This window comes from Quercus robur, chromosome 6, assembly GCF_932294415.1.
Source record: "Quercus robur chromosome 6, dhQueRobu3.1, whole genome shotgun sequence".
Lineage (NCBI taxonomy): Eukaryota > Viridiplantae > Streptophyta > Magnoliopsida > Fagales > Fagaceae > Quercus > Quercus robur.
This window is the reverse complement of record NC_065539.1, coordinates 41,582,236-41,643,568: the sequence shown is the minus strand read 5'-3', so window position 1 is coordinate 41,643,568 and position 61,333 is coordinate 41,582,236. Positions and strand designations below refer to the sequence as shown.

The 61,333-nt window shown below is 37.2% G+C and overlaps 6 protein-coding genes across 6 annotated transcripts; 3 read left to right on the top strand and 3 right to left on the bottom strand.

The window, feature by feature from the left end:
- Positions 1-2,026: 2,026 nt before the first annotated feature.
- Positions 2,027-7,254, top strand: LOC126690205 (pectinesterase-like). Its single transcript, XM_050385330.1, has 3 exons — positions 2,027-2,177; positions 5,389-6,378; positions 6,545-7,254. Exons 1-3 carry the CDS (start codon positions 2,027-2,029, stop codon positions 7,252-7,254), a joined length of 1,851 nt encoding a protein of 616 aa, XP_050241287.1.
- Positions 7,255-9,194: 1,940 nt separating this feature from the next.
- Positions 9,195-10,575, bottom strand: LOC126688801 (uncharacterized). Its single transcript, XM_050383642.1, has one exon. It carries the CDS (start codon positions 10,273-10,275, stop codon positions 9,400-9,402), a length of 876 nt encoding a protein of 291 aa, XP_050239599.1. The 5' UTR covers positions 10,276-10,575; the 3' UTR covers positions 9,195-9,399.
- Positions 10,576-11,142: 567 nt separating this feature from the next.
- On the bottom strand, positions 11,143-15,302 carry LOC126688800 (50S ribosomal protein L3-2, mitochondrial). The gene is made up of 5 exons (XM_050383641.1): positions 14,838-15,302; positions 14,083-14,292; positions 13,548-13,652; positions 12,188-12,301; positions 11,143-11,616 (listed from the first exon to the last, which is right to left on the bottom strand). Exons 1-5 carry the CDS (start codon positions 15,213-15,215, stop codon positions 11,443-11,445), a joined length of 981 nt encoding a protein of 326 aa, XP_050239598.1. The 5' UTR covers positions 15,216-15,302; the 3' UTR covers positions 11,143-11,442.
- Positions 15,303-16,839: 1,537 nt separating this feature from the next.
- Positions 16,840-17,688, top strand: LOC126690204 (uncharacterized). Its single transcript, XM_050385329.1, has one exon. The coding sequence runs from the start codon at positions 16,840-16,842 to the stop codon at positions 17,686-17,688; it is 849 nt and encodes a 282-aa protein (XP_050241286.1).
- Positions 17,689-39,492: 21,804 nt separating this feature from the next.
- On the top strand, positions 39,493-44,491 carry LOC126688798 (probable GTP diphosphokinase CRSH, chloroplastic). The gene is given in 5 exon segments (XM_050383638.1): positions 39,493-39,956; positions 41,637-42,569; positions 43,277-43,561; positions 44,153-44,257; positions 44,259-44,491. Coding segments are annotated over 5 exon segments (1,755 nt in total). The 5' UTR covers positions 39,493-39,557; the 3' UTR covers positions 44,292-44,491.
- A 508-nt stretch (positions 44,492-44,999) lies between these two features.
- LOC126688799 (CBL-interacting serine/threonine-protein kinase 1) lies at positions 45,000-51,863 on the bottom strand. Its single transcript, XM_050383639.1, has 13 exons — positions 51,711-51,863; positions 51,238-51,535; positions 50,803-50,865; positions 48,162-48,233; positions 47,270-47,377; positions 47,069-47,149; positions 46,638-46,817; positions 46,304-46,516; positions 46,117-46,221; positions 45,862-45,978; positions 45,599-45,664; positions 45,398-45,472; positions 45,000-45,324 (listed from the first exon to the last, which is right to left on the bottom strand). The coding sequence occupies exons 2-13, from the start codon at positions 51,424-51,426 to the stop codon at positions 45,256-45,258; spliced, it is 1,338 nt and encodes a 445-aa protein (XP_050239596.1). The 5' UTR covers positions 51,427-51,535; positions 51,711-51,863; the 3' UTR covers positions 45,000-45,255.
- Positions 51,864-61,333: the final 9,470 nt, after the last annotated feature.

Here is a 61,333-nt window from a genome sequence, read left to right as displayed (position 1 = left end):
CCATAATATTGGGACTTGTTATAAACGCAACAAATCAGTTGTTTCCATTTCTGCTGCTACAGTTGCTAACATTGAGAGTGTCCAACTTATGGCTCCCGTCTCTACAAAGTCTCAGTCTTCTAGATCCACTTTCACCATTTCTAGAGATGACCTTATAAATATCATCGCCAATGTCATTTGTATGGTTGGTAATGCATCTTATTCCTCTTCTCTCTCAGCTTTATCTAGTATGTCTCCTACCTCTTGGCTTATGGATTCTGCTTGTTGCAATCACATGACATCTCACTCGTCCTTATTTTCTGACCTTAAACCTGCACCGCACCCTCTTAATATTCACATAGCAAATGGTTCCACAATGTCTGGTCATAATATAGGTTCCATTGTGACCTCCAATCTCTCAGTTCCTGGAGTCTTTAATGTTCCTGACCTTTCTTATAATTTATTTTCTGTTGGACAATTAGCTGAGTTGGGTTATCGCATTATCTTTGATTATTCTGGGTGCATTGTGCAGGACCCGAGGACGGGACGGGATGGGAGCTTGGGACCGGTCCCAGAGTTGGGTGTATGTTTCCCGTGGACAACCTTCGTCTTCCACTTGTTGCTCCTGTTTCTGTTGCTGCAGTTGCTGCAGTTCCTTCTATTCCTTCCCTTGCACTTTGGCATGCTCGATTTGGTCATGCATCTTCTTCTCGGGTACAACAATTGGCTTTTAGAGGTTTGTTAGGTTCAGTGTCTACAGAAAATTTTGATTGTGTTTCATGTCAGTTAGGAAAGCAACCAGCTTTGCCTTTCATTACTAGTGAATCAATATTCACTGATATCTTTGACCTTATACATTCTGATGTTTGGGGGCCTTCCTCTGTCTCTAGTATTGGTGGATCTCGATATTTTGTTGTCTTTGTTAATGATTACTCTCGTTATAGCTGGATTTTTAATATGAAACATCGTTCTGAATTGTTGCAAGTATATTCTAATTTTGCAAAAATGGTTGAAACTCAATTTTCCAAACGTATCAAAATTTTTCGACCTGATAATGCTCTTGAGTACACTCAATATGCTTTCCAAGCTGTTTTGCATTCCTATGGCACTGTTCATCAACTAACTTTTCTAGGTACCTCTCAACAAAATGGTAGAACCGAACGAAAATTTCGTCATATTCTTGACACTGTTCGTGCTCTCTTTCTCTCTGCCAAAGTTCCTGCTCTTTTTTGGGGCGAAACTGCTCTTCATGCTGTTCGTACTATTAATCGCATTCCAAGTCTTGTCATCCAAAATCAAACTCCATATGAGCGCCTTTTTGGGTCACCTCCAGACTATCACCACCTTCGCTCCTTCGGTTTTGCTTGTTTCGTTCTTCTTCAGCCACATAAGCATAACAAACTTGAGCCTCGGTCAAGGTTTTTTTGTTTTCTTGGCTATGGCGAAAGTCAAAAGGGATATCGGTGTTTTGATCCTGTCTCTCATTGTCTTCGTATCTCCCGCAATGTTGTCTTTTGGGAACATCACCTCTTTGTCGAGCTCTCTCACTTCCGTGCCTCCCTATCTTCCTCCTCTGTCTTAGATCTCTTTCTAGATGAGGAACATATTCCTTCTGTAGCTACTCCTGATCCTCCTATAGTTGGTCCTGATTCTCCTGTAGACTTCTCTGTCAGATATCACTAATTCCTTTTCTAGTTCACCCTTTAATGAACAGGTGGAAGATGAACAGGTCGAAGACGAGCTACCCAACCCCAACCCGGAGCTTGGGTCCCCTGCTCCTGCTCTGCCTGAAGATCTTGCACAAGACATTCCACCTCGTCACTCAACTCGGGTAAGATCTATTCCTGCACATTTACTTGACTATCATTGTTACACTGCCCTTACTACGCTACATGAGCCTCACACCTATCGTGAGGCTTCCACTTACCTTTTATGGTAGATTGCAATGAAAGAGGAACTTGATGCATTATCTAAAAACCATACTTGGGATTTGGTAATACTCCCCCCCGGGAAATCTGTGGTTGGTTGTAAGTAGATCTACAAGATTATGACTCGCTCTGATGGCTCCATTGAGCGCTACAAAGCTCGTGTTGTTGCAAAAGGGTTTACACAGAAGTATGGGATTGATTATAAAGAGACCTTTACTCCGGTTGCTCATATCTCATCTGTTCGTGCCCTCTTAGCTATTGCTGCTGCCAGTAAATGAGACATTTTTCAGATGGATGTCAAAAATGCATTCCTTAATGGGGATTTAAGTGAATAAGTTTATATGCAACCTCCTCCTGGTCTTTTTGTTGATTCAAACAAGGTGTGTTACCTTTGACGTGCACTTTATGGCCTTAAACAAGTTCCACGAGCTTGGTTTGCCAAATTCAGCTCTACCATCTCTCGCTTGGGTTACATGGCCAGTCATTATGATTCTGCTTTATTTCTTCGTTGCACTGACAAAGGCACTATTTTACTTCTCTTGTATGTGGATGATATGATCATAACTGGTGATGACTTCAGTGGCATTCAAGAACTCAAGGATTTTCTCAGTTAGCAGTTTGAGATGAAAGATCTTGGACATCTCAACTACTTCTTGGGTCTTGAAATCACTCATTCTACAGATGAACTTTATATTACTTAAGCCAAGTATGCTTCTAAACTCTTGTCTCGAGTTGGACTCATTGATAGCAAGATTGTTGACACTCCAGTTGAGCTTAATGCGCATTTGACTCCCCTAGGAGGGAAACCATTGGCTAATCCCTCTCTTTACAGACGCTTGGTTGGCAGCCTAGTTTATCTCACTGTCACTCGTCCAGACATTTTTTATGTTGTTCACCAGGTGAGCCAGTATCTGTCTGCTCCACGATCGACTCACGATGCTGCTGTTCTGCGCATTCTTCGATACCTAAAGGGCACTTTATTCCATGGTCTTTTCTACTCTGCTCAGTCTCCTCTTATTCTCCATGCATTTTCTGATGCTAATTGGGCAGGAGATCCCACTAATCGCAGGTCCACCACTGGTTATTGCTTTCTTCTTGGTTCTTCTCTGATTTCTTGGCGAAGTAAGAAACAAACTCATATGGCCCATTCCAGTACTGAAGCAGAATATCGTGCCCTTGCTGATACCATATCTGAGCTCCTTTGGCTACGATAGCTTCTTAAAGACTTAGGTGTGTCTACATCTTCTGCTACTCCTCTTTATTGTGACAACCAGAGTGCCATTCATATTACTCACAATAATGTCTTTCATGAACGGACTAAACACATCGAGATCGATTGTTATTTTATCCGTTATCATCTTGTCCATGGTGCTCTCAAACTGATCTCAGTCTCCTTTAAAGATCAACTTGTAGATATCTTCACCAAGTCACATCATACGGGACGTCTTCGTACTTTGGTTGACAATCTCAAGTTGGTCTCACATCCACCTTGAGTTTGAAGGGGACTGTTAACGTGTATTATGTGATGGGCTTTAGGCTCAGATAGTTTACTTGTATAGCACACTTGTACTTATACTACACTTTACTTGTACCGCACACATATGCCTCCTATATAAAGGCACTCATGTATATTCTTTGATAATGAAATACAATACAATCATTCAGTATTTCTAACAAAATTATTTTGAGAAAACCCATTCGGTTCGAACCCAAATTTTACATGATCATGGACTAGTTTCCCTACTTCAATAGCATTATCATTGCAACAAGTTCTTATAACAGAAGGGTAGGTAAATCCATTGAGTGCAACAGAGTCTCGCAACATTTGTGACTTGTGTGTACAAGTGAATGCAATTTTTGGGCATTGGCACTGCAAAGTAACCTTTCATTATGGAGTTGTAGATGAAAGCATCAGGGTTGCCATGTTTGGAGATAACACAGAACTCAATGACCCGGCCCATGGCATCGTTATTGGCTGAAAGGTCAAGTTGGATGAGTTGTTAGTGAGATTGCTTGTGCTCAGCCACGGTTGTGCATGATTCGAGGCCATTATGTGGAGAAAATTAGTGGGACCTGGGCTACGAGCTTTACGAGTGTGGACTGTGGATTGAGGACAAAGGCAAAAAATGACTTCACTCCAAGAGTCAAGATTGAGGACCGTTGAATGTTGATGCATTTTTGTTCCCCCATTTTAAATTATTTTATTTTGGTTCTTTAAAGTTTTTAAATGGAACAATTTAAGTCACTCCAATTTTTTGGTTTATGGGACTATAAAAAAGCTGAGGCACCTTACATCAAGGAACTAAAATTGAACAACCCCATATTTAAGAGACTAAAACCAAACCAACCTCATATTTAAGAAACCAAAATTACAACTAATAGATGGACAAATAATAGATTAGGTACTAAATTGTTACATTTTAAAAAAGCTGAAGGACTAAAATCGAATGTTTAAAATTCAGGAATCAAAATTGAATAAACCCCATATTCCAAGGACCATAAACTCATTTTGTCCGTTTTACTTATGTATTAGTTAGTTCAACTAATAATGTTTGAGTAATATTAGGACCACAAAAATTTATACAACTTTTATCAGGTAAGTAGTGGATGTTGGTCCTAGCATTTTTCATAAAAAAATTCTTTAATAAGGACTTAACATCAAATCTTGTTTACATTTTTTTTTTTTTTAATTATAAAAAGCTTATTGATATTTTGATGTGATCGTTGTGATGCTATAAAATAATTAATGGAAATGATGTCTATAAATTTAAAAGTAAAATTAAAACCTGCCAATTTCAATCATCCATAAACGACTACAGTTTTCAGCCTTCCCACAAACGAAACAAGTGTCTCTTTGTAACTTACACAAGAGAAGTCCAAAATTATAGCCAAAGCATGGACGAGCAAGAACTCATTTCGGAGAATTGTTGGTGAGGAGGATATCTAATATTGTAATAACCAATAATTGTCTCTAAGACTACCACCATTCCCTCTCTAAGCTCCGAGAAATTATAAGATTTACATGGTGGACAAGTGATGTGGTCTACCATTCCATTAAAAAACTTCCACCTGTTTAAAATTGTTAGTTAGAAAATTTTTTTAAACAGAAATTAATTACTGACTCAGCAATTTTAAACAAGTAGAAGTTTTTTAGTAGAATGGTAGACAAGTGACTGATCTACCATAGAACTCTATAATTTCTCCTAAGCTCTACTTAGCCTCCGTTGGCAAAAACTTTGTCCAAAGCCACAAGACCAACCACCTAAATATGCCACATCTGTACATATATATCATCCAATGAAACATGCAACTACGTACCGTAGTTTTGGACACCCATGTCTCTTAAAGTCCTCATGATCTTCACCTTTAATCTCTCTTTATTCTCTTCCTTCCCATTCCCATTGGTGCAAACTAAATTCAGGCCCTAGTAATTCACAGAAACAGGCATAGTGGAGAAAGAGAAACAAGTAAACCAAATTGAAAATGAATAAATTTATCGTATCAGGAGTCGCCATTGTCGTTGTAGTAGGTGCAGTCATTGGAATCATAGCCACTGTAAGCCATACGGGCAGCTCTAGCAAGGATGATAATGTATCCACGACTTCAAAATCAGTTAGTGCCATTTGTAGTCCAACTGATTACAAAGACGCATGCATTAAGAGCCTTAGCTCATATGCTAAAAATCAAAGTGCTACCCCGAAAGACTTCATTCAAACTGCTTTACAGGTCACCATCCAAGAGGTGAAAGCAGCATTACAAAAGTCTGGTGTCATAGGGAACAGCACCAACAATTCAACTCAGAAAATGGCCGCGGATGATTGCAAGGATTTGCTGCAATTTGCAATTGACGAGCTGCAAGCTTCGTTCTCAACGGTGGGTGACAGCGAGTTGCATACCATAAGTGATAGAGAGGTTGAGCTCAAAAACTGGTTAAGTGCTGTGATTTCATACCAAGAGACATGCATTGATGGGTTCACTCAGCCAGACCTGAAGAATGAAATGTCAAATGGGCTTCTTAATGCTAGTCAGCTGACAAGCAATGCTTTAGCCATTGTTTCTGCACTTTCTGAAATCTTGACTTCCTTCAATATCCCAATCAACACGACTGCAAGCTCTCGACGACTTCTTGATGTTTCAGGAGTTGATGACAATGAATATCCTGAATGGCTTTCAGCCAAGGATAGAAAGCTATTACAAAGCAATAGCGGTGGGCAGGTGAAGCCCAACGCGATTGTAGCAAAGGATGGGAGCGGACAATTTAAAACCATCACTGCAGCTCTTGATGCATATCCAAAGGCCAATACTAGTAGATATATTATATATGTGAAGGCTGGAATTTATGATGAGTATATTAAAGTTACAAAAAAACAGGTCAATGTGTTCATGTATGGAGATGGACCTCAAAAGACGATAATCACAGGAAAGAAAAGCTTCCGTGAGGGCATCCCCACCTTCCAGACAGCCTCTTTTGGTAAGTTACTCCTATATTAGAAGAGTAATGATTGGTGATTCATAAAATGAACTGTTTAATACTTTCAAAAATCAGATTATTTCTACATAGGGGCTTCATTTGATAATATTTGAATCAGGTTCAATTATAAACTTGTGGTGACTTGTAATGAACGTTGATCTTGCAGCTGCGATTGGACATGGTTTTATAGCCAAATCAATGGGATTCCAGAACACGGCTGGTCCAGAGGGACACCAGGCTGTGGCACTCCGAGTTCAGTCAGACACGGCAGTCTTCTACGACTGCAGAATGGACGGGTACCAGGACACATTGTATGTCCAAACCCATCGCCAATTCTATAGCAACTGTGTCATCTCAGGCACTGTTGATTTCATATTTGGTGACTCTAGTACGGTCATCCAGAATTCTAAAATCATTGTTAGGAAGCCAATGGACAACCAACAGAACGCAATAACTGCTCAGGGGAGAAAGGATAAACGTGAAATCACAGGCTTGGTCCTCCAAAACTGCACTATTGCTCCAGAGGCATCACTCTATCCTTTAAGACTCCAAATCCGCTCGTACTTAGGTCGGCCATGGAAGGAGTTCTCTCGAACTGTTATCATGGAATCAACAATTGGGGATCTCATTCAACCAGCAGGGTGGCTGGAATGGGCTGGTAACTTTGCACTAGATACGCTGTATTATGCAGAGTATGCAAACCAAGGTCCAGGTGCCGCAACTGCTGGGAGGGTCAAATGGAAGGGATACAAAGTGATCACAAACAGAAATGAGGCTCTTCAATTCACAGTTGGTTCGTTTATCCAAGGAAACCAGTGGTTGGGAAACTCTACCGTACCCTACTACCTTGGGTTCAAAGGCACGCAAGCTTCATGAAAAGACGGACTTCCAAAAAATTCCAATCCATAATATTTGGACGAGAGGATGGTTGTCGATTGCCACCCTTGTCTAGTTTTGTTTTTGTTTTCTTAGTTCAAACCCTGTCTAGTAATTGAATACTCTTCTATTCTGTATTTACGTATTGATAAGCATTTTTCCCTACCTCAGTTTTATATAATGCCTGATGTTGCAGGCTTTTTTTTTTTTTCCTCAAGGCACAAAGATGTTGCAGGTTTTTAAACAATTATTAGATGATTAATCAAATAAATAACCATTTTCCGCGTGTTAGTAGAATATATTTTCAAATAAATAAATTCAAAATGTATTATTGAATACAGAGTGGTGCTATTCACAAACCATATGTACAACTTTTCCACTGAGCAAACAAGAATATTGAGCTGATGCATCTATCCCCAAATATGGAATAGGCACAAAAATTGAACTATCCCATCCCAGATAATCTACAAAAAGCAGAGACCACAAGGTCATATCAAGGTAGTAGTTCTGAAAACCTGTGACCCCCAGGGATTCATCAAGGCAATAACACAGGCCCTGTTGTTTATTGATCTCCCCCAAGCATCAACTGCTTGCAGCTTGCCCAATGGTCCGCTGTCACCTACTTTTCAAAGCACTTAAATTGCATTCTAATTTGTAGATACTGTAGATATGAGAAAATCTATGAACACAACTTTTGCCACTACCCTAATGTGGTTGATTGTGAAGGGTGGAGAAAAAGCGGTTAAAAAAAAAATACATGTAAAAGTGATAAGCAATCACTCAAAGTCTATCACTTTAGAGTTGTGGCACAAAAGTTGTTGACCTAGAAGAACTCTTAGATAATGAGTCTTTCCATTAACAGAATCAGGCATAGTAAAAATGAAGTACTTACTGTGATATTGGTTAACATTAATTACATAGACAAGAGACACTTCATATGAAAATTATCTTTCAAGTAATTGTATGTAACTGGCCTAGAGGTAAGTTTGTATTTTATCTAGTTTCAACCAGCCAATCTAATTAGGCATCGAAATACAGCTATACACCATTGGCCTGAAGAACCAATGACGTTACATCAAACATCATGACTCTCCCACAAGGCAAGTTCATGAGGGTGTAAGTTTTCAAGTTCTGCAGGCGTCTGTGACTTTTCAAGTCTAGGAAACCAATCTTGGAGAGCGAGACAAGATGTTCAAATAAACAAGAGGTCAAGTTTCATAAAGCCACTGGGGAGGAGGAAGGGGGGATAAGCAACTGTGCTAGTGTTAGAAAGTTTTTTTTTTTTTAGGGATAAGTAAAAAAAATAGGTAATAACAATAAGGGTGATAGAGGCAAAAAAATGGCAAACACCAACAACATCATCATCTAAGAGCTTCCAGTAATGCACAAAAATATGAAATAGGGCTAGGAATCTGTAATGCTAACTTCAAAACACCCAAAATATATATACACACACACGCGCGATAGGGGATTTAAACCAATGATGTCCTTGTCATGATAATCGCTCTTTATCATCAGGTCCATATATATAAGTAATAAAATTCCATTAAAGAAAAAGCACAAAAGGGACATAACCCTAATGCAGGGGAAGTATGGAAAGGCAAAGTCCAACAAAAAATAAAGATTAAAGTAAAAGTACAAAAATTCATGATATCCAGGAACTCTAGAAAGTCTGCAGTGGAAAAAGTATAAGACATTGAAGTCTTAACAATAAGAATTTCAACTTCAACAGGTGTTACTCTTTCCCCTCAAAAGCAAAATAGAAATTACAATTACACTAACGAAACACATAAGAACGCACATAAAACAAGTCAAGCAAGATATGAAAGCTATAGCTAAGCCCTACCTATATAGCTCAATTTTCAAGCAACAGAAAACTTATTAAAGAATCTAATATGCAGCAAATCTGAATTCGATAGTAGACATGGAAGACAAAAAGGTATTAGAAAAATATATGGGAGTTAACATTAAAAAAAAAAGTACAAATGGGGGGGTTGGCCAAAGAAGCACAGTTCTGAAACAACATTCTACACAAATTGTGAAAAGTTGAGACTTTGAGAGTGCACAACAAAACCTATTCTAAAAGCATCAATTCTCTACAAGAAACAAACTCACAGATATTTTCTCAACCTCACTTTAGCTCATTCAATTCGGAGTCTTGGTAGCATGACCACCAACACCACTGCTTTGTTGACTGAAAGCAGCAGCTGCAGCCGAAAGCGAATGCAACCCATTAGTCGCCTTGGCTGCTGCTGCTCCGCCCCCATCACCGCCGCCACTCCCATTCCCTTTGTTGCTAATCAAAGCCTGAATTGGCGTGACGGAGAGAGGCAGCTGCTTCGAATCTTGCTTCTCCTTGTCCTTGTCTTTCAACATAAGAAACGCGAGACGCTCCAACGCTTCCTTGGCTTTCTTCTTGGCCAAGGAAGCGTCCTTAACGCGCTTTTCGGCTTCGGCCTGAGCTGTGGCGGCTGCCTTGTTCATAGACGCGGCAGCAATCTTTGCCGCTGCTAATAAAGCCTTGGCGGATTCCTTATCAATCGCTTTCTCAGTGTGACCGCGGAGAGAGGAGTTGCCTCCGTCCTCGGTCTTGATTCGCTTGGTCTTGGCGTCGGGATCGGAATCGGAGAAGAAGTAAGAGAAATTAGGGTTAGAGCAGGGAGGACAGAGAAAAGAGGGAGCGGAAGAGTCAGGTGGGACACAAGAACGGTGAGCGATCGAAGGGCAATTGAGGCAAACGAGACGATCGGCGGGTAAAGGCGGAGGCATTTCGTCGAACACTTGGAAGCAAAGTGGGCAAAAGAGGGACTGGTGGTTTTTTAGGACGCAATCGGTGCAGAGGCGGCGGTAGCTACCTCTGTGTCGAACTGTGTGGAGGGGCCACCGGTCTGGGGAGCCGCAAGCGCCGCAGGGAATCGTTGAATGGTGAATTGGTTTTTGATGGTGGTGGTTGTTGTGGTTGTGGTTGTCTCGTTTCATTGTTGGAGATGGAAGAGGAGGACGAGGTGTTGCATATTGCATTTGGGTCGGGGTGGGGGTGGCGGGTCCAACGGTAACCCTAATTAGGGTTTGGGGAGTTTTGATCAGCAAGGAAGCAAAAATGGGTTTTTTAGAAATCACACACACACACTCTGAGAGAGTGTGAGACTTTTCAAAGTCAGAGAAATGGGTTTTTGGTTTGTTTTTTATTTTATTTTTCAATTTTCAGTTTGTTGAGAGAGAGAGATTTGGGAGATTTTGGGTTGAGTGGTGAGTTTTCTCTGACAGAGTTGTTGTTGCGATTTCGAAGTTTTGAATGCTGTTTTTTTATTTTTGTAACTCTTTCTTAACTCTCTTCGATTTTTGTGCATTCCTAATATATAAAAAACAAACAAACAATATATATATATAAATATTGGGCCTTTTTCTACAAATCTATTAGCTCAATTGTCCACTTGTGATTGGTCACAACTTGAGCCCAATAGCACTGCCCCCCTCAATTTACTTGTAATTCTTTGCTTTTAAAAAATATGTAAACTCTACCAATTTACTTGTAATTCTGTTGGAGTTTTTTTTTTTTTTTTTAAATGCTACTCATAATTTTAAGTCCCAACTATATTGCTTGATTGTAGAGGGAACTTTTTAGTCAGTTTTGCATAAAAGCAATGGATAGATCAGAAAATATGTTTGCTTTCTACAGCAAACATCACAAGTCAATACAGTTTTGCAGAGAAAATATACCATTACTCATTACAATGCTCATCAATCAAAAGTATTTCTAAACTTTCAGTCCATGCCCATGGTTCAGGCTTCCTAACCTTCCAACTACACTATTTTTATGTGTAGTGTCTAAGAAAAATTTATGCAACCATTTGGAGATATCAATGTGAGAGAATTGAATACATCATCTTGGACTAAAATCTATGAGTGATGCTAATTCTTTGAGAGGCCAAAATTCCAAGTTTACCACTATTATTTAAAAAACAAAGCTCCAACACGAGCATGGTCAGAGACTATCAAATTCAGAGATTGAATGAACTCAATAATAAAATTACATGCCTTGCTGCTGAAGTGTCCTCTAATCTACCAAACAAAACCTCAAAATCAAATTCATTTAATGGTTCTCTTAGAACACAAACCCACCGTATCACCAAAAAATGAGTGCAAGGGAATAGATCATTCAAACAGGCAACCAGTTCCTGCTTTAGATTAATCCGCCACCATGAATGGATCTATTTCTCCAAGATCAGCAACTATTGGTTCCAACTCTGTGGTGTCCTCGTCTTCTGTGGCAAAGTAAGTAGGGAATGGAAGCATTGAAACATCAGGTTTCTTGTACACAGCGTCTTTTATAAACACAAAGTTCCCTTCGGCACCTGGAACCTGAAAAGAATAGAAAATTTTTCAATGTCTGATTAAGAAACATGAATCAACATTTACAAGATAACCTAAGACTCCAGAACAGGGTTAATCCCCATGCATAATCACACGGCATGACTCTCGAATAACAGGGCTGCAAACGAGTGACAAATTCAGAAATCAAATCTTAAGCATCCATCAAAGACAATATTGTATACAGTTAATATTTTTACAGCTCAGAACTTTTCTGATAATAATCAAGCTCGCATCAACATAATCTTGAACTAGTATCCTAAAGTACCAGTTAGGTGCTGCAGTATGTTTAGAGCAATTGCATGCAAGCTTTTGCTTTTTTCCTAATTTTTTCTTCATTTTTTATTGACGAGTTACATAAACACCAAATGGGTCTTAAAACCCACAAGCACATCATTGACCAGTTGACCCTGTTCTCATATGGGGAGAAAGCGCCATTTGAGCTAAGCTCATCGGCACATCTGCGTGCAAGCATTTCACATGGACAGGTCAAGCCTCCTCCATATCAATTTAGATTTGAAGCACTAAAAGCTGAAGAATAAATTTTGCAAGAGGAACATACTTGGCCTCTCACCCACATCAGATTCCTGGCTGGGTCAATTTTATAGACCCATACATTTTTAACTGTTCTCTGCTTTGCGCCCATGCGCCCAGGCATCTTTCTGCCTTTAAATACCTGTTCAGGAAACATGCCATTTTGACAATTAGAATCCAAGGGGAGTCAGAATGATGCAAAATATATTCGCTACTACATTGAATTAAACAAATTCACATGATCACTAATTATTTATGCAATGACTTATCAATTGACACATATATGATAAAATAGGATAATCCATGTCATTTGCCTCTACTTCTCACTCTCTTAAGGAAAATTGGAAAAAACAAACAAATAGCTAAACTGTAATGTTGGAAGCAAAACATTATTGTGACTTGTGAAGAACCACACAGTAGTGATCACACAAAATAGGTTCCAGGCCATATACCCAGATCACAGCTAGCTGCAGTCCCCGCAAATGTTGTCCAGGACCCAAGTTCCACAGCATAATGGGAACAATCCACCTTGCCATGGGAAGTTTTTAACAGATTTAGAATGGCTATAGAATATGTTCTTAAGAATGAGAACTAACCTTCAAGATATAACTAAAATTGACAGTGTTTATCCCATCCAGTGTCCATTAGCTCAGTCACAGAACTACCTTGAACACTCTATAAGTGATCCCAACATTTACAAAAGTGGTGACAAAAAGGGAATATGAAAACTGAAACAAAGATGCAGAGCTAATTTTTAGAGGAGCAACCAAGCAATAAAATTTAAATTGGTGATGTGGACGATAAAATAATTTAGATCTTTCTTCACAATTTTATTTTTCTTGTTAGCCAAAATAATCTTGTTTACCCCAATCTCAAGTCCATGCAAAAGCTACAAGCCATGGCTATCAAATAATAATACTTTATATCAACAAACAGAGAGAGAGAATTAACATTATAAGACAATAAAGCCAAGTCAACTAACCAAAATTATATCATACAGTGAGAAAATGGCATCATACTACTATTTTGTCTTACTTCTATAGCATCCAGATCAGCATTTTAATTGATTTTCTTTCTTTCTTTTTTTGGATAATTCAATAGTTAGGGGTGGGGGCATTTGAACCCTAGACATCTTAGTTGGAAACACCAGGAGGTGCCAACCAGTTGAGTTACAAGACTCTTGGTCAGCATATTAATTGTTTATAATTATTAAAATTTACTAAATTACTTGTTCTATAAAAAATCCAACAAAATTAAGTCTCTTTGCTGAAAAAATAAGCAAACATTTACTTAATGACACTTAGAGACCAAATACTAGACAATTCCAATATCATAATGTATTGCAGAAAAACTAGAAGATTCTTAAAATTTGACGAAGGCAAACATACCTTTCCAGGAGCATCCCTCTGACCTGTAGAACCAATACTTCGATGTGACAGTGACGCACCATGAGATGCCGGCCCTCCTTTAAAATTATGCCTTTTCATCACACCCTAGAGGCATAATACATATGATTAGTGAAATTACAAATGTTACTTAGTCGTTTCTCAGTGGATCAAAAAGCATTATGAAAATATCTCTCGTCTTCAGCTCATTTTTATGAACTAAAGAAACAACACCTATAATTGGTGATGTCACAAAGAAAATCTTTTCTCACTATAAATGTAGCTTTTGCACCTGTACAGGATCGAAGCTATGACCTCACCCTCCAACCCCTTATTTAAAGGGGAAGGAGGAGCCCTTTTTTCTTATTTATTAATAAAGCAAATAGACAAGAACTGTTCTTGGTTTTGAAACAAAGTTCTAAAGATAACAACGCACCCACACTACCACCATAAAGGCATTTTGATTTAAGGCAAAAGCAGTAAGCAACGCTCAGAAATGAGACGGAAGTGATGGGAGCTGAAGACCAAATCAAATCACCTGAAAACCTTTCCCTCTCGTTATTCCTGTGACATCAACGTATTGGCCAGGAACAAAATGTCGAACACCAATTTCTGTACCAACAGGAAGTAGTGCATCTTCGGTCACAGGAAACTCCCTCAATTTCCTCTTCAGTGGAACACCTTGAGCTCTAAAATGACCCACTTCGGATTTGTACAAATGTTTCTCCTTCTTCTGGCCGCAACCAATCTAACTAGCACAAGCAAACAAACACCCAATACATAATAATTATACATATACACAAGAAATCATCCAACGGAATAAGCTTCACAACTCTTTGTTTTGTTGACAAAATTAATTTTACAATCTATGTTATTTGTCTTAAAAAATGAAAAATAAAGCATTTTTAAGTTTCCTATCCTTAAACAAAAAGAAACACATGGGTTTCTTGGAGCGGATATCATAGGTTTCAAATCCTATCCTATCTATGAAAATAAAATGCCCAAGAACAACAACAATAGCTAAGCCTTAGTCTCAAAATTTTGAGATTTGCTATGGATCCTCAACAGAGTAAATAGGGTCAGTCACATGTATTTCTTTTCCGCCATTCTCTCTTATCCGAAATCATAATTGACAGAAAATTAAGCACCAGAAAGTTCATATCTTTCAATTTTCAAAATAAAAGTCAGCTAAAAAACGAAACATGGAACGAAATGAATGAGATTAAAAAAAAAAAAAAAGAAAAAAAAAAAAGAAAAAGAAAAAGAAAAAAAAAGCACAATGGTTGATAGTACCTGTAGAGCAGAGATACCTTCCTTGTCAAAGGTCTTGACCTGAGAGACAATATTATCGTCGACCCAGAGGACAGTGATGGGAACCCTAGCACCCCATTTGTCCCAAAGAGCACTCATCCCACACTTCAGCGCAATAACCCCAGTTCGCTTCGAATTCGGGGTCATCACACCGGGCTTCGCTTCGATGATCTTGGGTGGGTGCTGGTCTTGGTTGAACTCGGTCCCATCAACTAAGGCCTCGGAGCTGAATCTTCTCAAGAAGAAGAAATGGAAGGGAAATACAGATGGGTTTGTTGTTGTGGTTGTAGTGCTAGTACTAGTGGCAGTAGCTGTTGTTAATCTGAGAAGAGAAATGAGACCTCTCGATAATGCGGACATGGCGGAAGAGAGAGCTGAGTGAAGAAGTGAAGAAGAGGATCGGTGAAGGTTTTGTTCTGAAGAGACACATACCAGAGGGTTTAAGCCTTTAAGGCTTATGCTCAATTTATTTACCAAACTGACATTTTCTATGTGGATTGTGGGTGGCTCATGGGTTAAGATTTGGGCTTGGTTGTTTCTGGGCCTTGGGCTGGGATGAGAGAGTTGAGCAATTTTTTTTTTTTTAATTTAAAAAAAAATAAAAAATTTATTCATAAACTTAAAAAAATTATAAATTATATTAAGGTGAAAATTTTTAGTGGGATTATTTTTAATACTAAATATAAATTAAATACTATTTATTTGAATTTTTATTTTATATAAATTTTTATGTATTAAAAGTATTGTTCTTATTTTTTTGAGAAGTAGGGTTTGTTTGGATACTGCTTATTGTTGAAAATTGAAAATTGAAAATTGAAAATTGAAAATACTGTAACAAAATAATTTTTAAATGTGTAAATAGTGTCGTGAGACCCAATTTTAAACAAAATTTGCTGAAATTCGTACCTGCGGGTTCTATAAATAGTGCATGGGACTCACAAAAAAACGCAAAAGCGCAAAAAACGCGCTATCCAAACTCAGTTGTATAATTCCTAATTAAGTTTTTGCATTTGGGGTTCATTTACATTTCTTTCACAAGTTGTTAGGAAAGTTTTGTCAATGATTATTCAACACACTTATGATAATTTTTGTGGGTGAAATAATTTATATTTTATAGTTTTAATTGAGTTGGATTTCTATTAGCTCAATATTCTGGGAGTCTTGTTAGAGGTAAAGCTTAAGAGGCCTCACAATTTTCCACATCAATATTTTTTATTTATTTATTAATTTGAAACTTTTAAACCCGATAATTACTTTTCCTCTCTATCAATTTATCGAATCCTTCCGCTCTCTTTATGTGTTCCCTTCACCATGAATTAGAGTCACAAGTTAATTAAGAGACGTTTGGTACGATGGTCACTTTACAAGTATAAGTATTTATGAGGTGAGGGAAGGAAAGGGCTGGGGTTTAAGTTTTCAGAAGAGTGCTTCACACACATATATACTTAAATTAGTCTATGATATAATTTCTATCTTGTAAAATAAAAAAAATTAAAAAAAAAAAGACACGAGTCTATGAGAATAAAGGCAGTTGCTTTTGATATATAAATAGAGACATGAGTGTAATTAGAGGGAGGGAGTGCCGCTGGAATAAGGGAAAAGAAAAGAAAGAGAAACGCAGTGAGAATGAAAAAGATCTTCAGTCACCCCTTCACTAGATCCCACTTCAACCAGCAGAGATTCAAGGTTGATAACCTTGCATGCCCATACAACTTCTAGCAGCTCTAGTAGAACCTCCTCAGAAACAGAAAAGGAGATAGAGCAAATAGAAGACCAATTTCAAGGTTTACAGGTAAATAGGCTTTACCAATCCAAGGTAACCCCAACCAGCCTTACCAAGAATTGGTACCCCAGACCAACACCCCCTGACCTCCAGTATGAGGAAAGGACCACTCAGTTTACAGTTTCCAGTGCTAAACTCTATGAATGGAACATAGATGGTTTATCTGAACAAGAAATCCAAAACAAAATCCAGCATATAACCATGGTAGCCAATAACTATCTAAATGATGGTATTCCAAATACTGAGGTTGTAGAGCTCATTGTTTTAGGATTTACTGGAAAACTGCTACTTTGGTGGAACAATTGCTTAACAAATGCTTCCAAAGAAGATATTAAACATGCTGTTCAAAAAGATGCGGATGAGAACCCCATCTTTGACGAACGCATAGGAAGAGGAGTTCCCGATGGAGTCAATACCCTGATCTATACGATCATGAAACACTTCATAGGCAAACCTAGCAATATCACATCTAGAATTTATGACCAGTTGAGTAACCTTAGGTGTAAAAACCTTGGGGAATACCGGTGGTATGAAGATGTGTTCACCACTCGAGTAATGCATAGAAGTGATTGCAACTCTCCATTTTGGAAGGAGAAGTTTATCAATGGCTTACCCACACTGTTTGGGCAGAAGGTTAAAGAAACTCTTGCAGGATCTTTGGGTGTCATAGATTATGATGACCTGACCTATGGAGACATCTCTAGCACGATCCGAAATGAAGGGATGAAGATGTGTAGAAATCTTAAAATCCAGAGTCAGGCCAACAAGAGCAAAGCCAAGTACGAAATAGGAAATTTCTGTACCCAATATGGCTTACCTTCAATCATTCCCAAAAGGAAATCTAAACACAGAGGCGAAGAACCCTCTGAGAAATCCCATAGGAAGAAACCTGCCTCCAAACATTATCGAAAACATAAGTTTAAACCTGATGATTTTTATAAGAAAGGCAGATCCCAATCTAGGACCCAACCTATAGGCAAATTCCCACCTAAAGCATTAGGAACATGCTACCAGTGTGGAAAGAAAGGTCATTTCAAAAAAGATTGTTAAGCTAAGGCCAAAACCCTTATCAATACACTCATCAGTGACCAAGCCAACAAGAATGAGATCTTTAAACTCTTAGAACTCGATCACCTAAGTAGTGAGTCTAGTGACCAAGAGGAGCACCAGTTGTTTAGGACATCTTCTGAAACCTCTAGAGTATCTTCTAGCTCCTCTAGTGACACAGACAAAATCCTAGCCTATCAGGATAGTTGTTGTAGAAACAAAACTGTCCATGTCCTTTCTAAGCAAGAAGAGCTGCTCCTTGATCTCATAGAACAGATCAAGGACCCAGAAGAGAAAGCTCAAAGACTTAGTGAGTTCCACAAAACCCTAGTTAAGGAAGCCAGTACATCCAAACCTAGGATCCAGGAACCCAAGGTTGACTTGGAAAAAATCTACAACAGGTTTACTAAATCCAAAAAAGAGATAACCATCCAAGATCTCCAAAAAGAGATTAAGGATAGCAAAACAGAAATGAGAAACCTTAAGCAAGAGTTAACCATCTGTGGGGTCCAATAATTGATGGGCCAGGCCCACTTGCTGATGGAGAGTTCAAAGGCCTAAGCCGAAAAAGGTCATGGCCCGAGCTCAAGAATAATAAGACCCAATTGGCCCGGAGAAGCAGCCGAGGACAGTGCAGTCCTCGGCTGACCCAAAGATCCACCAAGAAGAGGGGCAAAACGGTAAAGGGACATACTTGAAGGGAAATCTAAAATATCTAGGAAAGGCTGCTTTTACCATCTTCCCCATGCATATCTCTGCGCCTAACAGAGCCTTATCTTTTAACTTTATTAACCACTCCCAACAACTTTGGGTTGGGATTGACATGACAAGTATCAGTCTTGGAAATGTCGACCCTACACGTGGATGAAGGAAAATGAATGCAGACTAGTATAAAAGAAAAAATAAGTAATATAGAGAGGGGGCTGGGACGACTGGCCAAAAAAGAAAGGCTCCCAGTCTACCTCCAGAGGAAAGGCTCCAAGGGTGAAAGCGCTTAAATCACATATGAACACCACCTGAACCACCACTGGGTAACTAAGGCCTAGCCTTTCGAATCCACTCTCTACAAATGATATTGTTAGGGCCCATTCACGTGCGAACCCAACTCTACTGCGGATCGCCGCGAAACGTGTCCCTACACCATCCTTAGGGTTGATCATGGTCTCATGGACTTAAGAGTCAAAAACCTGGAATTTACTTCTCAGCAAGGCAATGAGGACAGAATCTCATTAAAAAACCCTTCTGATGATGAAGTAGATGAAACAGTTAACCCTACTGCAAATATGGAACCAGAACCATCTACTGGATCGTTCTTGCAAACCATCAGTAGCATTAACTTCCAAAAATGGCATTCCAAAGTCAGGATTGTCATTAGTAAAGATTTTGAATTAGAGGTAGTTGCCCTAATGGATTCAGGCGCGGATCTCAACTGCATCCAAGAAGGTATTATTCCTCCTAAATACTTCCAGAAAACCCAAGAACGGTTAACTTCTGCAAGTGGAGGAAAAATGCAGATTGAATTCAAAATCCCAGAAGCACAGGTTTGCCAAGACAATGCGTGTTTTAGAACCACCTTTGTTCTTGTCAAAAATATAACAGATAGGGTTATCTTAGGAAACCCATTCATATGTCTGTTGTATCCTTTCATCACGGATAGTGAAGGAATCACTACCCATCCTTTTGGCCAACCAGTCAAGTTTAAGTTTCTCAGAAACCCTGAACCTAGAGAGATTGAGAGTCTCCAAAAAGTTTCTGTTTCTAAAAATCTTAAACTCATCAATGCCAAAACTTCCTCTTATGGTCCAAATCAAGCCCAGAACCTTGATCAAATTGTATCGTCTACCATATTTGATAATTCATTAAGTCTCCATAGACCTCATAAATTATCATCTCATCACATTGCATATAAAAGTATTTGCTCCATGACATCACATGATTTTAACAAACATGTTTTCAGAAATAACCATTTTGTTAATACATGGCAAGGAGAAAAGCAAGTATCTTTCTATACTAATCCCACTAGAAGGGAAAAAATGGCTTCTTCAAGCAAGAACAAAGGAAAAGCCCCTATTCAGGGTTCTCCTTCTCAAAAGCATGAAGGCACTTCCTCTGGATCAGAACCCAGGGAAGTAATATCCCTTCTTGAACATGTTCCGCTTCAAATAACATTTTCAGGTGGTAATAGAAATGTCACTCTGCATGAAGTTTTATCCAGGAATTTTCAATTTACAAATGGAGTGTATACAGGACTTCCACCCTCCATCAAAATTGTTCTCGATAACCTTCAAAGAGCCTTTACCCAAAATAACAATCGCCTTTTCCAGAGAACCCTCAGAGCACTAGAATTGCACCTAGTAAACCTTGAGGCAGAAATTGAGATTGGAAGAAATACCATTAGTAAACTCTTTGGCAAAGAGGATATCCATTCAATGGATAAAATGACTATCATGGGCACAGACTATGCTAGGTTAAGTCTTAAGACTCAAAACCAGCTAAGAAGTGCTGTTGCTAACTTGCCTTCTGATATACAAGAACGTATATTCCGAAGCAAGGCTATGTCTGAATCATGTGACCTATGGTTCAAGCATTTACAGATAATGGTCATCACCCATTTCCCAGTATACGATGAATCAGAAGAAGCTGCCTTCATCCTATCCACTTGGGAAAAGTACTTTGGAAGCAGTCAAAGGATCTATGAGAAGAAACATCCCTTCCCCGGTCTAATAATCAACTATGAAGATTGGTCCGTTGAAGAAGATCCAACCTGGCTTTCAAGAATGTTCGAATATGGGTTCGTCCGACTCATCAGGCTCACAAGCCATGATCAGATCAACCAATTCCCACAGATCATCCGACAGGTTGTCTCAAAAATCAAGAGTCCATTTGCCTCTATCAGATGCTGGAGTACTCTCCCCCACTGGGACAGAAACAATTGGATGGATATCCAACCTGCGCACCACCTTGTACTCATCAACGGGTACACCCACAATGGCCCTTGGTATGAAGGAGACTCTTATCTCCATGATGAAGACCCTAAAGCTCTTGTAAGTTGCTGGAGTGGTTACTTCAACAATGAGATTCTAGATGTCACCAGTGAGCTTTGGCAGAATTACCACTTTGTTGGAAATACTGGAAGAATTACAGTGTTTACCACCTGGCCGTATTCAGAAGCTCTCCATACTAAAAGGATTGACTACATTAAGCTCGGACAGATAATTCTGCGACAAGCAGATTATGAACCTATCCTATTCTGTGGTGTTTGTGACAAATTTGCCAGGTACCATGAGCACAATTACGACTATGACCCTCCATGGGATCCCTATGATGGTTATCCGTCTGGCCATGATATTGATTAAAACACTCCAGAAAGGCTCCCGGATGCTCCAGAACAGCTCCAGAAGCCCAAGAAAGTTCAAGAACCACCTTTGCAAGTCCGGCTACTATTCAGAACAGTACCCGCACTAGCAGAATTGCCGGCAAGCTACTATTCACTACACAGTCCAGAACACTATGCAGAGTTACTATTCCTGAAAAGCAAGGGGACAAGATACTGTTCATAAATAGTGACCAGTTACTGTTCACTCTACAGTACCCCAGCAGAATCATTGAAATCACTATTGCTTTCGGCTGAAAAGAAATTCACCTGGAAGTAAAAGCATTTCACCTCCCGTGATTCACGCAGTCTCCTGATCTGATCCAAGGCTCCCTCCAGCTATATAAGGCATCCTTGGCCTCAGTCTTCAGCAGGCTTAATTCTTAGGAATACCTCAGAGCTAGTTTCACATTGTACTCAGAAATACTTTGTAAACCAAAATGGCTCTCTTCTCCTCTCCCCTAGTTTACACTTGTACTAGAACTACATTTGTAACCTATTTATGCTTCCGCCCCCAGTGCCCTCTGAACGGCACCCTTTGTCTGTAGCTTACCCCCATTTGGTATCAGAGCCATTTGAGCTCGATCGTAAATGTTGTAAGTTACTGTAATTATTTTGATTTTTCAATCAAGTTGGCCTGTGATACCGCCATAGTTATCCATTATTTTGTGGTTATACATTACTTTGAAGTATGTTATCTCTAACAAACATTATTTTGTTTTACATCTATTTTCTGATAGCACTTCCACTCCCATATGTTGCATTTTTCATCTACTACTTCATCTTAGTCGGTGTTTATTGTTCTTTCTTTTGGTGGTAGGCTGAGCCTCCCGTTCATTCAAAAAATATATATATATATATATATATATATTAAGTATGTGATTTTATTGGCTTTAGGATTTTTAGCACACCACATACGCATGGTAGGTACTCCACAATTTTTATTTTTATTTTATGTAAGGTACTCCACAAATTCATCCTTTGTTTACTGGAGAAAAAAAAAATTAGAGGATGTTTAACAAAATTTATGCTTTGGCTACTTCTTGCCTGAGCTTTTTGGCTATTACCTTGATGATGGAGAATGTTTAACAATTTTACTAGAACAAAAGTCATTGATGGTTTAGGTAAATTATTGGTTTTCTGGTATTAAAAAAAAAAAAAAGTGTTTAAAAAAAAGTAAGACTAGAAACCAAAAACTTGATGTTGGAGACATGATAAACAAGAGTGCTTGATTTACGTAATTATTTATTTCTTTTGTACTCTCTTTCTTTTCTTGGAGAAAATGTTTTATCAATCCAGCCATTTAGCTTAGTTTAAATAGTAAAGTTGTTCTTTGTAGGGGTGAGGGCCCAAGATCGTATATTGGGCCTTGAGCTTTGTCCGAGGACATTGATAAGTCCGAGGAGGAGCAAATAATTATTAGATATTCCCATTTAAAGTTTGACAAGTAGGGAACTGTAGGGACACGTTTTGCGGCGATCCGCAGTAGAGTTGGGTTCGCACGTGAATGGGCCCTAACAATATCATTTGTAGAGAGTGGATTCGAAAGGCTAGGCCTTAGTTACCCAGTGGTGGTTCAGGTGGTGTTCATATGTGATTTAAGCGCTTTCACCCTTGGAGCCTTTCCTCTGGAGGTAGACTGGGAGCCTTTCTTTTTTGGCCAGTCGTCCCAGCCCCCTCTCTATATTACTTATTTTTTCTTTTATACTAGTCTGCATTCATTTTCCTTCGTCCACGTGTAGGGTCGACATTTCCAAGACTGATACTTGTCATGTCAATCCCAACCCAAAGTTGTTGGGAGTGGTTAATAAAGTTAAAGGATAAGGCTCTGTTAGGCGCAGAGATATGCATGGGGAAGATGGTAAAAGCAGCATTTCCTAGATATTTTAGATTTCCCTTCAAGCATGTCCCTTTACCGTTTTGCCCCTCTTCTTGGTGGATCTTTGGGTCAGCCGAGGACTGCACTGTCCTCGGCTGCTTCTCCGGGCCAATTGGGCCTTATTATTCTTGAGCTCGGGCCATGACCTTTTTCGGCTTAGGCCTTTGAACTCTCCATCAGCAAGTGGGCCTGGCCCATCAATTATTGGACCCCACAATAGCCCCTCAAAACCCTGCTGTCCGACATCATGGTTGGAGAGGGGGGTTTTGGTAATACCGAGCCTTTATTATGGCTCATTTAATTCATCCCTTGACTGGTGCTGGCGACTCTTCACCTGCCCAGGGAATGTACCGGCCTACAAGACGTTTCCCTTGATTTGCGCACGATGCGTTTATGCCGTTTGGTTATCTGAAGCGCGTCTTTAATGTCTTTCCTTTACGAGGCCTCCCAGATTCAACGGTTTTTGATGGCGTGGGGGAATGAAATGGACGCATTCATGTTTACAGATTTCCTTGGAGATCTGAACGTATTATGTACTCTTTTCCTCGTCCCCTATATAAAGAGAGAAGACAAAAGCTTACTTTCTCATACCTGAGTCCCTCAGATTCCTCCCAGAGTCCACTTCTTCTCTCTGGTTATACCTTATTCGATAGAAAGTTCACCACAGTAGTCAGCCATGAATAAAACACTTCATTCCCAAAAACACCATGTCCTAATAAAGCTCGAGATGGCTCGGTCAGGGCAAGGATGGCGGAGACTCAAGATTTGTCTCCCCTTCCTTTTAGCCAAAATCCGAAGCAGGGACTCGTCACATCTCACTTTCGGTGTGACCGAGTCAAAGACATCCATTATCACCACCCTCCGCTCTGTCATGAGCATATCTAACATGGCACCAGTGTGTTAGGAGTCAGGACTGGGGCAGGGACTAAGTGCCCCTGCTTCTTCCTCTCTTCGTTCACTGGCGCCTCCTTCTGCCTCTCTTTCTTCTTCTTTCCACCACCAGATCCATCCTGGTGCTTTTCCTTTTCCCTCTTTTGCTCCTTTTTCTTTCTTTTCATCTCTTCCCTCTTCTTCTCCTCCTTCTTTTACTCATGTCCTCCATCTTTCTCATTTATCTCCTTCATCTTCTGCTCATGTCCTCCATCTTCCTCATTCATCTCCTCCATCCTCTTCTTCCTTTGCGCTCCTTGATGACAAGAGCTTGCTGAAGTGCTTCCATGTGTTCCAATTCTTCTTCCTTCTCCTTCATCTTTTCTAAAGAAGGTTCTTCTCCTGATATGAGCAGTACTGAGGCAGAGATTGGAGAGACTTTGAAGGCGAGTTTAAAAGACACCTGACTGTTTACTTATCTGTATTGCGGATGCTATTGTTGCTTTGGCAGTTCATCTTTTGTATAGGCTTGTTTAAGCCCTTCTTTGTACGTTGTAATAATTTTTCATATTAATAAAAGTTGCTGTTACCTTATTTCGCATGTTATGTTTTTATGTTTTTACGAGTTTACAAACGCTGCTCGGCACCATAACATAGCATTTGAATCAATGATATCTAAGGCTAAAATGTTTGCTAATAAAAAGGTGTCACCATAGCTTTAATAAAATTATTTAACATAGCAAAGCCGACCAGTGAGGAACGAAACTCACCTTAAAGTTAGCCAAGATGAGGACTAAGTGCTCGATACGGTGTAGGAAGTAACTATCCGAGGACATGTCACTCGCCAAATGGACAGTTTCCTTAGGTTAATGAAAGTTGGGTCGTTTCGCCATCTTCTTAACACACTAGCTTTAACCTTTTACAGTATTTGAGCCGAGAACCTTCCCCATTCGAGTAGTCGGTTTCCCAAAAGGCTTGAGTCCGAGGACTTCGTAACGCTTGGGTTCTGTCTAAAACTTAGATTTTTTCTCAGTACTTGGTTTCCCCATAGGCTTGAGTCCGAGGACCATGCAAGCCCTAGGTTCTGTCCAAAACTTAGGTTTTCTCAGTACTTGGTTTCCCCATAGGCTTGAGTCCGAGGACCATGCAAGTCCTAGGTTCTGTCCAAAACTTTTGAGTTCAGTTTCTCCCTTTCTTCAGGTATTTCACGAGGTGCCGAGCAGGAGGTTGTCCTCGGCAACGGTTATTCCTCGGCGTGGGTCATTGTCCCTAGGCCCCCATGCAGAACAGGCCTGGGCTGCGAATTCACTTGGCCCACAACATAAAGGGTATTTATGTAGTTTTTGGTTACGCAGTACCTTTTGGCGTCCCATTGTTCGAGGTGCACCTTCCAGAGACTCCTTTAATCCCCTGGTTGCAGGTGGCGTTGGAGATTGAGCCAGAGCCATCTTGTCTGTAGCGTTCCTTGGGACGCTGCGTGAATTAAATGCCACCACCTTATCTCTTTAAATAAATAGGAGAGAAAGTTACTTCACATTCGCACCAATTCTTTAGTTTCCTCCCAAATCACAGCTCCTATACTCAGTGCTGTCCTCCCTTAGCACAACATGTTTGAGGCGAGGGTTGGGAAGAAGGAACTCTCTCCGCCACGGAAGCGCCGTGCCCTCCTGAGACTCAAAATGGTGAGGTATGGGCACAGGAAGCATAAGTTCAAGAGAATACTCCATTTCGATCGAGGGGAAAGGATGTCTCTCCCTCTTTTAGTCAAAATCCGAAGCAGGTTCTGTTCATGCCAGAATTTTGGTGTGTCAGAAGAAAGATTCTCCGCCATCAGCGCCTTTGCCTTGTGGCAGGCAAATATTTAGAGAAAGCCCCTCAACTTCCAACTCCCTGCACCTTTCCTTCAGCGGTGTCAGGCTCAAGTTGGGTCTCTTTTGCTGTTTGAGTTGTGGGCATGTGAAAGCATTGAGGAAGAACAAGGTCTTGGAGTTGTAGCCAACCTTTCCTCTGATCTACTTCCTCGGCTTTATCTTATTCTCTTGTATCTTCCTTTCTTTTTGGTTATGTAGTGAGCTTTGACACAAACTGATTCCAGCTTTTCATTGTACGCTGTACTATTTCTTTGTTTTAGTAAAAAAAATGGAAATTTCTTTACTTGTTTTGAATACTGTTCCTTTGACAACACTACTTTGTGAATGGGTGTGCTCCATGTGTGTGTTTCTCCTCGGCGGTATTTAAAGCAAGAACTCTTGAAACACAATCCAACTAATTCTAATTTACTGACTCTATCAGGCATAATAATAATAACTCATAGTAAGTTAAACTTAGGAAACTAACCGAGATAACGGTTGAACGTTCTGTAATAAGTGCGAGAATACTGTCTGAGAATGACAAATTCTAAATAATTCATCCGAGGGAGTGACCGAGCATTGCATGACTTCGAATATGCTCTTGGAAACGCATTACTCCATTCCGTACTGGTCCCTTTAGTGTTGAGGATCCGAGGGCAAACTAGAGAATCCATGTAACGTAGTTTTTCCTTTTAAGTAGTTGGTTTCCCCAGAGGCTTGGGTCCGAGGACCATACAAGGCCTTGGTTCTGTCCAAAACTTGTATTGTCTTTGGTAAGTAGTTGGTTTCCCCAGAGGCTTGGGTCCGAGGACCATACAAGGCCTTGGTTCTGTCCAAAACTTGTATTCTCTTTTTAAGTAATTGGTTTCCCCAGAGGCTTGGGTCCGAGGACCATACAAGGCATTGGTTCTGTCCAAAACTTGTATTGTCTTTGGTAAGTATTTGGTTTCCCCAGAGGCTTGGGTCCGAGGACCATACAAGGCCCTGGTTCTGTCCAAAACTTGTATTGTCTTTGGTAAGTAGTTGGTTTCCCCAGAGGCTTGGGTCCGAGGACCATACAAGGCCCTGGTTCTGTACAAAACTTGTATTGTCTTTGGTAAGTAGTTGGTTTCCCCAGAGGCTTGGGTCCGAGGACCATACAAGGCCTTGGTTCTGTCCAAAACTTGTATTGTCTTTGGTAAGTAGTTGGTTTCCCCAGAGGCTTGGGTCCGAGGACCATACAAGGCCTTGGTTCTGTCCAAAACTTGTATTCTTTTGTAAGTAGTTGGTTTCCCCAGAGGCTTGGGTCCGAGGACCATACAAGGCCTTGGTTCTGTCCAAAACTTGTATTCTTTTGTAAGTAGTTGGTTTCCCCAGAGGCTTGGGTCCGAGGACCATACAAGGCCTTGGTTCTGTCCAAAACTTGTATTGTCTTTTTAAGTAGTTGGTTTCCCCAGAGGCTTGGGTCCGAGGACCATACAAGGCCTTGGTTCTGTCCAAAACTTGTATTCTTTTGTAAGTAGTTGGTTTCCCCAGAGGCTTGGGTTCGAGGACCATACAAGGCATTGGTTCTGTCCAAAACTTGTATTGTCTTTGGTAAGTAGTTGGTTTCCCCAGAGGCTTGGGTCCGAGGACCATACAAGGCCTTGGTTCTGTCCAAAACTTGTATTGTCTTTGGTAAGTAGTTGGTTTCCCCAGAGGCTTGGGTCCGAGGACCATACAAGGCCTTGGTTCTGTCCAAAACTTGTATTGTCTTTGGTAAGTAGTTGGTTTCCCCAGAGGCTTGGGTCCGAGGACCATACAAGGCCTTGGTTCTGTCCAAAACTTGTATTCTTTTGTATTTATTTATCTTCCGAAGGTTTAGCTCCTCGAACAAGGTGGGGGAAGCTAGCCTGATGTTTGAAGCCCCTAGACTTGCCCATGTCATTGACACCGTGAAACGTAGCCCCTAGTGGGAACTTATGTTGGAATAGCAACAATGTGTCGCCGGTCATAAAGGCACCCTCATAGACCCTTGTTCGACAGAAGCTCAACTTCACCACCGCTCGAGCTAACGCGCAAGCCTTCCCACAGACGGCGCCAATTGTAGGGACACGTTTCGCGGCGATTTGCAGTAGAGTTGGGTTCGCACGTGAATGGGCCCTAACAATATCATTTGTAGAGAGTGGATTCGAAAGGCTAGGCCTTAGTTACCCAGTGGTGGTTCAGGTGGTGTTCATATGTGATTTAAGCGCTTTCACCCTTGGAGCCTTTCCTCTGGAGGTAGACTGGGAGCCTTTCTTTTTTGGCCAGTCGTCCCAGCCCCCTCTCTATATTACTTATTTTTTCTTTTATACTAGTCTGCATTCATTTTCCTTCGTCCACGTGTAGGGTCGACATTTCTAAGACTGATACTTGTCATGTCAATCCCAACCCAAAGTTGTTGGGAGTGGTTAATAAAGTTAAAGGATAAGGCTCTGTTAGGCGCAGAGATATGCATGGGGAAGATGGTAAAAGCAGTCTTTCCTAGATATTTTAGATTTCCCTTCAAGCATGTCCCTTTACCGTTTTGCCCCTCTTCTTGGTGGATCTTTGGGTCAGCCGAGGACTGCACTGTCCTCGGCTGCTTCTCCGGGTCAATTGGGCCTTATTATTCTTGAGTTCGGGCCATGACCTTTTTCGGCTTAGGCCTTTGAACTCTCCATCAGCAAGTGGGCCTGGCCCATCAATTATTGGACCCCACAGGAACAATTGAAAGGTTGTTCGAGGAGGAACCCCTCCTTGGACATGATGAATATAATTCAAAGTATGTACTCCAGCAATTAAAGTAATCCTCCAAAAAGCTCCAATGATAGGGACATGCCTCATGAACATACCAGAATGAAGGAAACCTAAAAATATCTAAGGAAAAGCTGTTACCACCGCATTAAATGCATTGCAGCTACTTTTCTGACCGTATTTATGTGGAGAATACCTCTGAACAGAGTTACCTTGGCTACCACAACTTACAGAAAACAAGAAAGGGTGTCTAATGGGACAGGTACTCAAGTAAGGGCTCGGATAATCAACAAGTGTAGGATGAAGATGGTCCAAAGCAGGATATATAATGTGAAAAACTCTTTATGGAAAGGGGATTGGAAAAATAGAGAGAAAAAGATTGTAGCAATCTAAATTATTTCTATATCCATTTGTGATTAATTTATACAAAGGGGACCTCCTCGGACTAAAAATATATTAAGGTCAAATCTCTTATTTGTGTTTAACAGTCGTTCAAATTAAACCTATCTGTCGTTCAATTCATTAGAATCTAGTTTTTCAACCCACTCTCTACAAATTTATTATACTAGACTCATTGGGCCAAATCCCATATGTTTTGGGCTTGGATTGTAAATCGAGACCTTACAATTAACACCGTCTGTGGGAAGAACTTGTGTGATAGTGAAAACAACGATCAACTATGGTAGATTTAGGCCCACATCAGATATTCTACCCCAGCCTATCTCCAAGGAAATGGATAAGTCGAGGCTGTTAATAAGGTCATAGCGAATAGACTCAAGAAAAGATTGGATGATGCGAAGGGAAAATGGGTGGAAGAATTGCCACATGTCCTGTGGACGTATTGAACCACGCCTCGTAGATTAACAGGGAAGACGTCCTTTTCGATGACTTATGGAGCCGAGGTTGTTATTCCCTTAGAAACGGGCTTTCCAACACTAAAGACTAGCTCATTCTGTCAAAGCAGTAACAATGAGTTGCTAGAAAGGAGCTTGGATCTTATCGAAGAAAGAAGAGAAAGTGCAATGGTCCAATTGGCATACTACCAATACAAACTCAAGCAAGGTTATGATGCCAAGGTAAAACTAAGGCCACTAGTGCCTGGTAACTTGGTATTGAGGAAAGTTTTGGGCACTGCAAAAAACCCAGCATGGGGAAAGTTAGGACCCAATTGGAAATGACCATATCGCATCACCTCTGTGGCTAGTATAGGGGCATATTTCCTAGAAGACTTAGATGAGCATGTAATACCGTGCCCTTGGAATGTAAACAACCTAAAAAGGTATTATTATTAATGAAAATTTCCTTTATCAATAAGTTCTTTTGCTGTGTAAAGGTGTCATGCCTACTGTTACTCAATAGCATCTATCCGAGTATTAAACAAAACCTAAGTCCTGCATGGCTCCTCGGACCATAGGCTTAAGGGAAATTAATTACTTTTGGCATCTATCCGAGTATTAAACAGAACCTAAGTCCTATATGGCTTCTCGGACTTTTGGCATTTATCCGAGTATTAAACAGAACTTAAGTCCTACATGGCTCTTCAGACCACAGGTTTAGGGGAAATTAATTACTTTTGGCATCTATCCGAGTATTAAACAGAACCTAAGTCATGCATGGCTCCTCGGACCACAGGCTTAGGGGAAATTAATTACTTTGGCATCTATCTGAGTATTAGATAAAACCTAAGTCCTGCATGGCTCCTCGAACCACAGACTTAAGGGAAATTAATTACTTTTGACATCTATTCAGGTATTAAACAGAATCTAAGTCCTGCATGGCTTCTCAGACCACAGGCTTAGGAGAAATTAATTACTTTTGACATCTATTCAACTTTTAAACAGAACCTAAGTCCTGCATGGATCCTCGGACCACAGGTTTAGGGGAAATTAATACTCAATAGTATCTTTTTAAGTGTTAAACAGATCCTAAGTTATGCATGGTCTCTCGGACCATATAATTTGGTGAAATTAACACTCAAGGGCGTCCTTATAAATGTTAAACAAAACTCGAAATACAAGGTATGTTACTTATTTCCTTCAAATTCAACACTCATTGTATGAGGGTTAGTTCATAATACAAGTGGATAATAACTCTCTCTTACTGATACTTAGTTAGATTTCTTGAAATGTCAATAATGATTTACTGTTAGAACACATTGGAAATGGAGCAACAACAGTTCAAACTTGTTTGCAATAATAATAAGTATGAAAAGCACAAAAAGTAAGACTCAGGGAATAGAAGAAAATTTCATTCATTAATTCAAGGGAAAATATATTACAAGCAGTGGTAGAAGTCACAGGAAAGGAAAACCAAAAAAAAAAAAATCCTATACCTAGGATTCTAGGCCTTGCCCTTGAGAGGGTTTTTCTTGAGATCAACAACCTTGGAATGGACACCGTCAGTTTTAGAATTAGACTCTGTGTCCTTAACCTGGGAGACCATATCCCTAATTGTGAGGGAGTCCTCAGAGGGCTTCTCCTTCATTGGTGGCTGAGCTTCCTTACCCACTCCTGCCCCCTCAAGAACTTCGGCATCAGGAAGCGAGCCTGGGAAGAAAGGAGCTGCTCGGGAGGGGGGTCTGACTCAGGGATTTCTCGAATATCCTCTGGGAAGTGGATATTCTCGACCCTTCTCAACTCGAAGTTTGCAGGGACTCCCGCCTGGTCCATCGCCACTACCCAGGACTCGGTGCAATGCAGACTACAACCACCTCCTCTGATAGCGAGACCTCCGTATCCTGCACCCCACGCTTATAGGATGCCTTCATCACGGCCTCAGCTGCTTCCCTGGCCACCCGGGCTACCTCCCTGGGTTTTTGCAGCTCCGCCTTGAGATCCAAGACAGCTTGCTTTTCGGTGGCCAGATTTATCTATGTTATGTGCAGTTGTTAGCGCATATCCTCGGCCTACCTTTTCGTGGTCTTCAGGCCTGCCACGACACTATCACGGGCTTGGATAGCCTCTTTAAGCTTCTCGGACAAGCCCGCCTTTTCTTGCTTAAGGGCTCCAATAGCCTTCTCAGCTTTAAGGCGGGATTGGACCTCAGCAGTCACCTCATCACGGTCATTCTTAACCCACTCCTCGGCCACATAAATTTGCTGGGTAACCAGCATAAAGGTAATAGAAAGGTTATAAAAATATATACAATACATGAATGAACATGGGGCTTAATATTTAAACGAAAACGAGTGTTGTGTGGCCCACCATCGTAAGGTCCCTCTTCAATGACATAAAGAGGTTCGGTTGCCTGGTACGCCTGAGCCCATCCATGTCTCTGGGGAGGAGGAGGGGTTGCTATAAGGGTTCGGCAAGGAATGTGGCCTGTCCCTTCTGAGACTCCCAAATCGTGGCATCCCAAGGAATGGGCGCACCATCCATCTCAAGCCTAGGGTACTAGGTGCGCTGCCCTCGTAGCACTTTAGCCTCATCCTAGCTATCCACGAACTTGGCTCTTTTGTCCTTAGGGTCTTTGGCCCTCCTCTGTTGTTTAGCCCCCTTTTGAGGATCGACCTCTCCGTCCTTCAAATCCTCAATTGGCCTTTTCTTCCTCAGATTTGAGTTAGCCTGCAGTCCAAAGTCAATGGGAGGTAGAGGAGGAAGAGGAAGGTCGGGAGCAACCTGGGTCTTAGGGGCTTTTTTAGAAGTCTGCCCCTTGTTCCTGTTGGCCATCAGACTCTTTAAACCCGTTCTCTGCTTCAAATCCATAGTTTCTCGTTCCTGGGAACTTGTGTCTGGCCGAGCGACTATTAGTCTAGGATGATGGATGGTAGAAAGCCTATCAGACTCAGTCTCCGAATCCGAGAGCTCTACAGGCCTTTCTGGGACCCCTTCCTCTTCTCCAAAATGGAATAAGTCGATCTCGGCGTCTAAAGAGTGGCGAGATGAGGCCAACTCCTCTCTTAGAACGACTACTTGCTGAGGAGTGTATTGAGGTGGCAACATAACTAGGGGAAGATCCTTCTGAGCTAAAAATCTTGGCTTGAAGACGTCAATCCGAGCCAATCTAGAACTTCCAGCCTTTATTGCCTGGCCTACGTCCTGGAAGATGTGAGACAGTGGCTCATAATCCAAAATTAGATGAGCGGCCCACAGCTGTTCGTCTTCACTCACAAAAATCTCTAACCTCAGAAGGTAGTTAAGAGCTTGAACATTGGTCAAACTGATCCTTAGAGCGACGTGGTTTTTATCTGCAAAAACATCCTAGAAGGGAATCATGATCAGGCCGATAAAAATTATCACCAAAAGAAGATGAAGTGTCAAAAGTGAAAAGGAATAAAGCTAAAAAGGCTAAATCCCCTTCCAAAGGGACTGATCCTAGAGGCACCCCACCTAGATCTCCTACCTGAGTTGGGCAATGAAGACCGTCGTTCCACTACTTTGAGACAATTAGGTAGTCATCCTTCATGCCCTTATTAGACTTGGGGAGACAAGATATCAGCCTGACGACCTTGGATCGGGACTTGAGGTAGTATCCCACGCCGGCGAGCTTGTGGCACTCGTACATGTGAACCACATCGTGTCACGTGAGCCCTAAGCCCAGCTGCTCGTTGAGCGCATCTACGCAGCCCAAAACCCTAAATAGGTTAAGGGCGCACTAGTAGGGGGTTAATTTGTGATTAATCAAATAGTCTCTGGTTAACCTACCCATAGGAAGCGTTATTCCTCCCTCTATGAAAGCAATCATGGGAATGACGACTTGACCCACATCTTTGTCAATAAGTACTCGGTCCGGGGGACAATATTCTAAAACCACCCCTTGTAGGATATGGTATTTAGCCCTAAAACCCTCCATATCGGCTAGTGAATCTACTAAGTGTTTGAACCTACCCATCTAAATAAACAGGAATGACGTAGGGAAAGGCTTCTAAAAAAGAAAGGCCGAGAAGAAAAAAGAGAATATAAAGAAATAAAAACTTACGGGAACACGTATGCTAATCTTTAAAACTTTTAGAAAGATTTTCGAATACTTCTTACAAGAAATGGCTAAGGAGACTCAAGAGTTTAGAGCGTTTTGTGAGACGGGGCGTTGGAATTCTCTGGAGCACTTGAAGATTTTTGAAGAGAAGAGGAAAATGGGTTCCCTCAAGGCTTTATATAGAGGGAGAAAATAAGTGGGAATACTCTCGCTCAAAATTCTAGGAAAAATGTCAGTCGCTAGATTGGCGCCTTACCGTTGGATGCAAGAGACATAAAGCCGCCTAGAGTAATTAATAACGCCTCGTGGGCTACAAAGCATCAGTGACAATTATGAGGCGTGTAAAACCGCACTCTCGCACGTGTGAATAAAAAAATCAGTTGATCTTATCTTTTAAAGATCAAAACCCCACTTTTTCTCCTCGGATGGGAGGGAAAAACCAGAATTTTAAGGGGCTATTGTAGGGGTGAGGGCCCAAGATCGTATATTGGGCTTTGGGATTTGTCCAAGGACATTGATAGGTCCGAGGAGGAGCAAATAATTATTAGATGTTCTCATTTAAAGTCTCACAAGTAGGAATAATTGAAAGGTTGTCCGAGGAGGAACTCTTCCTCGGACATGATGAATATAGTTTAAAGTATGTACTCCAGCAATTAGAGTGATCCTCCAAGAAACTCCAATGATAGGGACATGCCTCATGAATATATGAGAAGAAAGGAAACCTAAAAATATCTAAGGGAAAGCTGCCACCACCGCATGAAATGCACTGCAGCTATTTTTTTGGATGCATTTATGTGGAGAAGAGCTTTGAACAGTGCTACCTTGGCTACCACAACTCACAGAAAACCAGAGAGGGTGTCTGATGGGACAGGTACTCAAGTAAGGGCTCGAATGATCAACAGGTGTAGGATGAAGATGGTCCAAAGAAGGGTATATAATGTGAAAAACTCTTCATGGAGAAGGGATCGGAAAAATAGAGAGAAAAAGACTGTAGTAATCTAAATTATCTCTGTTTCCATTTGTGATTAATTTATACAAGGTGGATCTCCTCAGACTAAAAATATATTAAGATCAAATCTCTTATCTGTGTTTAACAGTTGTTCAAATTAAACCTATCCGCCGTTCAATTCATTAGGACCTAGTTCTTCAACCCACTCTTTACAAATTTATTATACTGGGCTCATTGGGCCAATATCGCATACGTTTTGGGCTTGGACTGTAAATCGAGACCCTACATTCTCTATATACAAAAATCTACTATAGCCATTTAACATACTATTGTAGGCAATCAGAAAAGATAATCTTTGTGTTTATTGCTATCTACTAATAGTATTCACTATTCACCATTCCAAATTTTAAGTTGGGTTATTTTAAGGTTTTGTTGTTGGATATTACAGAAGAGGATTGCTTATTTGTTAAATAATTAGCAAATTTTGTTAAATGGGTATAGAATTTGATATATTTGATGCTATGTTTTTGTTTTTTTAATATTTAAATGGGAATCTATATGGGTTATGGGATATAAATTATGGATTTTAACAAAATCTCTCATATCAAATGATAGTGTGGGATTAAAGAGTATGTGGTTTTATTGACGAGTAGGTTGCTACAGTAGATACCCGTTAAACAATAAGTTTAGAGATATAAATATTTTTAATACAAAGAGTATGTGGTTTTATTGACGAGTAGGTTGCTACAGTAGATACACATTAAACAATAAATTTAGAAATATATTTTTTTTTAATGTATTAAATTCCTATTTTGTAGATCGAGTAACATATTAGGGAATAGCTTCAATTCCAATTCCAAGTGCGTTAACAAATCTTGTTAATTTATAATGATTTTTTTTTTTTAATGTTCCATAAGTTTTTTTCTTCGTTAATAACTGTTAATATATTTTTTAGCTATATAGTGTTATCTACAAATTCAATTTCTGCGATTTTTGTAAAATAAGCCAAGATTAAATTATATACTATACTCAATTCCTTTCTCGTGCATTGCTTAGATTAGCGACTAGTAGGTTTTATATGTTGTAACAATTTTGTCATAGACGGCTCTTTTGTTCTTAACAATGACTGGCAAAACAGATCAAAGTGAATTTTTTTTTTTAGAAACTTATACATACATATATACATTAAAGAAATGGCAATGGATTGAGATGAATGAGAGTTTCTGAGTGGAACCAGCTTCATCGGAGTGATCGCTGGAGGTGTTTTCGGCCAAGAGACTAATTGAAGAGAAAATAAAAAAAGAAGTGCTTTGGATATGTGTGTGAGTGTGCTTTTATTGATACACGGGTGGTTTTCCTTCCTTTTGTTTATCTTTTCTTCCGTACGTTTGCATTTTCAACTTTTCTTTTTTACCCTTCTACTTGCATGGTCACAAAAAATTCTCTTTCTCTTTTTATTTAATCTTAATTAGTCTTATATAATGTAATTGGGATCCATGCACACGGTCTGGATGTTTTTTTTGGGTAAGTTAATTTTTTTTTGATAAAAAAAATGAAGAGAAAAAATAGTTTGATATGATAAAAAAAGGTTGCATGTTTTGTTAAAACACTTGGGAGAAGTTAATAAGGATATATAAACGGTTGTTTCTATCTAAAGAGTTACTGCAATTTGGCAAAGGCACTTGACGCAACTATGACTTTTAAACTTTTACTGCAATTTGGTTGAAATCACTCTCTAGCCCAAGCTCCTACAATAGTGGATTGGAAATCACACAAGGAAGAAAGGAAGAGAGTAGGAATCAAGGATTGTGAGAATGAATCTTGTTATTGATAAATATCTTGCTCTATTCCTTATATAGAAAAAGTAGAGAGTTGGGAAAAGAATGACAAAAAGTTAACTAACCAAACATCCTATAACAGCTATACAAGTGTCAAAACAGAGAGTATCTAACTAACTAACTATAAGTATGACTCCATTAATCTATCCTACATGTAGATTATGTACACAACTATAGTACAGTGTAGCAATACATCATACAAACTAATCAATCTTTAACACTCCCCCTCAAGATGAACTATATATATTTACTAAGTTCATCTTGGACAAAAGATAATAAAATTGTCTATGCCCAAGTGCTTTAGTGAAGAAATTTGCAACTTGATGTCTTGAGGGAACATGGAATGTTTGGATTATGCTATCTTGAATCTTCTCTCTAGGGATGGCAATTTTTGCCCAACCTACGGGTACTCGGCCCGGCCTGACCCTAATGGGTCGAATTTTACCCAGTCCACTTAGAAATAGGGTCGGGTATGGGTTTTTAAAAAAAACTTGAAGCGGGTCCGGGTTTTATAAAAAAAATCCGAAACCCGACCTAAAACTTGGCCCGGATATAACCCGGTTACCCTGAAGTTACAAAAAACCCCTTATATATATAGCTATAAACCCTAAGTCCCTCATTTTTGCAGCAGCTCCCGCCTCCTTCAGTCCCTCCTCGCCCTCATTTCATTTCACCTCACAACCTCACACCTCCGCCTCTCATCTCTTCAGCACACCTCCGCCAGTCCGCCTCTCATCTCCAGCTCACAGTCTCACTCACTTTGTCTCAGCTCTCTCACTCACTCTGTCTCACATGGCCGCCTCTCCCTCTTCATCTCTCAGATCTCTCACTCACACGGCCATAAGCCCACAAGCAGTCAAGCACAGGCTGTTAGGCACAGCTCTCAACTCCTTTTCGTCCTCGCCGTCGTCGGTCTAACATTGAAACATAACCCTCTGCCCCTCTCATCTTCCTCGCCCATGGCCTCACGGTCTCACTCCACCTTGATCTCCATTTTTTTTTTCTGGGTTTAATTCGTCTCAATGTGAGTTTGTGTTTGTGTTTGTGTGTGATTTTGAAAGGGAAAATCATAGTCTAAAATTTGTGTTTGGTTTGTGATTTTGAAAGGGAAAATCACAGATCTGACATTTGTGTTTGGGATTTCTGTATTTATGTTTGTGATTGTGTTTGGATTTGTGTTTGTGTTTGTGATTTTGGGCCGAAAAATCATAAATGGAAGTTTACGGTTCTGATTTTGGGCTTGGCTGGGCATGAGGCGACGGGGTGGGTTCAGGGTTAAGAAAAAAATCCATTTAACAAATGGGCCGGATCTGGGTTTCTAGGACAGACCCACGGGTCGGGTTCGGGTATGGAAAAACCCGACCTGAACCCAACCCGTTGCCATTCCTACTTCTCTCAAATGAAGTGGTAATCAACCTCAATATGTTTTGTTCTTTCATAGTATACTTGGCATAACCTCAGCTTCTAAGCCTAAATTTTATTATATAGTACATGATAATATGATATATAGTTTTTAACTTTTAATTTCCTCCAATATTTCACATGAAGATTAATATGGAATATAGATTGGTCTTTTATATACTTAGATCACATGAAATGAGTATTCAAAGTAGGTGAAAATTGATATAGAAAATAGATCGGTCTTTTATATACTTAGAAGTTAGATCACATGAAAGGAGTATTCAAAGTAGGTTGTATTTATGAGCGGAGGAATTCATAACAAATGTATGTATGCATGCAATCATAGTTTTATTTGTGAGTTATTAAAATAAAATAAAACACACACATGAAACTTTTGTGTGAAAAGGAACTTTGGATTTTTTTTTTTTTTTTTTCTAATTTGGGTTTTTGAAACGTAAATAGGGATGATATATATATATATATATATGATGGAATTCATAATAAATATAACCAAGCATGCAATTATACTTTTATGTGTGAGTTTTAAAAAAACACAATACTTTGTGTGTGAAAAGAAACTTTATTATTTATTTATGGTTTTTGAAATGTAGATAGTGGCCTAAGGTTTTGTTAAGTGACACATTTATTGAGAGAAAAGAATATTATATTTATCTAACATTTTACCTTGTCAAAACTTTGTATTTATTTCACCACTGCACACGTTTGGTGCTGTGGTCACTCCACAAGTATAAAATATAAATGCTTGTGAGGTGTGGGGGAATAAGGGCCGAGGTTCAAGTCTCCAGCTAGAGTAGAAATTCTATCTTATATAAAAAAAAAAAAACTTTGTATTTATGTTAATATATTAATTACTTGGAATAAATTTTTTTATTTTTTTAGATGAAAGATAGGACTTGCAATATATTAATGGGATAAATACATTTATTCCCATTAATAAATTATCTATAGATGGTGTCTAACTATTTATATTTATATGGTTATTTTTATAAAATTTATACAATGAATATTTATTTGGAACACTTATTAAAAAAAAAAAATCAGAATATTGAATATGACTTTTTCCTCATATTTAGTTGTTTTGGCAACAGTTAGAAAAGAACAACTATCAAAAGGCAAAAGTAAATTTAATAACATATGCATAAAATTATGAAAATTACTTATGTATAGTTGCGAATTCACTAAACTAATATATTCATATTTTTAATTATATATAAATGTTAACAATGTAGATTTCCCCACTTTTTAATATGTGCTTTTATGGAACAAACACTACTGTAGCCTTAATTTGTGCTACATAATTAAACAAATTATAAAATTAATTTTTATGATTTTTTTTTTTAAAGATTAGTATAAAACTATAAAAGTAATTAATTGGAAATATAACATTCTTACTCAAATTAATGATATACAATAAAGAATACACGAAAAAAAAAAAACAATTGTACATTTGTAGCTATTTAACCAATTGTCTATTTATTTGGCAAAAGGTATCGGGTTTAGTTTATACGAAAAAAAAAAAAAAAAAACAAAAAAAGTTAATTTTTTTCAAATGAATATTATAATCTAAGAATAAGATAGAGAAAGAATAAAGATTATGTTGGAGTCACATGTCATAACAAAAATTCACAACAATCTCAAATTTGCCTACCACCTTACATTTGGGCAATCAAAATTAGCAATTAGTTTGTTTTAACAATCTAGTATAAGGTGGTAGGTTTTTTTTTTTTTTTTTTGAGACAATTATAATATGCTGTTAATCTCGTAAATCGAATTTTTTTTTTTTTTAAAACTCTTTACTTTGTAAATAGGGAGGTACCAATTAAGTTACAACACATTCTGACAAATGAAAATTAAATTAGGTGGTGTTGCAAAATTGTCCATGAATATTATTGATTAAAGTGGAATTTTACATGAAAAAAAAAGAAGATATTTATTATGAATGATTATAGCTTGCACATATAAAAGAAGGGAACACGTGAGTTGAGAGAGCGTGAATGTGAGTGAGTGGTGGACGTTATTGTTATTGTTGTTGCTGTTATCAATGGAGCTCTTCTGCTCGCAAGACCCAACCTCCAAGCTAATACCTTTACCAAATCATCAAACTCGTACCCGCATATTCACTAGGATTAATCCAAGAGTGACTGGTCCTGGTTGTCGACGGCGTAGCAGCCGCCGTAGTGGGTGGTTGGTGAAGGCAGAGGTAGCGGCGGCGACGGCGCTGGTGGAGCAGACCGGAGGTAAGATGGTGGTGGAGCTAGTCGGAGCTTTCAACGAGCTGACGGAGAGGACAAAGAAAGTACAGTCGAGCAGCTCCTCTAACATACTGTTCAAGTCTCTCAAGCTCTCTCTCCCAATCTTCCACACCTTGCCTCTCGCTCCTGATGGCCGCTCTTCTCTCTCCAAGGCTCTGTCTTTAGCTCTTCTTCTAGCTGACCTTCAGGTACACATGCCCATTTTGCTAATTATATGTGTCTGGTTTATGTTGTTAAATTAGTTCAACATTAATTGTTTCAAAAGTTTATGATTTTTGTTTTAGCATTAGATCTATGTTAAAACGTTAAGAAAGATTGTTAGCTAAGGTATAGGAAAATGAAGCAAAAGTTGGGATAAATTGTAATTTAAATTTATCATGGATGCTGTACCTGGTACTGGGTTTGAACCCTGTCTCTAAATCCCACTTGTTAGCCCAAATTTAAGCCAATTCGTGAAGCTGAGTGTTAGAACTTAGAATAATAGTTAAACAATAGTTGCAAGTGATTACATCCAAATTGCTTTCAACATTTTAAGTTCTCTATTAACTGAATTAAATGTTTTGGTGTATACTTCACTCAATAACTAATTTTTAGGAAAACGTTAGAGCTAGGTTTTTGTTGGGGTCTTTTTGTTGCCGGGATACACGTCACATTTAGATAAGTCAACTGTTAGATTTGGGTCTTTGCTATCATTGTGTTTTCTCTTGGGCACTAGAAAAAATGTAATGGGTGAGGAAAGTAGAGAATAATGAAGATAGATTATTCTTAGAAGAGATAACATGGCTGCATGATATTTAATCATCATTGGAAAAGATAACATTGTTTTTGCTTTATTGGTCAATGCAACCATGCATTTGAATTTAATTGGGGAACCTAATGTACTTCATCTATAGAATTATACCTAAGTTTTGCCCTCCACCTTAATAGGCAATAAATGAGAAAAGACATTTCTTAGGTGAGAAGGGGAAATAAGTCATTCTACTTGTTCTGAAAATGTGAGGAAGACTTAATTCTGATTCTGCTGAATGGAAGAAACAGAGTTTTCTTATCAGAGATTAGTGAAGACAGGAAGTTTTTGGTGGAGGTATGTTCATTGCCTGCCAATTACCTCTCCTAGACCTTGCAAAAGTGAGAGTTTTGTGCACTAAATACGACATTTTGTGTTAATGCCCATGCTTTATACTAGATTTTGCTTGTTATGATAACTTGGGGGTGCTGTAAACATCCTTTAGAAAGAAGGAAGAATTTGTTTTAAGCAGTGGAGTGGGCAATAGTAGAACCTGTGCATTGGGCAGTGAAGTTTATAGGAGGTCGAGCTGGTTCTATTTTGTGCTAAACAAGGCAATTTGGTTAAGCCAGTTCAATTAGGGTTGTTGCTACAAAATGAACAACAGTTCTTGGAGCTACTAAGCTTGTGGGTTCAGGAAAATAAACATTAATTTGATGAAGCCAACATTAATTGCAGATTTGGAGTCAAAGGCGTGAGTTTTTATTCAGCAGGTCTAAGTGTCTTCCCTGTGCATTTAGCTTTTTGCATGGCACACCTAATGTGGGCTCATGGCTTGCAAAACACTCCTAGTCCATTTGCAAGATTTCCCATAAAGCCCATAATTGGTGAAGAAAAAGTTCTCTTTCACCCTCCAAGCCATAAGTCTCACACTTTTCCCTTGAATTTACACATGGATTTAGTATAGCACACAAAAAAGTGTCGTCAACGGTTTTTAGTCTGTTCTCTTTTCTTTCTTACTTTTAGGTTGATTCAATGATTTACCCTTGCCAAATTGCCTCTGGCTTATCTTTTATTAGGTGAATTCCAAGCCATTTTTATACTCATCTGTTTAGAATTTTCACAGTTGATATGATTGCAGATGGATGCAGAAGTTATTGCAGCTGGCATATTGAGAGAAGTTCTGGAGGCTGGTGCAGTATCCATATTTCAAGTGAGAGATCGGATTAATGCTGGTACTGCTCATCTATTGCATGAAAGCTTGCGTGTGAAGAATATCTCTTCAAAAGTTGAAGATTTGGATGATGAAAGTGCTGTTGCTTTAAGAAAGTTCTGCCTGACATACTATGACATCAGGGCTGTGATTCTAGACTTGGCTCTCAAGCTAGATACGATGAGGCATCTTGATTACCTGCCAAGATATCAACAGCAAATGATATCTCTTGAGGTTATGAAGATACATGCCCCTTTAGCTCATGCTGTGGGAACTAACTTTTTATCATTGGAGCTAGAGGATCTCTCGTTCAGATACTTGTTTCCTTATTCATACCTTTATCTTGATACATGGTTACAAAGTCACGAGACAGGAAGTAAGCCTCTAATTGATATATACAGGGAACACCTGCTTGAATCCTTAAAGACGGATTCCTTGTTAGCAGAAATGGTGGATGATGTCTCGGTCAAAGGTCGCCATAAAAGTCGTTATAGCACAATGAAGAAGCTCTTGAGAGATGGTCGGAAGCCAGAAGAGGTTAATGATGTTCTAGGATTGCGAGTCATATTGAAGCCTAGATCTGGAGTAGATATGTCAGATGTGGGTGAGAGAGCATGCTACAGGACACGTGAAATCATCCAGTCTTTGTGGAAAGAGATGCCTCACCGGACAAAAGACTATATTGCCAAGCCTAAAGCTAATGGATATAGGAGTTTACACATGACAGTTGATGTGAGTGAGAGTTGCCGGACTAGACCGCTTATGGAGATACAAATACGGACAACAGAGATGGATAAGTTGGCAGTCGGTGGAACAGCATCCCATTCACTGTACAAAGGTGGTCTTACTGATCCAGAAGAGGTTAGTTTTTGTTATACAATTGAAGTCCAGTCTTTGTTTTATAACCATTTTATAATACACATCATCACCCAAATTAAGAGAAGATTATAAAGATTGAAAAATCCACTATTTGGCTGTGGTAAATTGGACTGTGATACTTGTAAATGATGGTGAAATACATCCATCTAAACATATATGAGGTGCAATTTCTAGTATTATTATCCATATTTAAAGGGGAAGAAGCAGTCCTATCCTTAAAAAACTAGGCACCTTGGAGCTGTGAAAGGCATAGGAAGCATGAACCTAACCCCTTGTTTCTGAGTTCATGGAGGTAAATCCAGCCACCATGATCCCAACCTGAAGCTAAGACATGAGTTTGGCCCAATCCTTTAACCACTTATTTCTTTGTTCTTGTTGAGGTTCTAGTACCTTCTTCTTGGAACTAGGTTAACACCAGTCAGATCTCCTCTTGATTTTCTTTAGAGTCCTTATTCATTTCACCTGTTTTGTGAATTAGTTTCCCTGTAGAAGTTCTACACTCTATTCAATACATGGGAAATAGGGAGAAGGGAAAGCTGGGATTGACTTTATGAGCATTTATGCTCTTAGTTATACAAACTTTCTATATTAGTCAAGTGAATGAAGCTTCTAACTCAGCATTACTTTATGTAAATTTCCTCATCTGGCCATGTAAGAGGAAATTGATTTAGTCATTTCTTGATGCTCAGGCTAGGCGGCTCAAGGCGATAATGATGGCTGCAGCTGAATTTGCAGAATTGCGCCTTAAAGATTTTCCATCCACAAATCATAAAGGCATTGAGATTGACCACAGAAATCGTGTATTCCGCCTTCTTGACAAGAATGGAGATGGTCGGATCAGCATTGAGGAACTTATGGAAGTGATGGAAGAGCTTGGTGCCCCAGGCGAAGATGCCTGCGAGATGATGCAGCTTCTTGATTCAAACAGTGATGGTTCTCTGAGTTCTGATGAATTTGATTTGTTTCAAAAACAGGTGAATGCTGATATCTGTTATTATTCTAGTAACCAAGAAGCCTACATCACAAGAAATAACAACCCCCCCCCCTCTCTCATCCTTGTTCTACTCTCTCTACTCATATTGATAACATTGCATTTAGATGCTTGTTAAAATAAACGTTATTGTATTTATCCTGAAACACCACGGTTAGGGTGAGACTTTTGAGAGCGAAGAGATGTTAACATAAGGTCAGGATATGATGATAACACTCTGTTACCAAATTACAAATGGTGGACGTGCTTGATGATAAAGTCATCTATTATTTTTCGTAAGCTATGAAAGTTGGGTCTTTGTCATACGCATTAATTGCAAAAGATGTTGATTGTGGTAGGATCCTTCATTTACTTGTTTTACATTCAATGATTTTGGATGTTTACTTTTTCTTGTCTTCTTTTTGTATTAACTTCCCGGAATTTCAGATATTTCATTTTTGTTTTGGCTTGAATCAGAATTGCAGTTGAAAATAATATGTGAATTTGCTTGACTTTGTCTTGATATATCTTAACACTGTCCGGATTGGTTGACTTTCTCCCTGTCTGTTTATTAATTTCATCCTTGTTTTGGCAGGTTGAACTTATGCGTAATTTAGGGGACAAAGATGATGAATACAAGATCAAGTTGAATGAAAAGCTCCAAATGGCAGACTACAGTGGGTTAATTCAGGTATATAGTTAGCAAAGAGCTAGGCAACAGGCTTGCAAATTAGACTTGCCTGCATCTTGCTGAAGGCTGCCTTGCAAATTTTATGCTTTAAAGGTTATGTGTATGTACCATATTCAATGTGAATATATTGTTTGTATATTGTACATAATGAAATTCTCATGTAACATAAGATTGTTCCAGGTCTAATGATAGAACCTGCTATACTAATAGCCTTATAGGTCAAATAAAAGCCAACTTTCCTCATCATAAATGATAATAAGCCACATCTTAAAAGCAGCTGGACCAACATCTGTTAAAGCCATGGCTCTAAAATACAAATTTCAATCGAATCCTACAAAGTGAGTAAGTTTTCTGATGCAACTAAACCAAACATGATCCTATTGTGTATTTAAAACAATTTAAAAAATTAAAATTCAGTTAAAAGTATTTTTAGGTTAACAGACCTAATTTGGCCTTAGATATTCAATTTTAGGTTAGCAGACCTAATTTGGCCTGATTCAAAAAGGGTTTGATATGCACTAGTTTTTAGAAGGTGCTTTTTCCATCCTAAATCAAACCCATTGCCATTTTTAGGCCATTAACAAATGGAGAATATGGTTGCTTCAGGTCACATGCAGGCAGGCTCCATGAAACGAAGAATACGAGTCAAACTCAATACTAGATCATCTTTGACACATAATTATTTGAAGTTAAACTAAGATATTTTTTTAGAACCAAAAAGTCCCTAGTAAAATCCATTTGGAAACACGACTATAAACAAACAAAAGAATATTATAAAAATTGCTGTTTTACACTGCCATCATCAATGTATGGCTTCCAACATTATTGGTTCTACACGTCTACCCATCTATACAACTTGAATATTACCGTGCTATTTGTAATATATTGACATATCTACTCAATTATGATGTAATAGAGAAGAAAAAAAACCACAGACTACATTTTTCTAGATTCTAAGTACAGTACTCAAGGCTTGTAATGTTGCCTGAGCCAACAAAAAACGGTATTCACACTCCTGTGGTCAACAGGTCTTGGCTAGGCTGAACTCCTAAATCATTTGATAGCTTTTTACACAGCTGCAATATCAAACATAAGGATTAACTAAAGAAATGTGTGCCTGTATGAGAGAGAGAGAGAGAGAGAGAGTACCTGTCTATAAACTGAAGAATCTCCATACGCTTTTCTTAATTCAACTACAAATAAGGATGGACTAATCTCAAACACCTGACACAGTTACACAGAAAATGGTGAGATAATTGGCAACTATATATTATAAATAAATTAGAATGCCATGCAAGTATACATTTGTTTCTTGAAGAACGAAATCGTTCAAGTTTTACAATCACTCACCTCTGCTGCTACTGAAAGACTACCCAAGCTTTTCTGCCCCTTGTTGTGCTCTTGCACCACTTTCAACTAGAAGTAAAAGATGGACAGAACAATCAGGCATCATTATAAACATTGTATTTCAGAAATAGCTAGCCAATTCTAGCATTGACATTTAGAGCTCCCATATGCTATTTCTAGTACATGACAAGACAATGAGGGTACAATGATGCTGTCCTCCTTGATCAAGAGAAAAGAGTGTTTGAAATAGTAGCAAGAAACCTTACCCTTCCATTTTTCTTCAAAACGCGAAATCCCATCTCTGTAACAGTACTCTCAATCTTCTCGAGTAAATCCTTAGCAGAGTGATTGGATGTAAATCTGATCTTCCTCTCAGAGACATCCTAAATTAACACGAGAATGTGCATACAAGGCAATCAGAATTTCTGAGGTACTGGTCTATTACAGTAATAATATTGATTTAATGAATCAAAGATATGAACTTTTAAAATTAACTGCTGCCTTTTGGCTTTCATGCCCACCTCTTTCTCAAAGAAGCCAGAGAGGTCTAAACAGGAAGACATTCCAATCAACTGGAAGGCATTGATGAGAGTGGGCGAGCCTGGACTCTTCTCTGCTTCAGATGGCTATATTGCAAGAATAAATAATTAAGGATCAAGATACACCCATAAGGGGTGCACAAAGGTATAAGAATTTCCAAGCTCATACCACTTCACGTTTCGAGAATGCTTCATCATCGATGTATATATCTTCTTCTTCATCATCAGGATTTGCAGGAGTATAGTCCTGCTTAAACCACTCATCTGCTTTGATACCTGCCATTGTTATCCGGCTAACAGGATTTGGATCAAGAATTCTCTTTATCATGTTATGGGCGCCTTGTGACAACCATTTTGGTATCTGAGCATCCCCCTTGAATATCTGAAATCCCTCAAAAGGGATAAATGTGAAAAAATCCAAGTTAATGAGATTTTAATAAAACGTTTAGCCATAGGACCATATAAAAGGGGGATCCAAAAGATCAAAGACAAATTCTCCATACTTTTTGATAGAGAACTGCAAGATTTCTATCATCGAAAGGAAGATATCCTGTGAGAATTACATACAAGATAACACCACAGGACCATATATCTGAGGTGGCACCATCATACCCTCTATTAGCAAGAATCTCAGGAGCAACATAGTTGGGACTTCCACAGGTTGTATGTAGTAAGCCATCATCCTGGTATAAACACATAGTGGTTAATGACCGAACAAAAAAGTTTGCAACGCTACTAAAAACACGATATTTTTCACAACTTAAGTTTTTATATTCTTGCTAATATGGCTTGTTGTGATAATAAAAGTGGTATCAATGATGGACCCACATGAAAGTGATGTTACTCTAATCACAATATATAGTTTTGAAAAAAAGTTCTCTCTAGAATTACTCAAAAGTTTGTAATGAAAGCTAAGTTTAGAGTAGTTTTGTACCCTAAAATGCTGAGGTAAGGCACTTAGGCCAAAATCAGATATCTTTATGTTCCCTTTCGCATCAACTAGAACATTCTCGAGCTGCAATTAAGAAGTGCAAAATTTTTATTAGTATTACAAGCTGGAAAGTGTGATCATCTGGCAACAATAGAATGTACATTGTTTAGGCTTCTTGGTATCATGAAAAAGTTTTGAAATAACCTTGAGATCTCTGTGAAAAACGCCTTTAGTGTGGCAGTAGCTTACTGCATCAATTAACTGTTGAAAGAGCTTCCTACCTTCGTCTTCTTTAAGCTTCCCCTTGGAAGCCTGTGTAATACATGACTAGTTTAGTAATATTAAACCAAAATTTTGCATCTAGGCACACATAAAAGTGAAAACAGAATTTTCGTAAAAAGAAAAGAATGAAAGTCTAGTCCATTTTCCAATTTGGTCCCTAAATTTTCAAAATAAGCAATCAAATTCTAAGTCCATGTTCCAATTTGATCAATAAAGTTTCCCTTACTTTCCAGTTTGATCTTTAGAAGTTTCAAATGTTGTAAAACGAATACATCTTTTTTCCTTCTTACATCCTCAAATTTTCCAACATTTTCTTATCAGCCAAATATGGAATTGAAAATTATTTAGCAAGTTCAAGTTCAAAGAGTGAAAAATATATATTTTTCTTTTTAAATTTCACATAAATTCAATGTGGTAATAGTGAGTCATCATGGTGGTTGCTCGGCATTTTTAATCCACCTAGACTACTAGAATGTAATTTTTTTTTGGCCACACAAACCTTTTTTTTTAAAAAAATTTATTATTATAAACATACATAATCACAATGATGCTGGTAGCATCAAAACCAAATCCATTTGAGATTTTGTTTCTAAATTTGAAATTATTTGGTTTTAATGCTCCTTGCATCACACAACACTTAGTGTCCAAATTAACATGTGGACCAAATTGTATTGTCTAAACTTTAAGTATATGATGATTGCTATATTTGAAAATCCAATAACTAAATTAGAAAATGGAGCAAATTTGAAGGACCCAAAGTGAGGTTTTGCCCAAAGATAAACTTTCAATACAGAGCATGGCTAAATATGCTTACAATTCTGTCAAACAGTTCCCCTCCTGTCACATATTCTAAGACCATGTAAATCTTGGTTTTGCTTGCCAACACCTGCATAGTTGTTGTGATAATGCATTAGCAGGAGAACATAACCAATGCTTACTAGGTACTTAATTAATATAATCATGGGAATATAGGTGTATTGCATAAAGTATTATGACAGAGATTTAAAGGTTGTAAATTCATTATTCATGGGCAAACTCTATATGATTAATTGTTGGTGCCAAATGGCTTGGTCTTAGCTCTATAACGTGATCACCAAGAAATCCATACATAGCATAAGTGAAAGGAATAGTCAATAGGAAACCAACTACACATTGTGGTCCAAATATTCTTCTAAACTAATCAATTTTATGTTCCTCAAATAGCATATACAAGGCAAAGCATGTGGCTGTATTTCGATTAGGTCCGATTTTATTCATGATATGCCAAGCAAGTCCAGCAAAAAGTTAAGCATTAAGCAAGTTCATATAAATGGCTCTGAACGTGACTAGGATATGATTCCAAAATAAAAAGTACTATGTTAGGCTTTCTTGGTTCAAGCAAAAGATAATTTAGTTAACAACTTAACATGGGCAATACAATTTAATTACCAACTCATCATGTGCAACATACATCAACACCAACTTATTATTACTATTTTTTTTATAGGTACGAATGAAATTTCAGCATCTGCTCATTATCAGACTCAAGACATTAAATAATTGTAGTATTATTGATTGTAGTGTGACTGAAATTTGAACTTTAAATTTCTTATTTAACAACAACTAATTTCACCGGAATCGACAAGTCAACACCAATTTTGTACTAATCCAATCCATCAAATTCAAACAAAAGGTAAGACACGTCATGGGCCAATCTTAAGTTGGTTTGGTCTGGCCTTCGTAAGTGGGGTTTTTTTTTTTTTGACTAATCATACCAACCTGGTCCACCTGACAAGAACACCCACATGTAAAACACTAATAAATGTACCTTGATAGGGTGGGTCGGTTCACTTGGTCTAGTTCAGGTAAATTTGCATTAGTGGACAATGACTTGGTAGACTGTATCCAGACGATCAGGGCTGGATCAGGCTTTCATGTGACCCATTATCCAATCAAACTTCATAAAAAATTATTGGATGATGTATCGTCCCATCCACTAAGAACATTCACGTCCTAAAATGTTATCTCATCTTATTTTACATTTTCAAAAAATTATTTTATTAATTATATTATACCATTTTATAATATTCTCACTATCCTAACTTTTATTTTTTAATACAACACATTAAAATAATATTTCTACACAATAAAATAATATATCTCAAAACCCAAATAAAAATAAAAACCCAAAACTCGATGAGAGATAGAGAGGAATTGATAAAGTAAGTGAATAAAATATTAGGTTTTATTTTTATTATTTTTAGAATTGAGCTACAATGCAATTCTAAAGGTAGTATTGCACTAGAGCACCATTGCAATTTTTTTTGTAATAGTTGGTTTTTACAAGTCCGAATGTGTGGGAGATTTTGGACTTTTATGCTAAATTTTCCTTACATATGACATATATCATTCCCAATGTGAATGCACTAATCTTCTCTCTCTCTCTTTTTTTTTTTTTTCACATAAAAAGCGACTGTTTTATCTCATCTTATGTGTTAGACTGTGATTGTCACTTTTGCAAAAACCAACCATTTTCACATATAAAAAAAAAAAAAAATCAACCATTTTTCACATAAAAAAAATGACAAAACCACAAAATTTTATATAATTTTTACCACAATTTGTCATGTAACAAGTTATAAGTAGTGAAGAAAACGTGATGATCTATGTGGATTCACATCTTCACCATGCATAACTCTCTACAAAGATTATGTAAATTTTTATGGTTCTAGCATTGCTCTAAATTGCCGCATGGACAATTGTGGCAAAAATTATGTTTTATTTTTTAATCTTTATTTTTATGTGTTGCTAATATTTTGTTTTATATAATGGACATATGCATTTTCCTCATGACAATATATAAATATTATAATCATGTGAGACTTATATATTATACTTAAAAAAGAGAAAATAGATGTAATATGCATGACATAATGATTGACATGAGTTTAACAGTGATATAAAATGCCTTGCTGTGAGAAGAATATTGTATATATCATGATATATCGCTTGACAATTGGCTTGTCATTCATATATATCAACATCATCACTGCCAACGAAAATGATTATGTTCATGTGCGAGCGTGGGACTCCCTAAAGAGGTAAAAGACAAATGTACGTAGTGATGTGCAAATAGCTGGGTTTCAAGATAAAAATAACAGTGTCCTGGAATTTGTTGGTTGAGAATTAAAAAAAAAAAAAAAATTGCTGTTTATCTATTCTCTAGGTGTTACTGTTTGGGCTATAAATAATTAAAGAAGGATGCAAAATATCAGGGATAACGAATAAAAAATTAGTCAGTTTAGATTGGTAAACAAACATTTAAAAATTAAAATCAGGAAGAACACTATATTTGCCCCCCGAGATTGATGGTACAATATAACAATATCTTTTTTTTTTTTTTCATTTTTTGTTTCTGGATCAAATCATGAAAATATAATCTTTAAGAAGAGGAAAAAAAAGGGGTTGTATTGTACCTCGTGTAATCTGACAACGTTAGGATGTTTGAGGACTTTCAAGGTGGCAATCTCCCTCTTTATCTGCAACAACATTTTACCATTTGGGTAAAAAGTTAAAACAGTGAAAAGTCTGAAACTTTCACAGAGTTTCAGAACTTAATTCTGGGGGAGAATGAATGAACTATGAATGAATGAACTGTGTACATGATCATTTTGCAAATGAATCCCAGAAAGAAAGACATCTAAAAAGGACAACCAAAACTCAATGGAACCCATTTATTTAAGGACCACAACAAAGGCACAAACTATGGTTTGGAAAGAGAATTTGAACTTGTACTGCATGCCCAATTGCCCATCTCACAAAAAAGAATATAAGGGATCGAATATGGTATAAAATCAATAAAATTTTGAAATTCCATTATTTCATTAATGAAGGAAAGGTTAATAAAGAACCTGATCGGAGATGTTGAGGTGAATGATTTTGTTCTTGTCGAGGATTTTAACGGCAAAACATTGACCAGTTTCAATGTTCCTAGCAAATTTGACCTTTCCAAAATTGCCTTCTCCTAGAGTCCTTCCCAGCTCGTACTTGCCTAGTTGCATTCCCTTCTTCTCCAACCCCAACTCCTTCTTGCTCACCATATAACAAACCCACCCCACAATCTCTCTCTGAGTTTCTGTGTGTGTGTCAAAGTTGATCACCTTCTTTTGGTTTTTCCTTCGTTATATTATATGGGTGATTCTACAAAGCCTACAAAATGAAAATAAACAACTATGAGAGGGTATGCTTCTCTGGCTCATTTATAATATAGTACTTCTAATAAATATGGCTGTGGAAACGGTTAAAACAAACATATATATTTGATCAAACAGTTATACTGTGAGTTTAATAATTGAAGGAGTTGAAGTTAATGAAGAACGTTTACCTGGTTGCTGTTGTTGTTGTTCAGTTCTTTATTCAATTATTATAATGAATCCAAACGCAGCCACACAGCCTTTGCGTCTCTCTTTGTCTCTCTGTCTCTCAAATCTCAGTCCCGATTGGATATATATATATATATATATATACACACAATATAATACAAGTGTTTTTTTATTCCCTCTCGTTCTCAATCCTAATTAGTTTTTTTTTTTTTTTTTTTTTTGGAATATAAATAGTAAACAAGTAAAATAAGTAACAGGAAATAATATCCTACACGGAAGCATGAAAAAATCAAAGAATTCAATTAATGATCTTTTGTCATCTAACCGTACGTTACTGACCCAGAAGAAAGTGAAGAACCACTCTCTCTATTTGGTACGACACTGGTCACACACGTTTTCTGCATGATCTTTTTATCTCGTGCACACGGGTTCTTTCTATTACTGTAACACGGTTGATATTCATCCACTTGTAATTAATATCCAACCACTTGTTTCAAAGATGTACAACTAGTCATTGCATGGATAATAAATTAATAATCCCTGAAGAAAATAATAATTTTTTTCTGTAAATTGTGTATATATTGCATGGGATCCACATAAGCTAGCTATAGCTAGGAATAAACACACAAAAATGTTGTCTCTATACACGCATCATCCATGAATAAATCAAGGTTGGGTTCTGCTTAAAAATACTATAAAAGAAAAGTTTTTGTTTGTTTTTGTTTATTTAGCAAACTATTCAAATTCAACCTTAGGTTAGATTTGATTATTAAATAGAGCAAACTCAAATATAATATATATTTGTTTGGTTGAAAAATCTTTTAAGTATCAAGTTTAATTTAAGTATATATAATATACTACGTTTATATGCTTACTAATTTTTTTTAAGAAAACCTGATTTAGACTTGGGTTTTGATTCTATAATCCATAGAAGAGTGGTGGCCCCTTGGTGTTTGAAAATCCCCCTTCCCCTTTTATTTCTTTTATAAAAAAGAGAACAAGGTTTAGTTACAAACTTAATTGGTTGTAACCGAATGTTATAATTTTCACTAAAAAAATTAATATCGATACATATTTTAAAAATCTAATTATTGGATTGTATGTTCTTTATGTTCTCAACACACATGTAAATTTTTTTGCCAATTAGATGTTATTAACTATTCAATCCATAAACTTATTTTTTTATGCATAATTTTATACTACAAAAAACTTGAAATTTAAATATTTGATTGATATCATGACTATTGATTTTTTATTTTTTTTGAAAATTTTGCAAGTATGAAGGATATAAGAAGAAAATATAATCTAATGATAAATTTGTCAAAATTCACACCCAATAATAAAATATTGAGTGGAGTTGTAACCTTAGGTTACAACCAAGTTTGCTCCCAAAGTTTGTTAAAAAATTTAACTAGTTATTATTGGTGTAGGGTCACGTTTTTCAGGCCAAGCCCAAAATGAATGTGACTTTAGACTTGTGACCCCGGTACAATGAATTTGTAAAGAATGGGCCAAAGAGCTAGGTTTTAGCGTATGAACGACGGTCATCGTAGTGCTTTTTACGATCAGGTTGAGACGGACTGGATTCATCAGAGAGAACTGATCATTGTCACGGTTTGAGGAGCCTTTTTCGATGCCTTCGGCATGTTGGGGGGTCTCCCCTCTCCCTCTCTCTCTGTCTCTCTTTTTATAGTAATTTCCTTCCTCTTGAGTGGGGCCCCTAGGGTAGGTATTTGTCCCATCAGCCCTTCCTTCCAGTTGTTGGGAGTGGTTGTAAGGACAGAGGGGTATGGCCGTCTCAGGCACAAGGCACTGAATGCGGTAATGGCAGCCTTTCCTTTCAACACTTTCATTGTCCTTTTCTGCTTTAGTACTTTTCCCGCTTCGTGAGATGATAGGGAGTGTCACTACAGGTGGCAAGTTACCTCCTCCATCCTCGGCTATATTGTACCGAGGAAGACTCTCCCAGTGGCCGAGGAGGGGCTTTTCCTCCCCGCAACCGAGGAGGAATTTTTTCCTTTAGGTTGGGCCTTCGGCCCAATATAGTCATCGACATGGGCCTACTGGTCTTTTATCCCCCACAATTGGTAATTACCACCTTAGTTTTAGGTTTTTTTTTTTTTTTTTTTTTTTTTTTTTTAAGTGCTATATTAATGTAATGGAGAGATGCTACGTCTATAACATTTTTACAACAAATCATGGGTGGTTAGTTGTTATTGGTTCAAATTTAAAACTAACACTAAGATTACTTTTTTGCCCCAACAAAAACAATCAGTAACAACTTGCCACTTAGGATTTGTTGTAAAAATGTTGTAGAAATGTTGTAGACATAGCATTTCTCTAATGTAAATGACTAATGCATCATTTTTTTTTCTCTCTTATTACTATTATACCATACATAACTCATTAAACCAAATGGTAAGATATTATGTTTCTAAAACTAGATAAGTTTATGACCTAATGCACAATTTGTTTTCCTCTTATTACTCTTATACAATAGTGTATAATTAGATCATTAAAACAATTACTATTATACCATACATAACTAATTAAACCAAATGGTAAGATATTATGTTTCTAAAACTAGATAAGTTTATGACCTAATGCACAATTTGTTTTCCTCTTATTACTCTTATACAATAGTGTATAATTAGATCATTAAACCAAAGCGTATTTGAAGGATCAATTGAGAAAGTTTGAGGGGATTTAGACAAACTCAACATGGTAAGGCATTGCAAAATAACAAACAAAGGTCCAGAAGATCTAAGTGCCACCGGTGTGGTGTCGGCCCTAGGATGCTCTAATGCTCAAATTAGGCATCAAAATTCTCAATCTTTAGTAAATGGAGATTAGAAGTTTCTCATAACTAGAAAATATGGTAGGATCCTCTATTTTTGGGCTTCATGGGTTTTGACCTTGCTAATCTTTTGCCCTTAATTGTAGCCATTTATCTTAATTAATCGCCTTCCTTTTAGGGAGGTAAAATATTTGCATAATCTCTTTGTGGGAGGTACGTTATTTCCTTATGTGGTTATGATAAGAACCTGCTTGTTTTTGTACTAATGGCTGATTTGGTAGTTTTTCGAGGGAATTAGGCCTCTTAGAGAAGATTAGAATACTAGAGAAAGAAGAGAGCTAACAAAGTAAGAAAAAGAAACTGGCATATTATTTTTGATATCCCCAATTAAAATCAACAGTATCAATTAAAATTATCTATCCTGTTATGCAATCTAATATGGTAACTAAAACTAAACAACAATGTAACTAACATAACAGCACAACTGACACATTCCACCTCAGCAACATAAGCTAGTACTTTGCCATCTCAGTAGCACAACAACCAAGCTCCCACTCTATCAGGTTATGAATTTGAAAATTAAACTGGATATTAGCGTTTAGAGGGGGTTTGGGATGTGCTTATTTGCTTTTGCCTTTAGCTTCTTTGAGTTTTTAGTTTTTTTTTTTTTGGATACTATTTATAAGTCTCATTGCATTTTTTGATACTATTTATGAGTCTTATTATACTATTTAGCTAATTTTTAACTTTTTTTTTTCTACACTTTCAGCAAAAAGTTTGAGTTTCAGCTAAATAAGCTATTCTCAAACATATACTTAGTTTTCCTATTTCACTAGGTCTTATTGGTGACTGGACAAATTTATGTAACATCAGTATTGTTCCTAAAAATATATACATAAACCTCTTCATTAAAAGTTTCTTTATTCCCATTTTTTTTTTAATCTTCTTTATTTTCCATAAACAAAATCTTTCTTTTCCCTAATTAGCTTTTCTATATAACATAATGTTTTCATATTTCAGGTAAATGTTTTTTTAATCTATCTTTCTTTCTCTCTTTTATTTTTATTTTTTTTTACAAATGTGGGTTTCCAAACCTCTTCGAATATCTAACTATTTCCTGAAATATGTAGTCCCTCATCCCACATGCACTAAGTTATTACAAGGAGGAATCTTTTAAGAGTTGCCCAAGATTATGAGTTCGAAACCTCTTACTAGCATCTTGTCACAACAGGATAACCTCAAGATATTGGTAAGAGGTTTCAAATTTAGAATCTCGTAGATATCATGCCTTAGGAACAATTAAATCAACCCTTTAGGTTTTTTTTTTTTTAACCTATCTTAAAACCATTTTCACGTTGTTAACTATTTTATACCGTTGAATATCTAATACAATCATGGGGAGTAATTTTCCACTTATTAAAACATTCTCACAATGGTTAGTATCTTGTCATGTGTGTATAATCCATATGTTGTATGGAGATTCCATGCGCCTACCCGTGATAGCTAGAAGTGTGGTTTGTCCAATTATTTTCTTCCTCGACATAAATTACAATATAACGTGGATTTCGTGGACAAGAAAACGTGGAAGCTTCCTATTTCCCTATATATATTTCTATAATTGTTGGACTGTGTCCTCTCATCTTGGCTAATCCATAGTTTATTTTTTAAAAAATTGTGTTTGAAAGTTGTGCTTTTGCTTATGAAGAATGGACATGGGATGTGATTGTGGTGGGTGGTAAAAGCAGGTTTTCCCTTATTATCATGTGACACAACCTAATTAACTTGCGTCACTTCGTCAAAAAGATGACCTCCTTTTTTTTCCCACTATATTATATATTGTATTACTTTTTTAGAGTTTAATGTTTTTTTTTGAGAAATTTTAGAGTTTAATGTTAAGGATATATGATTGAGTTTATCAAAAAAACAAAAAAAAAAAGAAAAAAAAAAGAAAAAGAAAAAAAAGAAAGATATATGATTGAGCTGTCTCTTTAATTCATTATTATTACCACTTTTAATGGTCTATATGTTTTGGGTTGGCACATTGATAATATATTTTTTTTTTGATCCACCGAAGCAAAAATGGGGTGGCAAAAATTAATACACCGCCCATATTAGGTGTTACGTACCATTATCCTATCTTCACTACTCCCTATTTCTTCTTTCAACTATGCTTGGATTTGTCTGAAACAGTCTGTGTTTTCTTCTTCTTCTTCTTCTTCTTCATCTTTTTTTTTTTTTTTTCCTTGCATTTGCATGTTTTTATTTTTTATTTTTAATGCATTTGTATATTGTAAGCTTGCCAATTAGAGGAGTTTTAGAAAGCAAGCTTGAACCACGTGCCCATAGAGTGTTGGTGGTACAATCTTAATAACAGAATAAATAAATAAATTCATTTTGTCTTCTACTCTAGGCTTATTTATTTATGATTAAATAATAAAATAATTTTCTTAAAATTCCAATCACACTTTAAGTTAGGATAAATTATCATTTCATCCCTAATATTTATTTATTTTCAGTCATTAAGTGTGCGTATAGCTCCAAATTAAAAAACCACCTTATTTTTACTACTATTTATAGGTCTTATTGCACTTTTTGATACTATTCATGATTCTCACTATACTATTTCAGTTAACTTTTAATTTTATCTACAGTACTTTTAGTAAAAAGTTTTCAATTTCAACAAAATAAATGAATCTCAAACAGACTCTAATTTTAATACTTGAACTTTAATTCATTTTAAGTTGGTCATTTCTTCCCTGATTGTCTATAAAATTACCCCTCTATATACGTAATATAACATTATCTAGACTTAATAACAGCTAATTTTCGTCGTCTACCTATCGTTTCAATAGTATTTTATAGATGACGAATACCATATCTTGACGCATCTCATTCAACAAAACTCGACTTATATTGTGAGTTGAACCCTAAACCCCCTTTTGAAAAAGTGAAAAACATGATTACCTTATCAACTATAGTGGTAGTGGCAGGCATTTCTTTCATCAATAAACATTATTTAAATATAATTAAACCTTAATCCTATTGATTCATAACCAATTTATTTTAACCCACATGCCCACTTTTGAGAAATGAAAAAAAAAAAAAAAAAAAAAAAAAAAAAAAAAAAAACTACCACAACTAATTAAGGTCAACTACTATTTGGTTTCTTTTATTGATGTAGATTGCATACAATAATAGATATCCAAAAGAACATTTTCCTTAATCCAATTTTTTAAACCTCTTAAATGAATTGCACTGTAGTCCACAACAAAATACATATAGTCCAAGCCTTGTATAATAATCACCGTAGAACGTGGAAGGATAAGCAAGGAAAGAAAGTTTAGCAAAAAAAAGATAAGCAAGGAAAGAATTATCTAGTATATATATATATTTTTTTTTGAGTGGAAGAATTATCTAGTATAATAGGAGAATATTCAACAAGTCTAATCAAACTTGATTCTTCTACAAAGTATAAAGTAAACTAATGCATGGCGTCCCCAGATAAGAATAGAAGGTTGAATTTGACACGGTTGGGGTAGCTTCTTCTAGCCCGCAATGATTATCGAGAAAGTGTATAAAATTATCAAATTAAAACTCAAACACACTTATACAAAGTCAACTAGCTAGCTAGGTCTCTGCATATATCTGTAATGTGTTACTCTTAATGCACATTAATTTGCTTCAATTATACCACTTCAAAGTTTATAATCTATTGCATTCAGCGGCCGCAGATCAGCTTTCAGCATGTTGCGACCGACTAATGCACGTTCTTGTCAAGGTTTATAATTAGTTATGATCACTTACCTTACATTAAGTTTGGCTGTAAGTATTTTTTTAGAGGTCAAAGGCTTGTAGCTCAAGACTCAATCAAGCGGCACTTTATGATGTATCTAACATAGAAGTCTAGGATTTGAATCCCCCTACGCTATTATAACTATCAAATTTATAAATAAATAAATAATTCAAAAAGCGCTAGGCTTGCTTGAAATATCAATTAGAATAGAAAATTGTAGGACTACTCTCTAAACTTTGGGTCAAAATCAAATTAATATGAACTTTGAAAAATGCCCAAATTGATTATCTTATCTGAACTAAACTTCGTCTCACTCCCTATTCCAAAAGGGAAAAATGAGTCAGATAATGAATGTTAAATTTGGATATTTTTTAAAATTTAAGGGTTTCAACTATCAAATTAGAAGATAAGAGGATTAGTTTGATATTGATCCAAAGTTTGGGGGTGTTCTTGTATTTTTCCCCAATTATAAACATATAAAGCTAGTTGCGAACTAGATGAGTTGTAACCCTAATCTATCCTTCATAAACTAAAGAGAGAAATATATATTTTACCCAAAAATTATTTTATAACTAGAGGAACAAGTAGAACTTGGAGTGAATTGGATGGGTTTGGTTATGCTTCAATCAAGATGACTTTTTTGGCAATGATAAATTGAAGAGGTGATAATAATAATAAAACTAATGCAAATAGATTAATAACTAAAAAATTGAAAAAACTTACTTGCATTAATTGAAGAATGTAATACAAGCATCATCAAAGATTATGATACTAGCATTAAAAAAAAAAAAATTACCCTATTCCTACTTGCATTAAAGTTAATGGCAACATGAACAGTATAAGTTAATGAACTACAAAAACTACGTTACCCCTAGAATAAAATAAGACATGTTGATATGTTGTTGATGTTGGATGATTGATTGGTCCTCTTTCCCTTTGCTATTATAGGCAAAATATGTAATTATTTTTAGCCGATAAATGCTCCATAGGGGGATATTTTCTTGATGTTATAGTAATCACCCCTCTTCAGTGACAAGTGGCAGTTATTCTTACGTAAGATAGAAAATGAGGTAGTAATTTCCAACCATGTGACCACTAACCACTAAATTTAATGAGTTAGATTTTTAATTTTTTATAGTCACTCTCGGTAAGATTTTCATGGCAACGTTGTAAAGTTTGCAAACGGCATTAATGTCAAGAGTCCTTCAAATACTATAAAAATTTACGATGTTATTAAATTTAGGTTGGTCTTAAGACATGTTTTGGCTTTAACGACAAGGATTGAACTTGCTCTAATATTATATTAAATTATCGATTGTCTTAAAAGTTTAAAGTTTAAACTATTAGAAAATAGTAGATTTAATCATTTAATTTTTACCCCACAACTTTAACACGTACATCAAAAACCAATTTATATCTTACTTAAACAATAAAAAAACATTCATTATTGAGTGGATGCTATAGTTTCAAATACTACACTTTGTAATATGGAATCGATCTCAAGACCATATTTTGATCTTGATGTCTATATTTTTACGATTAATAACAAAATAACATATATTCAGCAAAAAAAAAAAAATCATATAAAAAAAATTATTAAAAATAATAAACTATTAGACTAGATTCGACCAAAAACAAAGTAAGAACTAGTGGTCGACAGGAGGAGGTGGTGGGCTCGCGGGAATGCTTGCTCAGCAATAAAAATAAAATAAAATGAACTCTATTCAAATTCAAAATGAATGACAACACTCCAAAGTCACTATAACTGTGGATATTACGGCTCCGTTTGGTAGGTGAGTTCAAACACATATTTTTAATTTTTAAATAATATTATATATATTTTCTTATATTTTTTTATCCATAAGTATTTTCAAAAAAACTGAAAATTATTATTTAAACACATGTGCCACATTTTTTCATATAATATTGGATAAAAAGACTTTCAATCTCTTATGAAACTCAAAATATAGTTTTTATTTTTATTGTTTCATATGACAGTTTCAGTTTATTTATATTTCCCCTTCTAAAAGACTAGGAGAAGAATATTATTTTATCCAAAACTTAATAGATTGAGTGTAGTCTCCGATCATGACGTATATAAGATTAATATTTTTTTTTAATTATTGAATATCATAATGTGTTAGAAACTTGTAGTTTTATCACTGCCCACCTTCGGAGCGATATAGTCATTTCACACGTATTAAGTGCTTGTGTAGTGTGGAGGGCAAATGCCGAAGTTTAAGTTTTCAGAAAGGAACTTCACACACATATACACTTAGATTAGGTCAGAGTAGAATTTCTATATTTTATATACATAAAAATAAAAAAAAATAAAAAAACTTGTGGTCTTTAATTTATTGAAAGCAATCCAGTAAATGACATGACACCAACGCATACTCTAGTGACCATTATTAAATTATAAGTAGTTTTAAAACCACGAATTATTTTACAACTCTTTTACCACTTATATATTGACTCACTTTTTTTTCACCAATCACATTTTGCCATGTTATTGTCGTAGCAAAAAGTTGTAACAAATTTTGTGATACTAGACTTTTTCTTAAATTATGGGACTCGCTTCAGTAGATGAAACCCCAACAAAACCATACACTTCTTACGACGCCCTCACATTATTGAGGCCCTCCTGGTTTTTTTTTTTTTGGTTGATTTCACAGTTCTTTTTTTTTTAATGATTATAAATTCCTAAATCATAAAAAGCTTAAACATAATACTCCAAACTTAATTGTCTTTTGAAGAACCCTCAAATCCCAAAAATTACAAATTGTCCCCCTTTTGCCACCATTACAATTTTACATTCTCTCAAGCTCTTCGTTATTAATTTATAATAACAACTAAATGACCTTCCATGGAAGAGTTTTTACAAATAAATAGAACATATATTATCATACTAACATAAGAAAAATGAAAACCTCTCTGTTACACTTTGTTCTTCTTTGGTATATATACATATAAAAACTAATATAAGAAAATGTAGGGGCTAGGGCCCAAAATAATGTATTGGGCCTTGGGTTTTG

Excerpts from the sequence above, each read along its gene's own strand:
- LOC126688799 (XM_050383639.1), bottom strand. The coding sequence starts at position 51,426 with ATGGTGAGCAAGAAGGAGTTGGGGTTGGAGAAGAAGGGAATGCAACTA. Across the intron at positions 47,378-48,161 it reads GGGAACTGTTTGACAGAATT|GCTTCCAAGGGGAAGCTTAA; the intron begins GTAAGCATATTT and ends TGTATTACACAG. Across the intron at positions 45,325-45,397 it reads ATTCTTCAGTTTATAGACAG|CTGTGTAAAAAGCTATCAAA; the intron begins GTACTCTCTCTC and ends TTGATATTGCAG.
- LOC126688801 (XM_050383642.1), bottom strand. The coding sequence starts at position 10,275 with ATGCAATATGCAACACCTCGTCCTCCTCTTCCATCTCCAACAATGAAA.
- LOC126690204 (XM_050385329.1), top strand. The coding sequence starts at position 16,840 with ATGGTAGCCAATAACTATCTAAATGATGGTATTCCAAATACTGAGGTT.
- LOC126688800 (XM_050383641.1), bottom strand. The coding sequence starts at position 15,215 with ATGTCCGCATTATCGAGAGGTCTCATTTCTCTTCTCAGATTAACAACA. Across the intron at positions 14,293-14,837 it reads AAGGTATCTCTGCTCTACAG|ATTGGTTGCGGCCAGAAGAA; the intron begins GTACTATCAACC and ends TGTGCTAGTTAG. Across the intron at positions 12,302-13,547 it reads AGAGGGATGCTCCTGGAAAG|GTATTTAAAGGCAGAAAGAT; the intron begins GTATGTTTGCCT and ends TTTCCTGAACAG.
- LOC126690205 (XM_050385330.1), top strand. The coding sequence starts at position 2,027 with ATGACTCGCTCTGATGGCTCCATTGAGCGCTACAAAGCTCGTGTTGTT. Across the intron at positions 2,178-5,388 it reads CTTAGCTATTGCTGCTGCCA|AAATGAATAAATTTATCGTA; the intron begins GTAAATGAGACA and ends AAACCAAATTGA. Across the intron at positions 6,379-6,544 it reads CTTCCAGACAGCCTCTTTTG|CTGCGATTGGACATGGTTTT; the intron begins GTAAGTTACTCC and ends TTGATCTTGCAG.